The 70957-nt window shown below is 48.1% G+C and overlaps 2 protein-coding genes across 2 annotated transcripts; one reads left to right on the plus strand and one right to left on the minus strand.

Annotated features, from left to right (window-relative positions):
- Nucleotides 1-29942: 29942 nt before the first annotated feature.
- LOC100592597 (golgin subfamily A member 6C-like) lies at nucleotides 29943-40561 on the plus strand. Its single transcript, XM_030815125.1, has 17 exons — nucleotides 29943-30026; nucleotides 31697-31816; nucleotides 33728-33808; nucleotides 34660-34698; nucleotides 34960-35010; nucleotides 35111-35192; nucleotides 35289-35395; nucleotides 36398-36484; nucleotides 36592-36699; nucleotides 36893-36980; nucleotides 37376-37806; nucleotides 38083-38151; nucleotides 39474-39549; nucleotides 39798-39830; nucleotides 39914-40017; nucleotides 40107-40260; nucleotides 40347-40561. Exons 1-17 carry the CDS (start codon nucleotides 29943-29945, stop codon nucleotides 40559-40561), a joined length of 1929 nt encoding a protein of 642 aa, XP_030670985.1.
- Nucleotides 40562-47589: 7028 nt separating this feature from the next.
- On the minus strand, nucleotides 47590-48617 carry LOC100592936 (putative GED domain-containing protein DNM1P34). The gene is made up of 2 exons (XM_030815126.1): nucleotides 48414-48617; nucleotides 47590-47676 (listed from the first exon to the last, which is right to left on the minus strand). Exons 1-2 carry the CDS (start codon nucleotides 48615-48617, stop codon nucleotides 47590-47592), a joined length of 291 nt encoding a protein of 96 aa, XP_030670986.1.
- Nucleotides 48618-70957: the final 22340 nt, after the last annotated feature.

The following is a 70957-nucleotide window of genomic DNA, read 5'->3' on the forward strand; positions in this document are numbered from 1 at the left end:
TAATGCCAGCTACTCAGGAGGCAGATGAAGGAGGATCACTTGAGCCCAGGAGTTTGAGAGAGAGAGAGAAAATTTCAATGATCTTCTTGCAGTTAGAAGAAGAAACCTGGGGCTGGACATAAAAAGACATAAAGCACAGCATAAAGAGGCAGAGAAATATCTAATGAAAAACAAGGGACCAAGAATTAATTAGCTTATCTATAAAGAAATAGAGCACTTTAGCAGCAGAATACAACTGGAAGGTAATTTCTTCTAGAACCCTGATAATCTTTGTGAGAAAACTGTCGATCACATATATTAATTGCCAAAACGTGCAGGACTCTGTGCAACAGAACTGGCTGGTAAAACCCATCTTTCTTAAACTCATTATGCTGCAAGTGGCATTCAACTTTTTATCAACCAAGATTTCACAAACCTATCTCCAGCTTCCAGATGGTGAGGGAAAGTGTGATGAGATTTTATGATAAATTGTGCCTGTCTCTGAGGCCATCTCCTCCTATTGAAGAGGAGGAAAATGAGGTGAGCACATTACAGCCCTGCTGACAAAAGTCACAAGATAAGCAAACAATTATTATTTAAAACCAGAGAGCCCTATAATTTATTCACAAATGCCACACATTCTATATTAGATCTTCCATTTCAATTTACTTGTATCCTTTGAAGCAAATTTATAAGATTCGGATTATTCACAAAATGCTCCCAAGTGAAGAAAATACTTTAACCACATGAAGTATCATGCTACACAATATGGTGTGGTGGTGAAGGGTGCAGGCTCTAAAACCAGAAAACACAGGTTCAAGTCCTGGCTCTACCACCTTGGCAAGGTTACATGGTCTTGCTGTGCCTCCATATCTCCATCTAAAATGTGGGGATGACAATAATAGTGTCTAGTTCACAGAGTTGTTTTGAGGAAAATAATATATATAAAGCACTGTGAACAGCAGTTATTGCTATTTAAGTGTTTATCATTTTAACATTTCAGATTATAAATACCTACCCTGTTATTCAGATGACAAGCGTCCCTAAGCTGATAACATGATGAAGAGCTTTTGGGTTTCTCTCTCTTTTTTTTTTTGAGACGGAGTCTCGCTCTGTTGCCCAGGCTGGAGTGCAGTGGTGTCATCTCGGCTCACTGCAACCTCTGCCTCCCAGGTTCATGCCATTCTCCTGCCTCAGCCTCCAGAGTAGCTGGGATTACAGGTGCCTGCTACCATGCCCGGCTAATTTTTTTTGTATTTTTAGTAGAGACGGGGTTTCACTGTGTTAGCCAGGATGGTCTCGATCTTCTGACCTCATGATCCGCCCGCCTTGGCCTCCCAGAGTGCTGAGATTACAGGCGTGAGCCACCGTGCCCGGCCACTTTTGGGTTTCTTAATTTCCATCAGCTTTGTGAGGGAAAAAATACCATATGAAGAAGAGCAACTGAAGCAGGTGTGAGAAGGAAACTTGGCTTAAGATTGAGGGGCTTGAATTTATTAGGCTTTTGTCTTCTAAAAATGTCCTAAGCTCCACTGATAAGAAGATGTTCAATTATCAGTCTAGGTAAAAAGGACAATAGACCCCACAAGACAGGGAGTTAGACAAAAAAAAAAAAAGAAGGATAATAAATGAAATCTGGAAAACTACACAACCAGAAAAATAAACGACTACCAGCACCCAAAACATGGCTAAATCTCACAGGATTCTGTTGAATGAAAGAAGCCAGCCACAAACACGCACATACTGAATGATCCCATTTATATGAAGTTCAAGAACAGGCAAAACTAATTTAGCCATGTTTTGGGTACTGCCAAGATGGGACCTTGAACAATGTGTCCTAACATGGTGGAAAGGACAGAAAAACAAAAGAAGAAAACTGAGCTAGGTCGCTCCCTCAAGCCCTTTCATAAGGTCACTAATCCCATTCATGGGGGGGCTCCTCCTTCATGACTTAATCATCTCCTAAAGACTCCACCTCCTAATGCTGTCACATGGGGGTTTAAGTTCCAACATGAATTTTGGAGGAGACACAATCATTCCAACCATAGCAAATATACTCTTTGAGATCCATCCAAGTTGGCATGTTCCTTTTTATTGTTTTTTTTCTGTTTGAGATGGAGTCTCACTCTGTCACCCAAGCTGGAATGCAGTGGCACGATCTCAGCTCACTGCAACCTCCACCTCCTGGGTTCAAGTAATTCTCCTGCCTCAGCCTCCCGAGTAGCTGGGATTATAGGCACCCACCAACACATCTGGCTTTTGTTCTGTTTTTGAGACAAAGTTTCGCTCTTGTTGCCCAGGGTGGAGTGCAATGGCAGGATCTCAGCTCACTGCAACCTCTGCCTCCTGGATTCAAGTGATTCTCCTGCCTCAGCCTCCCAAGCACCTGGGATTACAGGTGTCTGCCACCATGCCCGGCTAACTTTTTTGTATTTTTAGTAGAGATGGGGTATCACCACATTGGCCAGGCTGGTCTTGAACTCCTGACCTCACACAATCCGCCTGCCTTGGGATCCCAAAGTGCTGGGATTACAGGTGAGAGACACCACATCCAGCCTTTTTTTTTTTTTTTTAAAGTAGGGACAGGGTTTCACCATGTTGGTCAGGCTGGTCTCGAACTCCTGACCTCAAGTGATCCGCTCACCTTGGCCTCCCAAAGTGCTGAGATTATAGGCGTGAGCCACCATGCCTGGCCCCCTTTTTATTATTAAATAGTATTTCATAGAATGGATGTAGCAGTTTGCTTTACCATTCACCTATTGGGGGGTATTTGGTTGTTTCCTGTTTGGGGCTATTACAGATAAATCTGCCAAGAACAATCATGTATGAGTTTTAGTGCAGACATCAGTTTTATTTTCTGGTTCAAATGCCCAGAAGCAATTGCTAGGTCATATAGTGAGGTGTATGTTTAATTAAAGAAGCTGCCAAACTATTTTCTAGTGTGTCTGTATCATTTCATATTCCCACCAGTGGTGTATGAGTTAGTTTTGTCTGCATCCTCGCCAACATTTGATACTATCACTATGCTTGATTTGAGCTGTTCTAACAGATATGTAGGGATATCTTACTGTGGTTTCAATTTGCATTTCCCCAGTGGTTAGTGTTGAAGATCTATTCCTGTGCTTCAAGTCAACTCATTTTTAAAACCTAAATAAACGTATTTAAAAAGGAAACTTTTGCTTTAGGAGGCCAAGGCAGGTGAATTACTCAAGCCCAGCCTGAGCTTCACAACCAGCCTGAGCAACATGGTGAAGCTCCATCTCTAAAAAAATACAAAAACATCCGGGCATGGTGGCATGCGCCTATGGTTTCAGCTACTTGGGAAGTGAGGCATGAGGATTGCTTGAGCCTGGGAGGTTGAGGCTGCAGTGAGCTGTGATTGCACCATTATACTCCAGTCTGGGTGACACAGCAAAACCCTGCCTGAAATAAATGAATAAAAGGAAACTTGTGGTTAGTGGTTCTCAAAGTATGGTCCCTGAGCCAGCAGCATCAGCATCACCATCACCTGAGAACTTGTTAGAAATGCAGATTCTCAGGCACCACCCCAGACCTTCTGAATCAGAACCTCTGAGGCGTGGGTTCAGTGATCTGTGGTTTAACAAGCCCTCCCGGTGAGAATCGGTCTCATTTACTACAGATAGAAGGCAATGGTAAAAATAAATGCATCTGCTTATCGCCTAAAATCCTCTTGTGGGTCCCAGGTTTGCACAGCACACTTTTGGGCAGGAGCCCCACCCACAGAGGCTATGACAAGAATGCTCCTGCCCCTGGGGTTGTGCAGTGACAGCTCACACAGCTCCACGTGGCAGTTCTGAGTTTGGGAAGCGCTGATGTAGTCCTGCTACAGCCCTTCCTGCCCTTCACTGGACTGAGAAAATCCAGGCTCTGAGGAGGGCGAGACTTGCCCAAGGTCACCCAGCAACATGCTCGGTCTCCTTTCCCAGGGCCCTCACAATGCCTGGCCTGTTTAAAGTCTGCCTCTATTCACTGCTGAGTGAAAAATCCAGCTCCAAAGAATATGGGGAAGGATACTACCTTGTGCAACTTAGGTTTATAGCTGCAGATACATGGGAAAAAAAGTCAGAAAATACTGTTGAAGCAGTTATTTGGGGAGAGAAGGGGTTTGCTGTTTTTTTGTGTTTTTAACTTTTCTATCTCTCATAATTTTTATCACAATAATCATGTTTAGTTACATAGTCAAAATGTATTAAATATAATATTAAAAATCGACATGAAGCCTGATCCAGCCACGGCCTATCGTTGGCAGAGTCAGGAAGCCTCCCAGAAAGAGCAGCGCTGCACCTGCCCCAGGTCACACCCTGGGCCTGGACATATGCTAGGTCCTCTGTCTGGATACCCTCACCCCATGGTGGCCTTCACATCTGTACCCACCAGCACCTCCTGTGGGCAAGGCCCTTGCCTGCATCCAGCCCTGGGCACCCCCTAGCCCAGAGGGTACCTCATGGTCTGAGAGTCCACCTGCCTGTCTCTAAAGAGAGGAAAGCTCCTTGGGACATGTGTTCCACTTGACCTATCACCCCTGGCCTGGTACAGAAAGGTGGACAGTGGGTATTTGGTGAATAAATGAATGATTGGAATGAATCCCCAGAATGGTGATTTCCTGAGCCCCTTCTCCAGCTGGCCCAGGTGGAATCAGTTCCACTTTTCACAGGAAAGCCAGGTGGGAGGAGTGGGGCAGGTGTGTGTGAGGGGCCAGGTTCTCGAAGGCTGCATGGACACGGAGCTGGTGGCAGGTCTGGGGGCAGCAGTGCTGCTGTGGGAGCCTGGAATCCCCCAGGGTATCCTGGTGCCCCCAGCTGCTGCGTGGCATGAGAATTCCTGGCTGGTGGGGACACACAGGGACTTGTTTGGATTGGCCACCTGGTCCAGCCCAGGGAACTGCACCTCCAGCCCCTTGGGGAAAAACTCACTTTTGATGCGTGACAACAGTTGCAGGCAAGGGGAGGGAGAGGTGTGCTGGGCCTCGGCCTTAGAAGCCAGAAGCCAGTTCATGCCCCTACGTGGGAAAAGGATGATATACGTGGGAAAGAGATGGGGCCTCGGCTAGCTCTAGGGTCCTGGGTTATGGTCAGAACCATATGGACTTATATGAGACCCTTATGGACTCAGTGACTTGGGCTGACCCGGCCCCTCCCTGAGCCTTATCAGTGAAACCAGGACTGGGCCAGGGCTCTCGACGCCTCCCAGCTCCAACCTCTGGCTTTCTCCCAGGAGGGCAGGAGATCAGACAGAGGTAACCTGGGCTCCCCTGTTTACCTCGACCTCCTTGTGAAGCCTTCCTCTTTCTACCTGTGAGGTGGGTGGGGCCAGAAGGAGGGGCATTCACCGGTGGGTCTCTGACTTCTCTGCCCAGGTGTGCCTGGAGAGCCTGGTCTATACCCGGTGCTCTGCTACACCCCACAGCCTGGCCAAAGCCTCCCTGCCTCCAGAGCAGCCCTGGCCCAGGGAAGAAGCTTGTCTCTGCATTGATAGGTAGAAAATGGAAGTGGGGATGATAGCTCTGGAAAGGAGTCAAGGAGGAGGTGCCTTCCCAAGGACGTGGAGGGTTTTTCCAGAATGGAACTTGACTGGTGCGGGCAAACATCAGGAGGTGGGAAGGGTGGCTCCCTCTGTGGGAGCCGGGGCAACTTGCCTGGGCCAAATGGTGGTAGGCTGTGGGTAGGGCAGGCAGAGCTGGGGTGCCCAGAGCCTGGGGTCTCTGTCCTTGCAGAGGACTGGAATTCAAAACAAGTGTCCCCTGCCCTGTGGCTGGGGGACATCCTCTACTTCCAAGCCCAGACATACACCAGCTGCCACAAGCCCCTGAGGTTCTTCAGAGGACCAGTGTACAGCCACACCCACGCTGGGCCAGCCTGCTGGGCCCACCTGCACCCTGGTCAGAGCCCATGACTGAGGGGACTCTCTGGGGACAACAGGGGCAGTCTCATGCTGCCCTCTTACAGGTGGATCCGTCCCTGGGATCTGGTGCTGGGCTGGGGTGGGCTGAGGCTGTTCTCTGCCGGGGTGCCTGGTGGACAGCAGGTGGAGCAACTTCTCCTTGGCTTTCCTGGACCCCAGGACACAGCTGAACACTGCACTTTACCCTGGATGCCTTTAGATTCTCAGGGAACCCTGGGAAGGAAGAGGGGCTGCCCCTGCAGGAGGCCAGGGCCCTGGGCCATGCTTGCTCCCCCCAGACTCTCCAGCAGGCATCTCCTCTCCAGATCGACATCACCTGATTCCTGAAGGCCTGGGCTACTGACAAGAGCCCCAACACCCTCACCAAGGCCTGTTCTTATATCAGAGCAACTAGTATGAGTTCGGAACTGAAGGGGGTGGAGAGAGAGAAAATGCAGGGCTCTATAAGAGTTCTCGGCTCCCTGCTGCGGTGGGCCCCATAGAAGGCCCCCGAGAAATCTGCAGCTGCTGTAAGTCACTGGGAGGAAGCTGCAGCCGATGTGTTTCCCAGCCTGGTAGATGCAGAGGGGTGTCCGGGCCCCCAAGTGGGAGGCCCAAACGTGGCCTTGGATGTGGCAGTGCAGGAATTCTAGCCAGGTCTGGGGCCCTGGGCAAGCCATTTAACCTCTCAGAACCCCATTCCTGGCCACCATGGGGCTCTTGTGTGGATGTAAAGAACTCCCCTGGCTACTTATGTCCCATCAGTGGAAGCCTAGCATGGGTGGAGACCCCCGAGACTGAACTCAGTGGTGGGATCCAGCCTGCCCAGCTTTCCTACATAGAGCCAGAGCCAGCAGGGTGGGCTTCCTGGAGAAGCAGGCACTCCTTTGGGCTGGCGAGCATGAGCAGAGGTCCCTTTGGGGAGGTGGAAGAGGCTGCGGTCAGTGAAGGCCATAATGAGGCAGAGCTTGGGCAAAAAAGGCATGACGATCGGGGGATCTGAAACCCAATAGAGACTGGACTGAGGACACTGTGGCCACCTCCTCCAGGTGTCACTCAGGCGGTGGAAGCTGAGCTAGGGCTGGGCCCCCTTGTCTTGAGTAAGGCCTCGCCAGTCTTGGAAGCTGTACCCAAGGTGGCTTCATGTAAGGGTGCATCTGAGCACTCTTTTTTTGAGACAGGGTCTTGCTCTCTCATTCAGGCTGCAATTTAGTGGCACGATCATAGCTCACTGCAGCCTCAAACTCCTGGGCTCAAGCGATCCTCCCACCTCAGCCTCACAAAGTGTTGTAATTATAGGTCTGAGCTACGGAGCCCGGTTTAAAATCTTAATAAATATCTCCTCCTGGTCTGCTTCCCTGGCTGACACACATGCTGGCATCTTGTGCCTAGACAGACATGTTTCTGGACTTGGTTCCATTTATTCTGATGGGCTCCTCTCTCTCAATGACTGCACGTTACAGTATGTGGCCATTCTTACACATTTCCATATAGACCTGAGGGTTAGTGTATTAATGTCAAAGTTCTACTGGTTTTCGAGGCTGGGTGGAATGTTTGGGTTAATTTAGTTGTGGGCATATTGACAATATAGGCTTTTCCTCCAGGAATGGCGATTCTGGGACGCAGGTTTTGCACATTCTGGTTTATTGCTTGGCTCGCTGCCACAGAGGGATGGCACTGCTCCACACGCCATGCCCAAGAGATGTCCCACCTTATCTTTCTAAATCAAGCTGAATGTTCTCAGCTGACAGGATATCCTATCAGTGCTGCAGGGACTCACTCCCCTCAACCCGAGATGAAGTGAGGTGGAGACTATGGAGCAGGATCCGTGCTGACTGCATTCACCCTTCCTGACCTGCACTGCTGCTGGCCGGGGCTGTGTCTGAGTCGACAGAGGGCATTGTTCGGGGAGGGGGGGGACAGTGCTGGAGCGATGCCCCTCACCTCCCTTAGCTCTTCCTGTCCAGCCAAAGCTTGGCCACCAAGGCCCCTGACTTCCAGGCTGCAGTCACTACTAATGAGGTGCTGCATGGGAACAAAGTGTAGGCCCAGAACCTGGAGTTCAGGTCACTCCTCCTTCCAGTCGAAGCCTCTACCCCTCCCAGGTGATTCCACCCTCATTCCTCCACGGGCCAAATATCCTAAACAAAGGCCTGGATAGGGGGTCTTTATCTGACTGCCCAGAAAACACACACGGAAAGGCTCTGCATGCCCTCTGTGGCCTGCCAGAGGTAAGAGCCTGCCCGCCAAAATGCACAGTCCTGGTTCTTGCAGGGAGGTGAGGAGCAGAGGAAGAAACAAAGATCCATCTCATTCTTTCAGCAGGATCCTAAACTTGGGAAAGCCAGACGCAGTACATTTCTTAATCCTGATACTTTTATAACTGGTTACAGCAGGGATCACATGCACAACTGTTTTCCAACATCTTTCAACAGGCCACATAACATCCTATAACTTCTTTTTTTTAAATTTTTATTTCATAAGGCCAGGGGCAGTGGCTCACGCCTGTAATCTCAACACTTTCGGAGTCTGAGGCAGGAAGACTGCATGAGGCCAGGAGTTCAAGACCAGCCTGGGCAACACAGCAAGACCCTGTATGCAACAGAGAAAAACCCTGTCTCAAAAAAAATTCTGAGTACAGTGGCATGATCACAGCTCACCGTAGCCTCCAGCTCCCGGGCTCGAGTGATACTCTCACCTCAGCAGCTGGGACTGTCAGAGCACACCACCACATCTGGCTGATTTTTAAATTTTTGGTAGAGACGTGGTGTACGTTGCCCAGGCTGGTCTTGAACTCCTGGCCTCAAGAGATCCTCCCAATGCGACCTCAGAATGCACTGGGGTTACAGGCATGAGCCACCATGCAGCCCCTGCAAAATCTAACTGTTCTTCAGGTGCTTCTTTTGGACCTCCTAGCTAGACTGCCATTGGCAAATACTAGTTTATTATTTACCTACATTTATGTTAATGGATTTGCTATGTTTTATTTGTCTAGTCTAGGGTTTCTCAACAGCAGCACTATTGATGTTTTGGGCTGGATAATTCTTTGTTATGGAGCTATTTGGCCTCGCAGGATGTTTAGCAGCATCCCCAGCCTCCGCCTGCTATATGCCAGTAGCACTCCTCAGTGTGACAGCCAAAATGATTTCAGATATTGTCAAATATCCCCAGGGAGGCAAAATCACCTCCAGTTGAGAACTGCTGACCTAAAAACCTCTGGAACAATGTTATATCATGGTAATGATAGCACATACTGCTCCTGACCTTGATGGGAATACCTCTAGCATCAAAGTATAGTAGTACCTGTATACTACGGTCTGAGCTGTTATTAGTACACTGTATTAGTCCATTCTCACTCTGCTATGAAGAAATACCCAAGACTGGGTAATTTACAAAGAAAAGAGGTTTAAATTGACTCACAGTTCTGCATGGCTGGGGATGCCTCAGGAAACTTACAATTATGGCAGAAGACACCTCTTCACAGGGCAGCAGGAGAGAGATGGAGAGCCAAGCAAAGGGGAAAGCCTGTAATAAAACCATCAGATCTCGTGAGAACTCACTCAGTATCACGAGAACAGCACGGGAGAAACTGCCCTCATGATTCAATTATCTCCACCTGGTCCCACCCTTGACACGTGGGGATTATTGCAATTCAAGGTGAGATTTGGATGGGGACACAGAGCCAAACCATATAATATCCTTTATATTAACATACTGTATCAAAGTATGATTTTCTTTTTTTTTTTTTTTTTAATTTGAGACAGAGTCTTGGTCTGGCTCTGGCTGGAGTGCAGTGGCACCATCTCAGTTCATGGCAACTTCTGCCTCCCGGGTTCAAGCAATTCTTGTGCCTCAGCCTCCCGAGTAGCTGGAACTACAAGTGTGTGCCACCACACCCAGCTAATTTTAATTTTTTTTTTTTTTAGTACACACGGGGTTCGACGTGTTGGCCAGGCTGGTATCAAACTCCTAGCCTCAAGTGATCCCGCCACTTCGGCCTCCCGAAGTGCTGGGATTCCAGGCGTGAGCCACTGCACCCAGCCTGAAGTATAATTTTCACAATGTGAAAAGCTGACTTTCATACAAATAATGAAGGAATATGTATAAGATATTCTCTTTAATTTACAAGGGAGTCAGCAACACGGTGAAGTGAGTTCAAGGGGTGTTTTGAGAGACAGTGTCTATAGTGCTCCAGGAAGGGCATTCTGAAATGCATTCTGAGATAGAGACAAAACTTGTTAATGTCCTATAGGGAGGCCAGGCATGGTGGCTCACGCCTGTAATCCCAGCACTTTGGGAGGCCGAGGTGGGTGGATAACCTGAGGTCAGGAGTTCAAGACCAGCCTGGCCAACATGGTGAAACCCTGTCTCTACTAAAAATACAAAAATTAGCCAGGCACGGTGGTGGGTGCTTGTAGTCCCAGCTACTTGGGAAGCTGAGGCAGGAGAATCACTTGAACATGGGAGGTAGAGGCTGCAGTGAGCCAACTCAAAAAAAAAAATCGTATTGGGAAATAAAACTGTCATCTTTGGGAGTTATCTTTTCCACTGGACAGAAATCTGTAAGTTAACATACATACATATTCTCCAGTATATTCATAACATATTCTCTAGTGTATTTCCCTACATTTGTGGTTTTCAAAGGATGGTCTCAAATTGGAAGTATCAGCGTCACCTGGGAACATCGACATGCAATGCTCAGGCCCCACCTGTCTTACCGAGTTAGAAACTCTGGTGTGGGGCCCAGCAGCCTGTTTCACAAGCCCTGCAGGGGATTATGATGCACTGTAATGTATGAGAACCACGGCTCTAAATAGTCAAATCATCTTTAATTGTAAAACAAGTATCTATGAAACAATGCTCCAGTATGACATTAAAAGGGCACGCCACCCACCTTTAACTTTATTTCTGAATTTAAATATTTTGTCTGTCTGATGTTAAATTTGCTGTTTTGTTTTTCAAATACTCTTAAGACAGTTTTTCATCTGTTCCTAATTTTCTCTTTTTAAATAAAAAATGTTTTTCTAAACCTATCCATTTTTCTCTTCTTTAACCTATTGATAGGATGAAATAAAAGTTGAACCATTCTTACGTCTTTTTTTTTTTTTTTTTTTTTTGAGACAGTCTCACCCTGTTGCTCAAGCTGACTGAAATGCAGTGGTGCAATCTCAGCTCACTGCAACCTCCACCTCCCGGGTTCAAGCGATTCTTGTGCCTCAGCCTCCTGAGTAGCTGGGATTACAGGCACCCGCCACCACGTCCAGCTATTTTTAGAGACAGGTTTTGCCATATTGGCCAGGCTGGTCTCCAACTCCTGACCTCAGGTGATCTGCCTGCCTTGGCCTCCCAAAGTGCTAGGATTACAGGCGTGAGCCACCGCACCCAGCCATTTTTTTTTCCTTTTTTTTTTTTTTGAGATGGTCTCATTCTGTTGCTCAGGCTGGATAGAGTACAGAAGTGCCATCGTGGCTCACTGCAGACTCCACCTCCCATGCTCAAGAGATCCTCCCATCTCAGCCTCTTAGGTAGCTGGGACGAAACGTGTGCATCAGTAGAAGCAGCTAATTTTTTGTAGAGACTGGGGTCTCCCTATGATGCCCAAGCTGGTCTAGAACTCCTGGGCTCAAGCAATCCACCGGCCTTGGCCTCCCAAAGTGCTATGATTACAGGTCTTATGTTCTTAAAATTTTTCTTTGACATGGTATAGGATAGCCTAGGAACTTAACATACTGTGGTTTTCAACAGGCTAGTGCTTATGATTTGTAAAAGAACTCTTCAGAAATGAGTTCAATTTTGCCATGAATTGGGACACTTTCCATTTCTTTCTATTCCATAAAGCAGATTACTTGTCATGAGCTCTGTCTTTTGAAAACCTGAAAGCCTGCAACAATAAAACCAGCTGCTGGTGCATGGGATAGGCATGGAATTGAGGAGAGAGCTCAAACTACCGTCAGCCCTCTGTATCCTCGGGTTCCGGATCCTTGGATTTAACCAACTGTGCATCAAAAATATTTGGAAAAAGTAAAATAAAAAAACACAAAAATTTAAAAATACTTTATACAGCTATTTACAAAGCATTTACGTTGTATTAGGTATTATAGTAATCTAGAGGTGATTTAAAGTCTATGTAAGGATGTGCATAGGTTATATGCAAATACTATGCCATATTATATCAGAGCATCTGTGAATTTTGGTATCTGTGGGGTCCTGGAACCAATATCCTGAGGTTACTAAGGGACAACCGTAATCAATTTCTTCTCTGGTTATTAGTCTATTCTCTAATGTATTTTTGTTGTTATTTTGTCTTTTTGTTTTTGCCTCTAGAACCCATTAGCTCAAAGCTACCAGTAAGCAGACTACCACTGCAATCTAAGCAACCGATTTTCTTCCCCATCAGACTGGCAAAAATCAAGCATCTATTGATGTTGAAATTGTAGAGAATTTTCCTGAGCATGTTAATTATGACAGCCCTTTTTGCTAGGCACCTAGACAATTCATCAAAAGGAAATAAAACACCACTTAAAGAAGTTACCTGGTTATTTCCTTATCTGGGTGCTGGTTATGTGAGGTCTACAGTTGATGAACACTTACTAAGCTTTATATTTCTAATAGGTACAATTTTCTGTATGTGTAGTACATTTCAATAGTTTTTAAAATGTGTTTTGCCATAGCCCGCAGATGTGTATAAAGCTATTCGCTTAACAGTGGAAAACATGGCAATGATCTGAATCCCCGTGGCTCCCGGGATCCTACCCCCTTAAGTTAAACAAATGAAATAACTCCCACTACCTTTCGTAATGCCTTAATTTGGTCGTCAGTTAAACTGGCGGTTGGAGCTGTTTTATTTTCCAGGGAAGGATTCTGGAAGACGTAGGAGGAGACGCCAGCATTTCGCGCCCCGGGCACCTCCAGCCGGCTGCGGTCTGCTGTCTGCTCCTGGCCTCACTCCAGCAGGCCCCGCCCTCCCAGACGCCCGTTAGTCCAAGTCACGTGATCGTGGAATCCGCTGACCTGGCGCGACCGGAAAAAAAAAATTCCCAGGCCTTGGCTTCCTGGCGCGCTGGTGAGGCACCAGGGGCGAAGCGAGGCTTGGGCTGCTGGAGCGGGAATAAGGGGGCGCCAGTGGCTCCGGAAACGGGGGGAGGGTGTCTGCACTGGCCTCTCCGCAAACACAGAGTGTGTGGGCGTGAGGGCTGCAGGTCTGGCAGAGAAAAGTCCACCGCCACCCCGCTCCTGAGAGGGGGGCGGGAGTGGGGGGCGGGTAAGACAGAGCAGGCCAGCCGGCTTGTGGAGGCCGAGGCAGGCAGATCCCTTGAGCTCAGGAGTTTGAGACCAGACTGGGCAACACGGCAAAACCCCATCTCTACTAAAAATACAAAAAATTAGCTGGGCATGGTGGCACATGCCTGTAGTCCCAGGTAGTTAGGAGGCTGGGGTGGGAGCACTGCTTGAGCCCGGGAAGTAGAGGCTGCAGTGAGCCGAGATCATGATGTCACTGCACTCCAGCCTGAGCAACAGAGTGGGACTCTGTCTCAAAAAATAAAAATAAAGTGGAAGCATCTGTATGCATGATTGAAGTCATGCTTTCCATCTGTTTTTTTCCACCTTCCCTTTTTTCTAAAACATTGTATCTTAAGCTTTTCCCTATGTTATCAAGTACTCATAAGCATTATTTGAATGGCTGTATCATAATCCATTATCTGGACTCACTGTCATTTATCCATCTGCAGTTGCTGGAGATACTGCCCTTTCTGCCACACTCAGTCACCCTTCTGACCTTGCACTGTGTCCAGTTATCTACTAATACACATACTGGTCATTTAGGACTTAAAGTTAAGAATAGTTATCATAGTTTCTAACATTCCAAAAAGAATGTATCTTCCTAAAAATAGAATGGCTTGGTGGTTATACTTTTAAAGCAAAATAGACAAAGCGATGTTGAAATTAATGTTTTGCTTTCTTCTTGTATCTATTTTCACTTCTCTGTCATTTTGATGGATAAAGTTTCATTTGGAAGGATTTTTATTTCAAAACAGAAATAGCGTATGACATGAGAATAGGAACTCTGAAAGGTTCAACTTTCTAGTTCACTAAATTTGTCATGAAAGCTACTGATAGTCAATCATGATTGGCCTGTATTGAAAGTGAGTTAACGTTATGTACAACTTAATCACTATACTTTCTATCTGATACAGAAAAATAGGTGGTGTGTTTGGAAAAATACTGGGCTAGGAGTCAGGAAGCTTGACTGTTAGTCCCAATCCTGCTTCTTCAGCTGAGCACCCCGAGGCAATAATTCAGCAGCTATTTCTTAAATACCTAATGAATTTCAGGCTTTGTAGTTGGGCTGGGAATATAGACATAGATACTGCATTCATGATTCTCCAACGCTCCCTTCCTCACCCCGGCTCACAGTGAGCTTTCTTATGCATTGTGTAAGTTTGTCTCCTAACAGGCCCCAACTCTGTCCCCAGCCTCCTTCCCAGCGCAGTTGTGAGGATCAAATGAGGGAGAATATGTGTGAAAGCAAATTGTAAATTATTTTAAAATGCAATACAAATATGATCCATGGAAAATTATTTAAAGATCCTTATTAAAATTATTAAAGATCCTTAGAATTTTAAATAAACAGTACATTAGTCTGGGCATTGTGGCTTAGGAGAGCACTGGGTCAAATCAGTTGCCTCCAGCTACTCATAGCCTGGAGCTGCTCTCCAAGGACCCCTCAGCCACAGAAGGCGCTGGTCCTCCTACAGTGCTGCCCCACCCCCACCACCACAGCCTCCTGGGGGTACAGTCAGGGGTGCCCTCCTTCGGGGTCTGCCCCTGCACCCACTCCTTCCTACGCAGCTACTCTCCCTGCCGGCAGCCCCAGAGACCAGATTGGTTTGAGCCTCTGCCTCCACAGGCCCGAACCACCATCTCTTCTGCTCCCCAGAAAGCCAGCTCCCAGCAGACAGGCAGCATTCCCTCTTCATTCCTCAACACAGAGGGCCCATCACAACCCTCTCAGCAGATGGTAGAGCTCCCCACACATCCTCTTAAAGAGGCTTCACCGTTGATGGCCACAAGCCCCACCATGACCTCCTCCCAGGGAGTGAATTTTCTTACATGTCTCCCCCCAGAGCAGGGACAAAATAAAACATAAAAGCAGCAGCTGTTAAATTATCAGCGACATTTCCTACTAGGATCAACTCTCGGAGTGGGCGGTGTATTCCATTAGATGGATCAGTGCAGGGGTTAGCAAGCGTTTTCTGTAAAGGGCCACATGGGAACTCTTTAAGGCTCTGCAGGCCACTGGGTCTCTGTCACCACCGACCCAAACCCTCCCCTGTAGCAAGAAAGCAGCCCTAGGCAACATGTCAACAAATGAGCATGGCCACGTTCCTGGAAACCTTTCTTTATGGACGTGGAAGTTTGCATCTCACATACTTCTCATGTGTCACAAGATACGTTTCTACTTTCCATGTTTTCAATCATTTAAACATGTAAAAGCCATTCTTAGCTCATGGGCCACACAAAAGCAGGCAGCAAGAAATTTGGCCTTTACACCAACGGCGGCTGACCCCTGGATGGAGCATTAGAGCTTGGGTGTGTGTCCCACTCCAGGGCTTCCAGGAGAGGGGATGCAGGCTGATGCCACCTCCACCCCCGTCACTCTAGGGGAGGAGGCAGAGCTGGTGCTATATGAAGTTTGGCTGCAGATCTTGGGCCAGCCCTACACCAAGGCCTTGGAGGACAAAACCAACCTTGAGTTCTGGGCACTTCAGGGGCAACTGACAAGATGGGTAAAGTGGTGGGATGAAGTAGGGGGTCGGGGAAGAGGCCTCGGGAAGATGGGGGATGACTGGACAAGACTTTGGTAGAGCTGTGACCCTCTTCATCCTCTCCTGACCCCCCAGCTGACCCTCGTCCTCAGATCTCTGCAGAATTTTGACCAAGTGGTGGTGGAGGAATTCCGGTGGGTCCAGGGTGGCCCTGGGTGACCCAGGGCTCAGAACTGGGTTCTGGGTTTGAGGGCAGGAGGCTGGAAGAGATGACCTCCCTTAGGCCCCCCAGGCTGCCCAGCCCCCTGAAGTGGGATAATCCTCCCACCAGGCTGGACTCACTGACCACCAGAGTGGGTGCCACCTTCTTCAGGGCGGTGCCAGCCCAGGCTCTCATGTGGGACTGTGTGCGCCAGGGTCTGCACATCCTGGGGGAGACAGAGGGCCTCTTGGTAGACACGGTCATCCCAGACCTCGGTCAGTACCTCCTTCCCTCTGCAGGCCCCCTCTCTCTGTCAATCTGTCTCCTCCCTTGGGCTTGCTGCCTCCACATGCCCTGATCTGAAGCCTGCCTCCCCTCCTCATGGAGCCCTCCAAGGTGCTCCTAGCCCCAGCGCTCTGGTCCCGCAGCAACTTCTGGTGCTAGATTCTGCCTTCTCAGAAGTCTGGGAGGCAGGGTCCCACCTGGCCATAGCCTTCTTGGTCTGCTCTAGGCACTCCTAGCCCCAAAGCCTCCAGCCTGCTGGACGCCTCCATCCCCGGCTATGCTGTGGCTCTCCTCATTCTAGGCCTCCTGCTTGTCACATTCGCACTTGTCCTGGTGAGTGTCTGGCTGGGCCAGGGCTCCTTCCTGAGTGGCAGGCTGAGCCTTGGATGCCTTGAGCCCTTGAGCCAAGCTGAGGGGTGAGCAGGCCCCTTTACACTCCTGATTCCCCCACCCAAGCCCAGCATCTCCTCATCCTCCAGCTGGGGCCGCAGGATTTGGGGCCAGGGGGCTGGGCCTGATCCCAGTGTCCCTGCCCTTCTTGTCAAGGTGCTAAAGTGGAGGGCATGCCTCGGGGTGTTCAGCCTGGGTGTGTAGAAGCACACAGTGTGGTACAGAGGACCCTCTCCAGACAGGTAAGTGGAGGGCGGTTCTCCCTGACCCCTTCACCAGGTGTTTGTTCTGGGTGGGGTCCACTGCTCCCCCTGCCAAGGCCTTCTGCAAACAGTCCCCAGGGGCTGTTGTGGGCAGTGCCTGGGTGGTGCAGTCAGTGAGCCAGAAAAGCTCCCCACTACTGTGGGCAGTGGCCCAGGCAGTCAATCAGATTCCCCCAGGCAGGCCCCACCTACCCCTCGCCTGTTCCCAGCTGCCTCCCACCAACCCCAGAAATGATGCTGGGGGCTGACAGAGACTGAACTTAGGAGCACAGGAGGCCAGGAGACCTGGGACAGAGAACAGGAGGTGTGGGGAGGGAATCTTCCTTCCCCCACTTCCCACTGCATGAGGGCCAGACAGTGGCACCTCCAGGTCCTGGAAGGACATGTGTGGACCCAACTCAGTTGGCCCTTTGTCTCATGGCCTTTCTTCTCCCTCCCCCGGGGCCAGGTGGATGTGGGAGGAGACGCAGCACCGTCCTGGGTGCACTCAGACTCATTCCTCACTCCTGGCCTTCACTCCCTTTCCTCTGCACACAGGTGACCCCTCACGCTGCTGCTCCCTCTGCTGAAACCCAAACTCCAAACCTCTCCTCTCCCCACCTTCACCTTGCCCCATGGCTTCCACAGACAGTGCCTCAACCCTGAGGAATGAATCCGGAGTTCCAACGACACTGACTTTCCCCGGAACTCAGAGCCAGAGAGGGCCAGGGTCCAGCCCGAGGTCACACAGCCAGGGCTTCTTCCCTCCGAAACCCCCAAGGACTGGACTTGCAGGGCTGGGACAGAGGTGGGGTGGGGGAAAGCAATGCCTTGTCAACCCACGCAGGGAGCCCCGCTCCCATCCCCAAGGTGCATAAAGTCGAGGAACACCCCTGCTCCCACGTCCATGCTCACTCAGGGCCCTGCTCCAAGTGCTTGGCACTCGCACCGGCCTCCCGCCCTCCATGCCACAGGTATCGGTCTTGTTTACAGAGGGGGAAATGGTGGCCAAGAGCCTCCCCCAGCACACACAGCTAGACCACACAGAGGACTTAGGCACAGCTCCGGGGTCCGCAGTCTCTCCTGCCCCACCTGCCACCAAAGTGTGGTCCTGCTGCCAGGTGGCAGGAAGGGGACAGAAGCCCGCCGCAAAGAGGGCTGGGGCAGGGGCACCCTTACGCCTGCCTGGTCCGGCCCAGTAGGGCTGGAGAGACTGTCAGTCCTAAGAGAAACGCTGGCCCTTTGGGAGTATGGAAAAGTCAGGAAGCAATCCAAAGTTGGTATTTAAAATATTGATTTCTAGATATTTAGATAGTCATCTGGTGTGAGGAGCTGGGAGGGCCCCAGGGTAGAGTCCACAAGAGGAGGAAGACTGAAAAGGGGTCGGAGTGGGAATGGGGGCTGCTGAGGGCAAGGCCCACCCCCCTCCTTGACCCCCCAAAGCCAGTCAGCCTCAGGCCAGAGGGTGTGAACAACGGGGGCCCTGGCTGCTCTACAGTGGATCACAGCCACTGGGTGTGGGGGGTCTTCCAGGGCAGGTGTGGGGCCGCCAGGGCAAGGCAAGGCAGGCTCCCAGGGCAGAGACTGAGGTCAACCCCTGCAGCCCCACTGCAGGGAGGAACACAGGGATAGGCAAGGGTCTTAATCTAGAAAGCCCCAGCAGCTCCTGTGCCCATCAGGACACCACTGAGGCTTGGCGGTGGTGGAACCCAGGAATGGTCTTTGAACCCATGACCTGGAAGGGGGAGCCAAGGATAGTCCTGGCCTGAAGCCTCCTCTACCTGCAGGCAGTGGGCAGACCCAGTGAGGGGACCCCAGGAGCCCAGATCATAAGCTTACCTGGTCAAAGACAGCAGCCAGCACCAAGACATCAAAGAGGGTGGGTAGAAAGATCATCACATCGGGGTTGACTGCGGCCGGCACCAGGTTCCTCTGTACTTCTGGAACACACAGTCCTCTCCTTCCTATCCCTGAAGTGTCCCTGCCCCCACCCCAGCACCCCAAAAACCAGCCTAATATATGCATTTGTCCTGGGTCAGCCCCACTCTCCAAGCAACTGCAATTTCTGACTAGAGAGCCAGGGCAGGGCAGGGTGTAGGAGGGGTCCCTGGAAGACGCCCCCTAGAATGCCCTGATGCCTAAAACGTTCCCCATTGGGCCTTTTAGGGAGGGAGGGTTATGGCAGCCTTGTTCTCTCCAGCTACCTCCATCACCACTGGAGCCCTTACAGGCGTCAGGGGAGAGAATTGGCTCACTGGAGCCAGGACCAGCATGGACGCAGCCCTGGGGCTGAGGCTAAGTGGGCTCTGGGAGACCGTCACTCTGTCTTCAAGCTTTGGTCTCCTGGCCCTCTACAAGCCAGGCTGTTTCAGGCTTTGCATGAGGTCTTGCAGAGAGACAGAGTTCAAACACAGCCAGTGAACACAGCGGGCTTTAGGGAGGGGGCACATAGCTGGGGTTGGGGGCTGGGTAGCAGGTAAGGGAGGCCCTGGGGCTAGCATGGCCTGTCTGGAGGTGGTGCAATGGGACCTGCACCACGTGAGGAGAGAGGGTCCACCTGGAAGACTGGACCAGCCAGATGGCCACCAAGCTGGATGGCCATCATCAGAGCCTGCAGGACAGCAGAGGGGGCTGGGAAGGGACAGAGGATAGCTGAGGGGCAGGGAATGTGGGTTCCTCCATACAGACACATGAGTCTTCCCTAAGTGGGTCTTCCCCGTCGGGGCGAGGGGGCATTCAAGACACACCTCCAGCCCACCTCAAACCATCTCAGGAGGCCACCACCAACTCATACAGGCCAGTTGCATTGTCACAGTGACCCTAGAACAGCACAGGCCTGTCCTTCAGATGAATAAACAGAGGGAGAGATGCATCTCACAGCCAGGAACTGGGACTCAGACCCAGGTCCAGCTGCAGTGCTGCCTCGATGGCTCCGCCTGCACCTCCTCCAGGACTCAGTTCCTGCTAACAAGTGAGCACTTGAGTACGGGTGAAATAGGTGCCATTATCCCTGTCCAGCTGTCTGGCTGCTGGGGAAAGGGAAGCAAGGCACAGGTGACTTGCCCAAGGCTAAAGTGACAGGGCTGGTTCAACCCCATCTGTCTCGGCCAGCACATCCCCATGGAAGAGGCTTTACTGTGATCCAAACCTGGAAGGTGGAATCCTTCCAGTGTCCCACCCAGGGCACAGAGCATGCAGCCCCATGTTTGGGGAGGTGACCGGGTGGGGAGGTGACAGTGTGGGAAACAATCCAGCTAGGCCAAGGCCTCATGGAGCCCAGTGTTCCCTAGGGCCAGGAGAGCTCTGGAGCTCACCCCGACACCCACTGGAAACCTGGAATCAGCACCTGCAGGAGATCAGGAGTGGGGTTCAGCCTCCAATGCATCTGCAGCAAGGTGAGACAGGCACAGGTGGGCGCCCTGCTTCCAACCAGCGTCAGGTGGGCAGGAAACAGATCTCCTTCCTGACCTTCCTCTCCTGCCTCCCCCAAGCAGAGGAGAAGGGGCAGCTGCCCATCAGGCCATTGCCCAGATTGAAGCCGCTGAAGCCAGGTCCCAACAGGCGAGTGTGACCCCTGACTATCCCAGGCCTGGCCCAAGGCAGTCATGTCTCTGGTGAGGACCTTGTAGACAGGAGATGTGATGTCCCCAAGTGGCTCTATAAACCTCTTGAGGATAATCAAGGAAATGGGCAAGACCATCATGCTCAGCCAAGAACCTGACAGGCACGAGGGGGACCAGGGGCAGGTAAAAGTCAGTTTGGGTTCAGGCCTGGTCCCTGGAAGGATGGTGGATGAGGGGCCAGCCATGGTGAAGAGGAATGGATGGCCATGGGCTGGGTGGTCAGGGCTGTCAGCTCCTGCAGCCCCTGCAGAACATCTGCCCAGGCCTGGCTCTGCACTTAACTTTCTGCCTGGAGCCACAGGTGCCTGGACACCGGCCTTAAGTAGGGATGGTGGTAGGAAAGGCACTTGTGGCCACACGTGGGCACCTAAGCATGGGACAGAGAGGTATCATGCCCCAAAGAGACTATAGAGGCCAAGAACTTAAGCAGGTCTGACACTATCAATAAACCCCCTTGTCCTGAGTCACATCAATTAAGTCAGTGCCTACCCTGATCCTGAAGCTGCAGCTCAGTCTGGTTGAGACTCACAAGGAGATGTTAGTCCTGGGCAGGGGGCCTGGCCCAGCCTGCAATGTCCAGCAAAGTTGTGGGCTGGACAAGAATCTCCGAAGATTAGTCCAGGACAAGGAGAGCTGTGTCTGGGCAGGGAATGGGGGCAATGCTCAGGGGGCAGGAGGCCTGAGGACCTTTAACTAGGTAGGGTGTCAGGTCAGGATGTGCGGAAGGGAAGGTGGCGTGACAGCATCCTGCCCAAGGCCAGGCTATAAACCTAGGGGCCACCCTGTCTAGCCTAAACCATGCTGCCACCCAGATGCCATCCTTCAAATGTGAGGCAAGGCTGGGAGAGCCCCCAGACCCCTCATCCCTCCCACCCCAAGCTGGTTCCCATCCCTCACCAGAAGGAAAGTGAACTCGTCTATGGGGCACAGACTGCCAGGTTCTCTATCACCTGGGGGAAGGGGCCGGGGGGAGGGGGAGCTGCAGCTGGGTGAGAAAGAACCCAGGTCCACTCTGTCCCTACCTGTCAGGTGACCTGGGGCAAGCTGCTTTCTTTGCCTGGGGCCAAGGAGAGTCACAGGGGAGGGGCCAGGTTAAGAGGGCTCCACCCTGGAACCCAGAGCTACCCACAGAGAAAACCCCCCATCCTCTCAGTTCTGCTCCCAGCTCATGCTGCTGGGATAACATCCTCCCCATCAGAGAGGCCATGGGAGGCAGAGGCTGAGCCCTGCTCCTTCGGGCTCCTCAGCGGGTTTGGGTCTGCCTTCATCATGATCAGGGAGGGGGTCCCTGGGATCACAAAGGTGAGGGGCAGCTTCTTGGGCTCCAGGTGCTCCAAGGTAGACCCTGCAGGGCACCTGAGCTAGAAGGGCATTGGGGAGGCTGGGTGCAGTGGCTCATGCCTGTAATCTCAGCACTTCGAAAGGCTGATGTGGGTGGATCACGAGGTCAGGAGATTGAGACCATCCTGGCTAACATAGTGAAACCCCATCTCTACTAAAACTATAAAAAATAGCCAGGCGTGGTGGCACTTGCCTGTACTCCCAGCTACTTGGGAGGCTGAGGCAGGAGAATCACTTGAGCCTGGGAGGCAGAGGTTGAACAGGGCTAGGACCTGAGCTCTGCCTGGCCATGGTTACTCTGAGCCAGGTAACCCTACATTAGTCTCAAGTCTGTCACTCTGTCTCATGGGGGATGTCAGCATTACCTTTGGAGTCAAAGTAGGTAAGCCAGGGTAACCAGAGTTCCCAGTAGGGACCAAGACCAAAGGATGCAGGGGTCAGGCCTGTCCCAGAAGTTCAGGCTGGACAAGGGGCTGTATCAAGCTGGGGCAGCTGAGGTCTTGCCCTTTAGGTTACAGGTATCTGAGTCCTGGTCTAGACCCTCATATGCCATCCAGAGACCCAACTCTAGGGACAATTCCTCCCAGGCTGGTAGCAGAGATTAGATCCGTGTACTCACCTCACCAAAAGCTCTGAAATGATAGGGCCCTTGGGTGGGGAGAAAGACTCTTCAGGAAAAGGTTCTCAGGGGCAGGGAAGGTTTGAGCTGGGCCTTAGGGCAGCCAGAGAGGTAGGTGACAGGCCCCCTTACAAAGCCTGCCAGAGAATGCAGGAGAGACACAGGTGTAGTGGTGGGAATGTTCTGGAATACAGCAGGAAGCCTCCCACTCACTGATGGGGCTGAGTGAGGTCAGGTCCACACACGAGGAGAAGCTGGAATCCACACACTGGGGCACTTTGTTTTTTGTTTTAGAGACAGGGTCTTGCTCTGTTGCCCAGGCTGGAGTGCGGTGGCACAATCAGCTCACTGCAGCCTGGACCTCCTGGGTTTTTGCAATCTTCCCACCTCAACCTCCTGAGGAGCTGGGACTACAAGCGCATGCCACCATGCCTAATTTTATTTTTTGTAGAGACAGTGTCTGGCTATGTTGCCCAGGCTGGTCTCAAGCGATCTTTCCACCTCAGCCTCTAAAAACACTGAGATTACAGGGACAAGCCAGTGCTCCTGGCCATGCTGGTGCATTTTGGCTGCCATGGTGCACAGGAGGTATGAGCTGGGGGGCAGAATCTGCTCCTGGACCTCTACCCAGGCCTGCACACAGACTGACCCCTGGGCTGCAGGGAGCAGGTGTGGAGAGAATGCAGCAAGCAGAGCAGGCTAGCCAGTGATGGAGACTCAGGCTGGGACTAGGAGAGATAGGGCTCCAACCCTTGGCCTAGTGGCCCTGCCCAAACCCTTGGGGCCAAGATGACTTCCTAGGAGCCAGGCATGGAGGCCAGCAGGCACCTGAACTGAGGACAGAAGATTCTGATGAAAGGGAGGGGGAGGCCTCTGACATAGTTTGGATACTTGTCTCATCCACATCTCGTGTTGAAACATGATCCCCAATGCTGGAGGTGGGGCCTATAGTGTAAGGTGTTTGGGTCATGGTGGGAGATCTCTCATGAATGGCTTCGTGCCCTCCCCATAGTAATGAGTGAGTTTTCTTATTTTTTTTCTTTTGTTTATTCATTTATTTATTAATTATTATTTTTTTTGAGACAGAGTCTCACTCACAGCCCAGGCTGGAGTGCAACCTCGGCTCACTGCAACCTCCACCTCCCGGGTTCAAGTGATTCAATGAGTGAGTTCTCTATTAGTTCACAGGAGAACAGGTTGTTTAAAAGAGCCAGTGCCTCCTCTCTCTTGCTTCCTCTCTCACCATGTGACACGTCTGCTCCCTCTTTGCCTCCTGCCAGGAGTAAAAGCTTCCTGAGGCTTCACTAGAAGCCTAGCAGATGCTTGTACAGCCTGTAGAAGTGTGAGGCAAATAAACCTCTTTTATAAATTACCCAGTCTCAGGGCCAGGAGCGGTGGTTCATGTCTGTAATCCCAGCATTTTGGGAGGCTGAGGCGGGTGAATCACTTGAGGTCAGGAGTTCAAGACCAGCCTGGCCAACCTGGTGAAACCCTGTCTCTACTAAAAATACAAAATTAGCCGGGCATGGTGTTGCATGCCTGTAATCCAAGCTACTTGGGAGGCTGAGGCATGAAAATTGCTTGAATTGGGAGGCAGAGGTTGCAGTGAGCCGAGATCACACCATTGCACTCTAGCCTGGGCCACAAGAGTGAAACTCCATCTCAAAACCCTGTCTCTACTAAAGATACAACAAATTAGCCAGGCATGGTGGTGCATGGCTATAATTCCAGCTACTCGGCAGGCTGAGGCAGGAGAATAGCCTGAACCCAGAAGGCAGAGGTTGCAGTGCCCTGAGATTGTGCCACTGCACTCCAGCCTGGGCAACAGAGCTAGACTTCATCTCAAAATAAATAAATAAATAACCCAGTCTCAGGTATTCCTCTAGAGCAACACAAAATGGGCTAATACGGCCTCCACGCTTGGTATCCACTGGACCTGACACTCAGGTAAGGGCTGGTCTTGACTCTGCCATTAACAGCCAGACTATGACAGAGTTGTTCCCCTGCTCTGCCTCAGTTTGTCCTCTCTCAGCTGAGCAGAGCAGGGATAACTGCTTCTCATGTGGGCCACAGGACAAAACAAAGCCCTGAGTCCCACAGGAAGGTAGATGGGCTATGTCCAAGGAAAGACAGACCTGGGGCAGTATTTTATGTTCCCGAGGTGGCAGAGGGACATGGAGAAGATGCCTCCTTTGTGGACCAGGGAAAGGGAAGATAAGCAGAGAGGCACCAGGCACCTGCCTCACCCCCACCCCCCCCATCCCACACCAGGCCCATTCCCACTTAGCCCCCCACTCAGGCAGCACCGTTCTCCTTATGGTCAGCTTGACTTCCCAGCCAAGCTGACGGAAGCTGACAGCTTGGATTCATCAGGGACAGCACGTAGTGTAGGTGATGTGCAGGACGGAAGTGGAGAGGGGACACGGGAGCCGTGGTGTCAGGTCTGGGGCTGCAAACATGGTACCTGCCTTGGCTGTGTAATAAAAAAAAAAAAAAAAAGTGACTGTTTTGGGGTTTTCTAGATGAAACCTCTGTTTCCATTTTTTAAAAAAGGGTCGAGACAGTATGTATTATTGATTCAAAGTCATAACCAGATGCTTAGAGTAAATGATTGTATCTATTGTTTCAAAAACCAACCTCAGGATTATTAAAAGTTAGTTTTATTGGATTTTTCTTTAAGCTGTGCTTATTCACTCAGGTGAGATTCACTCAGGTCTGTCATTTCCAAGCCCATGTTTTACTGCTTTGTAACCCTATTTGGAAGGAAAACTGCAGCTAAGATTATGACCCATCCTGCCATGAAAAGTTTCACACGTATACACCACACATATCCCCCACCACAGTATGATGACACGGCAACCCAACCTTAGGCAAATGGTACCACTGCCAGCAAATGCATTTTTTCTTTATTTCTTCAAAATGTCTTTTATTTCTTCTAACAGCAGCAAATGCATTTAACATTTTATTGAGATTCTCAACAGCTGTCATTTGGTTTGTATAGCAAATTGTTTACAAAGTAACCTTTTTCCATTTTTGATATTTTAATAAAATTTATGTTCTTCAGTTTTAAAGCCCCATCCCTCTCCCAAAGAAAGATTAATAACTAACTACCAAGTAATGATTATTTAGGAAAAGAACAAAAGCAAAAACAGCTTGTAAACACTTCTGGAACGTGGGTAAGGGTCCAAAGTGAAGACCTTCTGGGCCCAATGGAGGTGCTAGGCTTGCCTCGGGACACCATCAGCACTTCCCCATCCACAACATCCTCAACAGCTGGGAGCCATGCGCAGACCCCGGGGGGCTTCCTGTTCCACAAGCTCCCCTCTCTTTTTCCTCTCCACCCTTGCTGTTGGGCCTCCCCTCCAAATCTGCCTAACAAAGGCAGCAGGATCTTTAATACTGTTCAGCTTTGTCAATGGAGAGAGGATACTCTAGAAAGTTGAGAGATTCCCTGGTCCAGTCTGGGGGAGGAAAAAATATGCAGTGTAGCATAGATGGTTTTACTTGTCCACTCAGACACGTGCTCATACTTACTAGATGGATGTATCAGATGCTTCAGAAGTCCTGATGTGTATGTAGTAGCACAAAAGTTGCTTGTAAAAAGAAAGTTGCAAAATGGTAAAAATTTCTGCAGCAGTTCAGGCTCCTGATGACAAAGCTGGTTCTGATAAGTAGTTATTTTGACATGCACAGCAGCTTTCGCTGTAAGTCCTGTGTTCCAAGGGTTTCATTTAGACCATAGGAAGTTGAAATCAAAGTTTAAATGTTCTCTGCTGACAAAATGTGCTATATCCATCAATGGACTTCTACTTAGTAATGAAAGGAACAAACTACCAAAAACCTGTTATATGTCACGGACCAACCTCAAAAACATTAGCTAAGTAAAAAAGCCAGACACGAGACCACATATTGTATAATTCCATTGATTTGAAATGTCCAAAAAAGGCAAGTTGATAGAGACAGAAGTGGTCTGATTTACCTCAAGGGGTAGGGATTCAAGCTCTCTAGGGTACGTGTGATACATACATGAGAAAAAATAAGGAAAAGAAAAGAAATTTATATGTAAATAAATGAAAATAATACTTCTCCCTGATTATAAAGAAAATTGCATTCTTTTTGTAATAATTTGAAAGACAAAATATGAAGAAAAGTCTAATTTTGCCACTGAAAGCCTTCTGGTTTGCTGCTTTTTATACTTTTTTATGCATATGAACATTTTAAAAAGTAGAATCGTAATATATAGTCTTTTGTCACTATGCTTTGGGCATATTTCTATGGCAGTAAATATATCCTTGGCATCACCTTTTTAAAAGCTCGATGTATATTAAGTTAATCATTGCCACCCCAGAAGTAAATTTTCTTATATATATATTTTAATGGACGCAAGCAAGCATTTTGGGGCTGAATTCATAAAGTAGAATTTCTGGAGGAAAATAACATAAAATAGTTTTAAGATTTTTAATAGAAATTTTCAAATTATCCTGCAGAAAAATTGGTTCAGTTTATACTCCCAACAGGGGCAGAGCTCCAGTGTCCCCCTTCCATTTGTTGTTTGCTGATATTTAAGGAGAAAATCTCATTGTTTTCATTGAATTTCTTTGGTTTGTAATGCTTTTGAAACTTTTTTTTTTTTTTTTGAGTTGGAGTCTTGCTCTATGGTCCAGGCTGGTGTGCAAACAGTGCAATCTCAGATAACTGCAACCTCTGCCTCCTGGGTTCAAGTGATTCTCCTGCCTCAGCTTCCCGAGTAGCTGGGATTACAGGTGCCCACCACCATGCCTGGCTAATTTTTGTATTTTTTAGTAGAGATGGGATTTCACCATGTTGGTCAGGCCCATCTCAAACTCCTGACCTCAGGTGATCCACCCGCCTCGGCCTCCTAAAGTGCTGGGATTACAGGCGTGAGCCACGGCCCTGGCCTTGAATCTTTTTTATCTGCTTATTGGCCATTTTTATTATTGTGGGAAGTGCCTGTTTCTCCATTGCCTATTTTCTGGCCAAGCTCCCAAGTCACATTTCACTTAATTTTGATCCTGCTGATTGAAAGCATTTTAACATAAACAGGAGCAGGACAGACTGTAATTATCTAGATCTTGCTCTGTCACCCAGGCTGGAGTGCAGTGGCTTGATCATAGCTACCACAGCCTCATACTCCTGAGCTGAAGCGATTGTTGTACCTCAGCCTCCCAAGTAGCTAGGACTACAGGTGTGTGCCACCACGCCCAGCTAATTTTTAAAATTTTTTGTAGAGATGCGAATTCACTATGCTGCTCAGGCTGGTATTGAACTCCTGACTTAAAGTGATCCTCCCACCTTGGCTTGCCAAAGGGTTGGGCTTACAGGCGTGAACTACTGCTCCCGGCCGAGAGCTCATTTTGTTTGCTAGTGGTGATCTTGGTATCTTTTTATATTTGAGGCTTTGCTGCTAGTGCTGAAGTATTACACTCACCATCCGAGGTGAGTGTAATACTTGCAGGACTTTTGTTTTAATATTGAATAGATGGAACTGGTTAGTTCTGCATCTTTGCAGGTATACAAAATCTGCCTAGCAGGACTCTGCTTTATATCCATTGAAAGCAAGAAGTAATACAGTAAAGTTTTGCCTGGCTAGAGGCTTTGGAAGAATGGAGTATTCTGATTTAATGCTATTAACTTGGAAGTGTGAAGGTGAAAAGAATTCAAAACTTACATTTCCTGTTGAATGCAATTTGAAAATACAGCCAGTGATTCCACTTTTCTTCTCTAGTAAGTTTGGACATTCTGATCTACTTGCTGTTTTATTATAGAACAGCTAGTGTGCCTGAGACTTACATTGTGAAGACACTTTTTAAAAAACTTGAGAGGTAAGAGGGTGTAAATGGTATTGTATGAGATCAGACTGGATGAGAACTGACACTTGTAAATATACTCTTTAGGCTGAATCTCTGATTGTCATTTGTTTTCTTATTTAACTCATAAAAATAAAACACATTGGATGGAGGGTGGGAGTAGGAAGGAGATTTATGTCTTTTAATTGCATGCCATTGTTTCATATCAAGACAGACCATATGGTATCCCTGGCTTTGGACCTACAGAAGGAAACACGTTTTTCTACCTGCTGTATGCCGAAAGTTCTTGAACACCTAGAGGGATCACTGCAGCACAGATTGCTGAGCCCTACTCCAGAGTTTCTGATTCACCAGGTCCAGGGTGGGGCCTGAGAATTTGCACTTATAAAAAGTTCTCAGGTTCTGCTGGTGCTGCTAGTCCAGAGACTACATTTTTGAGAACCACTCTTGTCTACTAACTGTAAATTGTAGAACTCTAGAACAAAGCTTAGTTTGGTGTGGGAAAAGAAGCTCACAGGTTATGGAGCAAATCATGAAAGATTGAACCCTTGATCCCAGCCTAGTGTGGAATTCAGGTAACAAGCAATACACAGTGACATAACACAATTCTTGGTTTTCATGATTGCAAGTCATAGCCAAGTATCAAGTGAGAAATTCAGTTTCACTTGCAAGGCTTAGAGAGACCAGGTGCTTCTAGAAAAATAGGCCTTGTATATGCTTTAAACCAGTAAAGAGCTTTGAGTGCTTATTAAATGGAAAGCTTTGTGTTTTTATTTATTTTTGACTATTTTCTTTTTTTGAGATGGAGTCTCAGTCTGTCACCCAGGCTGGAGTGCAGTGGCGTGATCTTGGCTCGCTGCAACTTCCGCCTCCCGGGTTCAAGTGATTCTCCTGCCTCAGCCTCCCGAGTAGCTGGGATTACAGGTACCCACCACCACACCTGGCTAGTTTTTGTATTTCGAGTAGAGACGGGGTTTCACCATGTTGGCCAGGCTGGTCTTGAACTCCTGACCTAAGGTGATCCACCCACCTACGCCTCCCAAAGTGCTGGGATTACAGGTGTGAGCCACCACACCCGGCCCAAAAGCTTTGTGTTTTTGAAGATGTTAGACATGTTTCCTGTTTTTTTAAAAAATCTTAATCATGTAGGAGAATAAGAGAAATGTTTTTTTCCAAAACAGAGAAATCATTGTGATTATTTTACCTTATTGGAATGTTGGCTAATATAGTCCACTTCATTCATTAATCATCAAACATGCTATGGATTTTCCATTTTTATAGGATTTGTGTCTTAACTGGGGTAATACTGGTAATTCTTATACTCCATCTGAAGATGAAAAATGTAGGCCAAAATCATAGACCATGCATAGAAGCTGGATAATGAAGACAGCTCTGGAGGAACATGTAGACACACACACAATGACACACATATATATAAAGTATAAACACATATATATTTTAAAGTTTATTTTTAACATTTTAAAGCAAAAGCCGGCCCTCCCCTCTCCCGGATTAGGCAGGCCCCGCCCCTCTCCCCAAGTGGGCGGGGACAGCAGTTGCATGGGCAGCATTCCTTGTGATGTCACAGGTTCCCCTGGACACAGTGCTGCCTGGCCACGCCTCCTTTTCCTTTCATCTTTCTCATTGACCAATGGGATTGGAGCATTAAGGCCACACCCCTATTCTGCATTCTAGTGTGGCCCTGGTTACGCCTCCTCTGGCTCAGTCACACAGCTGCCTGGTAGGTGACTGGAGGTGTTCGCTGATGTGGCCCCAACCCTATCTCCCTCCCCACCCCATGATGTTAGAAGAAACTCGACAGAAAAAATTGGCAGCAGCCAAGAAAAAGGTAAAAAGCCAAGAAAAAGGTCATGGCCCCCCAACCTAGCCAGAGATTCCTTCCAATGACAAGACCACTCCCAGAGTCCATATCACTCCTGAGGCACACCGGGCTCGCCCCCCCACCCCGGTGCCTCTGGGCTCCCCCAACCAAAGTCTCCTCAGTCAGCCCCGCCCCTTCAGCAAGCAGCCCAGCCTCTGCCCTCGCCAGTCACCCTGTGGTGATTTGGGGCGGGTGACTGCTGGGGCTCCCTGCTCCATATTCAGCCCTCACGTCCTGCCACCCCAAGCCCAACCTCCCTGGGTTCTTTGGGCTCACCTCTCCAAGGACCTGGGCCCCCAGCCCCAACCCCCAGCATCGCCAGTCATCCCTGGGTGACTTTGGGCTGGTGACTCCTGGGGTTCCCTGAGCAGACTCTGCTCTCCCTCCTGCTGACCCAAGCCCTGGGCTCTCTGGACTGGCATTTCCAAGGACCTGGGTCCCAGCCATATGCCCCCCTCCCCCATCATGGATTGGCAACTCAGCCATTGCACCGATGTGGTTGCCCCCACCCCCAGGAGGAGTGGAATGTAGTGATGTCACAATCCCCCTGGAACTGTCATTACTGCTGCAAGACCGGCCTTTGATTTTACAACCCAGTCCCCTAAGCATTCTCACCCCATTTCTGGTTCCTCTGGTCACAGCACAAATTTCCAGCTAGAAGGGAAATGGGGACTATGGGACCTAGAGCAAGAGGTTTCAGGCTGCCTTACTCCCTTCACATAGACATGGACAGTGTGAAAAGCCTCTACTTCCCCTGTGAGCTCAAAACATTGACAGTATCTCTGGGTGGTGATGGGAGAATGGGTTTGGTTTGGTTTTCTCCCAGGCTTTGACTCTCCAGAGAGACTTTAACTTTTTTTTCTGAGTTCTCCACCTCATATTCTAATTCTCCACGGTTCTGGGACCAGACTGCCCTTCAGTCAGTGGTCTCTGAAGTGAGATTTGCTCATCTTCTGTGGAATAGATCTTGGGAAACTGAACTTGACAGCTTGAATCTTCCTCATATCATCTCAACTTGGGGTACATTGAGTGCCACAGGATAAATGTGGGAGATCTTTCTGAAGCATCAGTTTCCCTTGATTCTCTTGAGAGAGAAAAAACATTAATGTACTTAGGGATGACCCTCACGTAGGTTTCTAAGAGTATACCAGACTTCTCTCTGAAAAGGGACTTGGGTTGTCCTCTTTCTGATAAATTCCCAGATTTAACAAAAAAGCTGCCTTCTGCCATGAGGACACATTGATATAAAAGTTTGGGAGATACTGGTGCACTTCTTCCCACTAACAGACATGTGAGGATGTATGACTCTAAACCACACAGCGTGTAGTTCCTGCCTATGTAATGTTTACTTTTCTACCTCTGCCTCTGGTTTTGGTCCCTGGCAGCGGCTGATTCGTGGCAAAACCCCAGAGCTTGGAATCAGAAGACTGAGTTTAAGTTCCATTATTCCCCCCCACTTTTTTTTTAGCCATAATATCCATCCCGCTCAATCACTAAGTGATTGTGACAACACCTTGTACAGTTGTTGGTGGCATTAAATCAGATGGTGTGTAAGAGTATTTTGCAAAAACTGTAAGGAGGGTGTGGCTGTAGGGGCCGGTAGTTCTCATGAGTATTACTGCTCTTCTTTCCCACAGCTAAAAGAATATCAGCAGAGGAACAGCCCTGCTGTTCCAGCAGGAGCGAAGACAAAAAAGAAAAAAACTGGCAGTAGCCCTGAGACAACCACTTCTAGTGGTTGCCACTCACCTGGGGATGTGAGTCTTGGCTGGCCTGGCTCCTGGTGACAGGGGGCCCAAGGGGCAGTAGAGGGTGATTGTTGAGATTGCTGGGTACTGGTTAAGAATTCTGGGTTTGAATCTTGCTTCTCCATCTTCTAGGGATCTGATTTATGGCAAGTTGCTTGAGCTCTTTGGGCCTCTCTTTTCACATCTGTAAAATAAGGGTAGTATTGTTTGACTCCCATTTGTGAAGTTTAAATGAGATCCCTTATTGTTGTTGTTTTCATGTTAACCCCTAGTATGTGGCCTGTTGTAAACATCCAGGATACCCAGGAAATGGTCATTGCTGTTTGATTTTCCTGATCCCCACTCTCAAGGGGAAGCTAGGCTAATGAGTACAGCCGCTTGCCATAAGGCTGTCCTTTTAGGAGTCACTGAAGGGGGCCCAGGTTGTAGTGAGGAGAGGCCCAGGCACTAGGAGCAAGAGAAGGTCTAACTTGCCACCAGCTTGCTGGGTGACCACAGAAAAATCACTTCTTCCGCTGGGCCTCAGTTTCCTCCTCTATGAGATGATACTGGATAAGATCAGTGTCTTTCAAACTTGTTTTTTAGCTGGAGCCCCCTTAGTTCAAGTGAACTCTTACCCAGGAGTCTGTTTTTTTAATGGAGGTGGAGGTCTGGAGCTCTACCAGATTCATCACCCATGTCCTGGGCCTGAGGAGAGGGGTCCAGTGAGCATATTAAGAGCTGCGTTGGTCAGCTGACTCCACTCTGTGACTGCTTCACTCAGGGGACTTTTCCATCTATTTGTTCCTGTCCCTGGAAAGGCAGCAGGTGGCCATTTGGAAGAATGGCACAGGCCATGGTTTTAATCTCCTCTGCTCTTCTTCAGCGTTCCCTTTTCCTGAACCCACATCTTCCTCCTACCCTGACTTTCTTGCTTCTCCCTAAGCAACTTCTGTCTTTCCCCCTGTCCTTGTTTTTCCCTTGTCACCTCCTGTAGATTCAGGACATTCTGAAGGTGCTTGTGTCCAACCTTAACTACTCCAATGGGGTAGCGCTCCCCCATTGGACAAGTGGAAGGTGAGGCAGTGCCAAGACCCCTCTCTGGCTCGCTGTCTGCAGCTGTGCATGGCCCTGAGGCTTCTCTGGTTTGGGGGATACTTGGCTTCTGCCTTGTTTTATGTTGCTGCCATTAACCTTCAGCCTGTTTCTGCTTCTTCACGCGCTTGATTGATTGGGCTTTTTCCTTCCCCACATCTTTTATCATCTTGGAAATGGTGAGACCTAAAAGTTTAAAAGTAATTTGGAAATAATGTACAGAGGAGGCATGTGGGATCTGGGCCTTTTTTTTTTTTTTTTTTTTTTTTGAGAGAGAGTCTCACTCTGTCATCCAGACTGGAGTTGAGCGATGCGATCCCAGCTCACTACAACCTCTGCCTCCCGGGTTCAAGTGATTCTCTTGCCTTAGCCTCCTGAGTAGCTGGGATTACAGGCACCTGCCACCACGCCTGGCTAATCTTTGTATTTTTAGTAGAGATGAGGTTTCACCATGTTGGCCAGGCTGGTCTTGAACTCCTGACCTCAAGTGATCCACTAGCCTCAGCCTCCCAAACTGCTGGGATTACGTGTGTGAACCACTGTGCCCGGCTCCTTGCTGTTTTTATACTTCTCTGTATACATAACTGTTTCCCATGTAAGTTTTTTTTTAATTTCTCATTTTTATTACTCCTGCCATCATCTGTTACCCTGAAAGATCTGGAAGTAAGAGGCCCTGGGCTGAGGTGCAGTGACTCTGCAGGCCAGCCTTCCAACCTCCTCTCACAGTGGGGGCTGGGTGACCCTCCGCCAGCTGAGACAGCCCACACACACCCCAGCCCTAATGATTGTTCTCTCTACCTCTCCCCACAATCCTCTTCCAACTCCTCCTCTCTGCATGTGCCTCAGAGCCAGTACCAAGAACTAGCAGTAGCCCTGCAGTCAAGCTCCATGACAATCAATCAACTCAATGAAAACATAGAATCACTGATAAGAGTCCAGTGGGGTCCCCTGATTCCACGCTGCCAATCCTGGGCTTTAGTTTCCCCTTGGGTCCCTGAAGAAAGGGGCTGGGGGCCCCTGGTGCCCAGGGCAAATGGGGAGCTGGAGCACCCAGGCCTCATCTGGAGGGACCCCAGAGCACGGAGCATGCAGCATGGCTCTTCTATTGCTGCCCTCTTTGCCGACTCTCTCTTCTCCAAACACCCCTGCTCCAGTCCTTGCCACACACGCCCTGGGGTTGTCATCTCTCAGGGAAGTGCTAGCCTGACTGGTTGTCAGGGGCCCTGTATTTCTGCCCTGACTCAGTCCCTAATTTGCTTTGAGTCTGGACAAGTCACCTGTCCTCCTTGGGTTCGTGTTTCTGGAGGAGGTAGAGCATCAAAGGTCTCTGTTAGCTCTGAGAGTCTGAGATTTAAAGGCCCCTAGAATGGAAAGCTCAGGGCCAAGGGCTCCTGTCTGTCCTTTTCCATCCTATATCTGCTGTGAAGAACCATAGCTGGCCCGTATGTGCTCAGTTAATGTTGAATGAAGGCACCTTTCTAAATCACAAGCTGGCAGAAGGGTGGGTCTTCCTGAGACTCCCTCTCTAGAGGTTTATGTTACTGTCCTTTCAAGAGAATCCAGATTCAGACTGAGTTCTGTGGCTGTGGGCAAAAACCAACAAAGACCCAATTCCTCTGTCCTTGGGAGCTTGAGGAGAGTTGACCAGTTTGTGTTGCCATTGGGTCTGAGAATGTTGCCTTTAAAATCCATTGCTGGCCCCTGCCTACCACTTCCTGGTCTGGGGAATAGAGTTGAGGGGGCCACTCTCAGTCACCTGAATTTGACTCTCCCCACACAAACAGCAGAAGAAAGAAGTGGAACATCAGCTAGAAGAAGTAACATGATTTCTTTGCTCACAACATGACTGCTGGGTTTGGGGGGCACTCAGATGTAGAGGTGCCAGTCTCATCTTGCCCACTCCCAGCCTGGGGAAGAAGGCTCACCCCTCAGATTCCACTCCATCCCCACAGGGTCCCTGATAACCTGGTCCCATGGGTGGGCCTGTCCTGGGGCATTGGTGGCATTCTGGGGTTGTGTCTCTTGCTGTGCCATCTCTGCCTCCCTGTGGTAAGAGCTCTGTCTTCCTCTTCCTACAGGCAAAGAAAGCAAACAATGAAATACACAAAGCACAAACGGAGCAGTTAGAGGTGAGTGGCGGGTGGGGATCTTTCTCCTGTCCTCTGGAGAATGTTTCTTTCCTTCTCTTTCAGCACTTGTTTGGCTTTTCTCCCAAACATTCAATTCCAGGCAATCAACATCCTCACGTTGGAAAAGGAAGACTTGAAGACCGCCCTTTACCATACTAAACGTGCTGCCCGACACTTCGAAGGTGGGAATCTGGGCATCCCATCATCCTTCAACCTGGCACTTTGACAGGTCTTTAGGGGGAGTCTTTTGGGCCCCATCTCAACCTCTCTCATTACAGAAGAGTCCAAGGATCTGGCTGGCCGCCTGCAATACTCCTTACAGCGTATTCAAGAATTGGAGCGGGCTCTCTGTGCTGTGTCTACACAGCAGCGGGAAGAGGACAGGGTGAGTCCAACCAGCTGCCCCATCCCCTGGCAGCCTGGCTTCCCAGATGGAGGAGTGAGCCTAAAGGTCCTTCTGCAGGATGGAGTGTCTGCCAGAAGGCAGCATGCTCATTTCTCACTACTTTTGTGTATGGTTGTTAGAGGCAGCCTGGAGCTGAGTCAGCTGCTGTGGGTGAGTTGGGGGGCACTGTGGGGAGTGAGCACTGGATGCAGAGCTCAGAGGCCAAGTGCCTGCCCTGCCCTTTCCTGGCTGTGGCCTTGGACAAGTCCTAGGTGGGGTATTGGGTAGTTGTTCTGTGAAGGTACAGAAGCGTACTTTTAGTATGTTACCGTTTCTGTAGAGAGAGGAAAGGTGTGTGTGTACTATGATAATATACAAAAACATCTGCAAGCATTCATAAAAAACTCAGGAGAGAGTAACAGGGTGCCTGGGAGACACCTCCCTTCTGTACCTTCTGAGTTTGGGACTATATGAATGTATCATCCTTTCAAAAAGCAAACAAAAGATTAAATTCCCCCTTCCTATCTGTGCCCCCACCCCCAGCAAGAAAAATGGGCTTAGAGAATAGGATAGACCTGGGTGTTCAAATCCCAGCTCTGTCTAAGGGATCTTAGGCAAGCACTTAACCTCGAACACTCGATGTTTTTCATCTACAGAATAGAGGTAATCCTAGTAACTCTCATATGGTGGTTGTGAGGATTAGATGGGATTGCTAGCATGGAACCTGGTGAAGCACTCCATAACAGTTCAAACAGTGGTAGTAATAACAGCAATAACAATAGCAATATTATCTGATCTCTCTGGGCCTCTGTTAGCCAGCTGTAAATTCAATCTCTTTCCCTGTCCCCTCCAACTTTACTGAGTTCTTTTAATAACCAGGCCACGGGCTTGGAAATGCCTTGATCTTTACTAACCGAGTTGTATATTGAGCCTAGCCCTAGCCCTTTTAAGGGGCACTGCCTGGGCTCCCCAGATCGAAACTTCTCACCCTTCACCATCCAGTCCTCGAGCTGCAGTGAAGCGATCCTCCAGCGGCGGTTACAGCAGACCCTAAAGGAGGGGGCGCTGCTGAACGCCCACGTAACACAGGTGAGGCTTTGCAGAGGGAGGGATGTGGAAGGAAGATACCCCAGGTGGCCAGGAGCAGGTGAGGACCAGTGACAGCCCTTCCTAACTTCTGTGCCCATTTCTTGCAGGTGACAGAGTCACTTAAACAAGTCCATCTACAAAGAGAGGAGTATGCACATTGTATAAAAGCAGAGAGAGCCCGGTGGCAGGAGAGGATGAGGAAAATATCAGTGGAGGTGAGACCTGACCCTTCAGCCCCCCACCTTAGATAGGTCACTGGATCTTTCTGGGCATCTGTAAAATGGGAATAGTACAGCCAGAGGTGGTCATGGGTCTGGGCTTTGTGGAGATGGGGGCAGAGAGGGAGACGGTAGCCTGTCCAGCCACCAGCCCCTCTCTCCAGAGCCCTTTCCCCTGTGATTTGGGCAGACTCTCCTATTGAAGGAGGAGAAGAAGCGCGACATACATCGGATACAGGAGCTGGAGAGGAGCTTGTCGGAATTCCAAAACCGGATGGGTAAGATGGGGCTGGTGTGACCTGGGAGCAGGACTGGCATCAGAGGTCTGTGGGGGTGGCTTAGAATGCCCCAGGGAGGTGGGTGGATGGAAGGGCTTTGAGGCAGAGGGAAAGAGGTCTGTGCCAGGAGATGGCAAGTTTTGTCATCTCCATAAGCCTCAGGGTCCCCATCAGCAAAGAGGAAGGAGTGCCCATTGTCAGCCACCCACAGTGCTCTCTTGTGAAAGTGGCTTGGAAATTGGCTACCATCGGGTGCGACGCATCATTAGCAGTGAGGCCAAGTTTGGGAACCCTGAGAGGAGCTGTGCATCAAGAGGAGGGTTTTTTTTTTGAGGGGTGGGTGGGTGGGGGGGGTGGGGAATCCAGAGGCCCTTGTTGTCTGCTTCGTTTCTCAGCTGAGCCCCCATCCCTGGCGCCCCCAGCAGTGACCTCTGTGGTGGAGCAGCTACAGGATGAGGCCAAACAGCTGAGGAAGGAGGTGGAGGTACTGGAGGGAAAGCTCCAATCCCAGGTGAAAAACAATCAGGCCTTGAGTCTCCTGAGCAAGGAACAAAAGCAGAGGCAGAGGCTCCAGGAGCAGGAGCAGAGGCTCCAAGAGCAGGAGGAGCAGAGGGCGCGGGAGCAGGAGAGACTGTGTCAACAAAAGGAAATGCTACGGGAGCAGGGCAAGAGGCTGCGAAAGCAGGAGCAGAGGCTGCGAAAGGAGGAGGAGAGGCTGCGAAGGGAGGAGGAGAGGCTGCGAAAGGAGGAGGAGAGACTCGCGCTCTCCCAGAACCACAAGCTCGACAAGCAGCTGGCTGAGCCACAGCGCGGCTTCGAGGATCTGGTGGGTTGCCCCACCTGGGGAGCCTGCCCTCATCCCTGTCCCTCCAGGCCTTTGTTTCCCCACCTGTAAAATGGGGCAGTGTAGCCCTCACATGAAATTGTACTTCTAAAGGCACCTGTGAGCTACAGCTCATCAGGCCCTCGTCTGATGGCTGTGGGGGAGAAGGGATGATTTTTCTAACCTGTCTCCACCCTTCCCGGTGACATGGGAGGCAGACACCAAGTTCTGGTGTCTCCAGCTGCAGTGGGTCGCCACTGATTACTTCTCTCTGTGCAGAACAACGAGAACAAGAGCGCAGTGCATTCGGAGCAGGGAGTAAAGGAGCTGCAGGAGAAGCTAGACGAGGTGAAGGAGATGGTAACCTCCACCCCATCCAAGAAGGGCTGGGAGGCGGGCACCAGACTCTGGGGAGGGGAGGTGCCAGGCCAAAGGCAGCTCTAGCTGGGGGGCAGGTGACCCCAGCACCCTCCAGGGCAGCCCTATGAATGTTTCTTGCTTCCTGCCCTCTGACTTTTAGAGGTGGGTAGCCCTGGGCTCCTCTCAGATCTGGACATCATCATCCCAGCTAGAGGCATGGAGCCCCCCAATCATAGGGGAAGAGACAGTGGTACAACAGGCTCCTTATCTGGGCATGGTGGCTCGCACCTGTAATCCCAGCACTTTGGGAGGCTGAGGCAGGAGAATCACTTGAGGTCAGGAGTTTGAGACCAGCCTGGCCAACATAGCGAAACCTCACCTCTACTAAAATTACAACAACAAAAAATTAGCCAGGCATGGTGGCGCATGCCTGTAATCCCAGCTACTCAGGAGGCTGAGGCATGAGAATCGCTTGAGCCCAGGTGGTGGAGGTTGCAGTGAGCTGAGATTGCACCACTGCACTCCAGCCTGGGCCACAGAGTGACACTGTCCCAAAACAAAACAAAAAAGCCTCCTTAGATTCAAACTGGATTCTGGCCTGGGTTCCGCTGGTCACCGTTCAACTACTTTTCATCTCTTAGTCTCTGTTTCTGTAACTTCAAAAGGAAGTTAGCATTTTCCTTGCAGAGGCGCTGAGGATTGAATGAGAGAATACATGGAAAGCATTAGGCATGTAGCACACTAGCAGATGGTGGTTGGCTCCTCTGCTTTTCCACCAGTCTGTGGCCTACAGTTTAAATGGTGGGAAGAAGGACGTGAGATTTGAGGCTGGGGAGGGAGGTATGGGGTTCTAGGCAAGGGAGGAAGCCTCTTAGGCCTGGAGCAAGGGACCAGGGTCCTGGGCAGGTGACAGAGCCCCACAGTGCCCTCGCTACCCTATTAATGGTCCCAGAATCTGGAAGCCAGCCACCATGTGCCCTCATGCCCAGGGCTTCCTGCAGGTGGAGCTGAAGAGCCAAGAGTCTCAGAGTCTGCAGCAGCAGTGAGACTAGTACCTGGGTCACCTGCAGCAGTACGTTGCCACCTATCAGCAGCTGACCTCTGAGAAGGAGGCGCTGCACAGGCAGTTACTGCTGCACACCCAGCTTGTGGACCAGCTGCAGCAGCAGGAAGCTTGGGGCAAAGCGGTAGCTGAGATGGCCCGCCAAAAGTTGCAGGAGACCCAGGGGACGGAGTTGCTGAGGACGGGGCCCCGAGGGGGATGACCTGGCAACCTCTGTGCCTTCTCACTCTGCTTCCTGTCCCCTTAGGAGCACCTAGAAGCTGCCAGCCAGTGGAACCAACAGCTGGAGACCCAGTTGAGCCTCAAGGCTCTCCCTGGAGAAGGTACAGGAGACCACTCAGAGGAAGAGGAAAGAGCCCCAGCAGGAATGGGGGACTGTTAGCAGCATAGGATTGAAGGGTTGGAAGAGACCTTTAGAACAGCTGGTATTTATGCCAACCGGGTGTCTGCACTAAGTTCGGCATCAATATGGTGATCTCCTGGGAGCAGGGGGCCACCAGGTTGCCTAAGGATGAATGAACTGGCCCAGATCAGAAAGGGAGCAGGTCAGGACTCCCGCACCAACTGGTAGTCATCCAGCCCTCTGGAGCGACAGATGGCATGAGTGAGCGGGAGGCCAGGGCACGGGCACGGGGAGCTGCAGGGCCATCGGAGGGACCCTAGTGTCTGAGCCCTGTCCTCTCGCAGGAGAGTCCTTCACCGTATATGAAAGCCAGGGGGCAGTGCCAAACACGCGGCACCAGGAGATGGAGGATGTCATCAGGCTGGCCCGGAACCAGGAGGAGATCAAGGTAGGGCATGCAACATCTCTGCGGGGGTAGGGGTCGGCATGGGTGCTGGCGCAGGCTCCAGGGTGGGAGCTGAGCACCCCTCCCTTCAGGTGAAGCTGCTGGAGCTGCAAGAGCTGGTGTTGTCCCTTGTGGGTAACCACGAAGGTCATGGCAAATTCCTCACCGCTGCCCAGAACCCTGCTGATGGGCCCGCTCCAGGGGCCCCAGCCCCCCAGGAACTTGGGGCTGCCGGTGAGCAGGATGGTGAGTAGAGCCCTCGGGCGGGGTGGGCAGGCAGGAGCAGGAGAGGTTTGCATTGTGCTCAGACCCCCGCCTCCTTCTCTCCAAAGATTTTTATGAGGTGAGCCTGGACAACAGCGTGGAGCCTGCACCAGGAGCGGCCAGGGAGGGTTCTCCCCATGACAACCCCACTGCACAGCAGATCGTGCAGCTGCTTCCTGTAATGCAGGACACCCAGGAGCACCCAGGCTTGCCTAGCAAACCCTGCATGCCATTCTTTTACCGGGCAGCCAAGAACAGGGAGATAAACATCATCATCATCTAAGAGCTGGTCAAGAAATTTAAAACAACAACAAAAAGTGATGGGGTTAATCTCCTACACAATTCTTTTACTCCATTTGAATGTTAGAGCCACTCACATTTATTTGTGTTTCTAATTTACCATTTACATTTATTTGTAAAAAGTTAAGGGAGAGTTGGTCTTTCCCTGATGTTCACTCTGGCATCCTTTAGCATTTTTGTTTTTAATTTGATAATTGTAGGTCATTAGCATGCATATCGAGTTTGCCTTTAGGTGGTGAGAATTCAAACACACGAAGACCCACTATTTGCACAAAACTATTCTTACTAGTTTGGAACAGGCTGCCATGCTTTTTTAATGTTATTGCAGCATGTATATTCATTACAGAATTCAGATAAAATTTGCTTATATTCTGCTATTATGTTTGATTGAATCCTAACCACAGTGAGCTCTTCATTAGCTGAATATGTGGTTTGCCCTCAAGTGCGCATCGTTTATTACTTTGTAATATGCCACTGTGAGTACTGACCTTTAGAGTTGTTTAAAGGCTGAGAACTGGAAACAGCCTTTCTCCTATTTTCTGTGTATTGGGGATGGGAATAATAACATTTTGGGGAGCTTTTTAAATCTCACGGAAGAGGAAAGTGGCCTGCTCTGGCAGGTGTGTGCAGGATAGAGTGTTTCATGTGTTCTGGTGCCAAGAATGAGCGCTGTACTATGGTAGTTCCCTTAGGATTTGTATGTGCTCTGGGCTCTTGAAGATATTGCATCATGAGCTGCAGCGGTTGTACCTTTTCTCGATGACCTAAAAAGGGATTATTTCTGAGGAATGAAAGGCTCCCATCATTGACTGTGGATGTGGAAAACCTTTTCTAGCTTAGAGCATTTATATCTACATTTTAAAGTCAGAGTTCATGTTACCTGTTTTAATCACATGAGTATATGTCCCAGTACACAAAAGGGCACTAGTTAGCATTCTTCTTAAAGTATTTAGTAAAGATCGTAAGAAATCCTTTAAGAGCTTAAATGTCCCTGGAAGAGGCATACAGGCTCTAGTCAAGAATGAGTTCGAGTGAAGGAAAGCTGTGTGACACTTGGCCTTCCTCTATGTTCATGGAGCTTCTTTGAGGCTAGAAGATTGGTTTTTACCATCTAGACCTCTCTGGCTAATACCTATTCGTCAGCCACATTGGTTACTCTGACATAGGAATTTACTTCTTTTCTTTGAATGGAAAACACTTTAAAAATAATAACAACCATTATTATAAACCAATATATGTGACAGTACTTAGTTGAAACAAAAAGGAGTTTTAGTAGACAGTATTATACTACATATGAAAATCAAGGAAGTTTATGCAACTTAAAATGTTTACAAGCCGCAGTGCAATCTACTGTTTGTGAATGTCAAAGTATTATGAGGAAAAGTGTCTATACAATCACAGTTATGTTTCCTCACAAAGTTCTTCACAAAGAGTGAAATATGTTTTTATACCTCTTGGTTTCAGTTAGAGGCATATTTTGTGCCATATTTATGTTAATGTGCCTATACGTGATGAATGAATTATTTCAGTCATACGTTGCCTAAATCATAACTTTAAGATGCTTGGGAAAGAATCAACAGCTAAAACCTCATGAAGTTCTAATGTCTGTGTTCCAATATACGTCACATTATTAGGATGCAGGGAGAGATGTATGTGCGCTCTCTGGAGTGGGCATTTCTAGTTACTAGACCATCTCCATTTTTAGCATTTGGCATCCTCATGATGCTTTTATAAATATGACATTAATAGGAGAGCAATAATACAGTTTTACAGATGGAATAACAGATGTGCCTGCATTCACTGAAAGAGTGCAAATATTAAGTCCTTGTGACTTCAACTGACTCTTCCAAATTGTATGAATTTATCAATGTATTAGATAAACTCAGCTTCAGAATTATAAAGAAAAAACGTTAGACCAACTAATGTGGCTAATTAACAGTAGTGCGATTTCTAGCCCGAGGGTTTAAAATGGACTTAAAGTCTTGTTCTGGCCTTTTATTTTCTGAACTTGCCACTTTTGCATTCTTTGAGCTCAGTTTAAAGATAGTTTAAGTCCAATTTAGACCCTCGGGCTAGAAATCATACCACTGTTAATTAGCCACCTTATTTGGTCTAACAGTTTTTCTTTATAATTCTGAAACTGGATTTACCTAATACATTGATAAATTATTTCAAAAGTATTTTTATAGTTCAAATCACTCAACTTTTACCCTGATAAATATAAATGACTAGGAATGATCTTCAGATAGCGTTTAGCATCTGTAACCAAACTGACAATAATGTGTTCATCAGGTACCTATGGATTAAATCACGCACTGGCATATTTAAGCTGAATGTCAGTCTGGAAAATAAATATACTATATTAACTGAAATACCACTCTTTGTGTAGGCATTTTGTCATATATTTAAGAAAAATTAAATAGAATGGAAATCGTGTGACAATAATTTAAGTCTTTCTTCAAAGTGCATGCGGTCCTTTGCAATACCTCATTCAGCCAAGTGTTTGTTCTCTTCCTCATTCAGTATGAGGCAGCTTTCAATTTGCTTAGAAGGCAACATTAGAAGGTTAGAGTTTAATCAGAAACATAGAATTTTAAAGTGTGGGTTCAACTGAATCAATTTGAATTTCTGTAGGAAGTAAAGAACTAAAAACATATTTAAAGATTGCAATATATAATCATTTTTAAAGTATTTGATTAAACCTGATAGGTTTTCCAGAAATGAAAAAAAGTCAGTTCTAAAACCAAAGCTGATATTTAGAAAAGGTGAAAATGTAAATCAGCCCTATCCATAATATAGTTTCTCTAAAACTTTATCTTAGTCATTTTAAAAGAATATAACTATTCAAAAATGTAACTGCTATCTTAAGTTTTAAAATAATTTAAAACATTTTAAAATATGAATACCGTAGTTTAAAAGAAAGAAACTGGGGGAAGGAAAAGTAGAGAAAGAAATGCCAATTCCAATGCAAAGCTTTATTTGCCAAGTTTTCTTAGAATGACTTTTACCAATTTGTGAATTCTTATAAACAGAATGTATAATGGAAATACTGAAACACTGTTGCCTAAAGTGGTATTATTGACTGCTACTGTGATGCTACTGTAATGTAATAAATTATTAAATTGTTGCAAAGTGCTGTTTTTGCCTTAAAATTTTGTGTGTCTTGAAAACTCTGGTGTTAAAGGTATTGAGACTGTGCAAATGCTGGGCATGCTTGGCATGAGATAATCGGTTTTTATTTTTATAAAATTGTAACTATGCAAGTGTGTTTATTTAAAGAACACAAACCAAAGTTATGGGATAAAAAAGGTTGTGGGATGAAAAAGTTATGGGATAAAAAATATTGTGGAAAAGTTGTGGCAAAAAAAGTTGTGGAAGAAAAGTAAAAGTTTTATGAAAAGCTTAAAAAAGGGCCACACGCGGTGGCTCATGCCTGTAATCCCAGCACTTTGGGAGGCCAAGGTGGGTGGATCACGAGGTCAGGAGATCAAGACCATCCTGTCTAACATGGTGAAACCCTGTCTCTACTAAAAATACAAAAAAACTTTAGCCGGGCATGGTGGCGGGCGCCTGTAGTCCCAGCTGCTTGGGAGGCTGAGGCAGGAGAATGGTGTGAACCCGGGAGGCGGAGCTTGCAGTGAGCCGAGATCACACCACTGCACTCCAGCCTGGGCAACTGAGCAAGACTCCGTCTCAAAAAAAAAAAAAAAAAAGCTTAAAAAAAGTATTATGAAAAAGAAGTTATGGGATTAAAAAAATAAGTCATGGGATAAAAATAAAAATAAATAAAAGCAGGCCCCTGTCAGCATAAGCCTGGAGAAGTGGGGCTGGAGTCTCCTCCCCCACCATGTTCCTACCACCCTTTCCCAGTCACCCCTTTACCGTTAGGGTAGCAAGACAAGACCCCTGTCTAATGGGGGGAGGAAAACAGACCCTTTGCCACCTTGACCGGGGCTGAGTCCTTCAATTTCTGGATGATGCTGATTGTTATTGAAGAGCCAGAGGCTGGTGGAGCTGGTTTGTTTGGAGGAGGCCTGATGGCCTCCCTACTCTCACCAAAGCAACTTTTCCCTCGGGGGCTCCCATCTTCTTATTCAGAGAGGCAGCTGAGGCGGGACAGTGGGGCTAACTGTAGAGCAGACGAGGGCACGGGCTGCTGGGGTGGACCCCCTTCCCCAGTGTACATATAGTATCTGTGTAACATTTTGTATATTCCAGGGGGTAGGGCCACCCCCTGTATCGTACCTAGTGGAGGTTGGAGCTGGCATATGAGGAGGAGGTTCTAATCATTATTTGTGGCTGGGAAGCTTATTTATTGATAGCATAGGACAGAGGAAGGAGGCCGGGATGGGGTTGTGGCTCCCTGGTGATGTGACTCCCCTTTATTTTGCTTTTCATTTTGGAGTAAATGGATTTAGCCATACTGCTCAGCCTGGTGGGTTCCCGTTTCCCTCACTGGATTCTGGAGTTTGTGCCACTGAACGAGGAGCCCCAGAGTATCTGAGCATGTCCAGCTGGGCTGTTGGGGATCTTCCAGGCCTGTTACCTGTATGCTGCCTGGTGACACCTGGTGGATTTCACGGGGACTGCCGTGGTGCCTGTAGGGCACAGTCCGGCCCTGACAGCCAACATGTAGCGGTGGCCAGGAAGGCAGATACCAGCACCCAAGGGCACCGACTTCCATCCACCCCAGGCATTTTCTGTTCCATCCCCCTGCCTCCCTCGCCTGTCTGCACCCGGTGGCCTGTTCTGTCTGTCCCTCCAGTGCACCTGGTGGCCTGTTAGCGCTGGCTGCCCCGCAGGCTCCTCCAGGCTGAGTTAAAGGCCCTGCCCCCTAGTGGCCAGAGCCAGCTTCACAGGATAAAAGCCAGCTAAGCTCCAGGGGCTTTCCAGGAAAAGTGTCCCTTGGAAAGGATGTGGCCTTTTCACTCCTCCCAACAGCACCCTAGAAATGGCTTGGCTTTCCCCTTCCCTGAGCTCCACAGAGAACACAGCCAGCAGAGGACACATTCCCCGTCATCCAGAAATGTGTTTGTTTCTCAGCCGAGGGACAGCAGGACTGGTAGAGACTCTCAGGCCACACGGCTGCCTGCACAGCACCCCCATGCTTGGTGGGGGGTGGGAGGGATGGCGGGGGCTGGCTGTCCACAGGCCGGGCATGACAGGGAGGCTCACTGGAGGTGGCACACTTTGGAGGGGCAGTGTCAGGGGAGACCTTCCTCTTGTTGGGCCACAAGACTCCACAAGGACAGCACGGTGACTGATTCCCAGTGCTAGAGGCGAGGCGGTCGGCCATGTGTAGGTGTGAATATATCTATATATATATGAGTATTTATAGATATTTGTAGAACAGGGCAGGGGCATACCACAGGGGGCACAAGTTTTCAGCAATGGTCACACCTAGATGTGTCAGCTCACCACTACGACAGGCTAAGTCACAGATGAAGGGGGCTGGCTTTGGGCTGGGGGGCCACTGTCAAGTCCAGGACACCCGCCCAGGCAGGCTTGGAAAGGGAGGCCTCCGAGAAGAGGAGGATCTGTTTAGAGGTCAAAGTGGGGCCTGGGGCTCTCAGGATGGGATGGACTTGCCTGACTGGATCAGCTGGCAGTTGGAGAGAAAGCAGAGAGAAACCGGGAGAGAGAAAAGTGAGCAGAGAGCTGGTGAGGCAAGCACAGAGTGCGGGCATGCTGCAGCAGCTGTGGGAGGGCTGGGGAGGGGAGGACGCAGGTGCAGGTGTGGCAAGGTTCCTGGAAAAGAGGGGCTGGAAGGAAAAGGGGAGGAAGATGGAGGGACGAGCCAGAGCTTCACAGGTAGTGCCTGGGGGGCTGCGGCGGCCCTCCCCAGCCCACACACACTGGCCTCTCCCACGGCACCCAGGCAGTGCACCCACAGTTCAAACCAATGCTCAGCCCTCTCAGGCTTCCCTCTTCTCTGGTCACCCTCCCTTCCAACCCGCTGGCCCAGGGCCACCTCTCACCTTGGGGATCCCCACCCAACAGCCACCAGGCCTGATAGAGAAGGAACACTGCTTGACCCAGGATGGTGAACCTAAAAGGGATGGATGGACTGGAGTGAGCGCCAGAGGCCCCTCTGGGTGGTCAGAAAGCCCAGGACCCTCTGAAAGGACCCTGGGGGAGGCAGGAAGGGCATATGCCACTGGCCATAGGCTTATAAGTCTAAGAGGGGAGCCTCAGCTGGTTGCGAGGGGCTGCAGGTGGCATAGGTGAGCCTGGACCCCTCCTGCTGGGAAAAGCAGAAGAGAGAGAGTCTGTGGCAGGGGAGGTGGGTGGGCTTGCAAGGCAGAGCTCAGCTGGGCCAGCAGGGACTGTGGTCCCCTTGGCTGAATAGCCCAGGTGACCCCTAGGAGCAACAGGCCAAGGTGCATGAGCCCGCTGGCTGGCGGTAGTGTTTCAGCAAGGGCCAGGGACCCTGCCTTCAGTCACACACCAGCAGCTATGGTGGTACCTGGGAGGGAGGGAAGGGGGCTGTGTGTTCCTGCCTGGCCTGTGAGGTGTGTTGTGGGATGACCATGTGTATGGGACTCTCAAGATTTTATCCTAGATCACCACTGGATTGCCAACAGATAGAGGAGGTGGGACCCTGACTATCACCCCTGCTCTGCAGTGGATTTGGCTCTCGGCACTCCCAGGCTGGGAACTGGATACCCTGCCCTGGCAGCATGACTCAGCCTGCACAACAGTTATGTTGTGCCCAGGATGACATTCCTAGGCCTCTGGCCACCTCAGAGTCGAGCCCCACACACAACGCCCTCCAAGTTCCCAGCCCCTACACCATAAACCGCGAGCTCTCTGCCCTCTGTGACGACTTCAGGGCACACCATGTCTGCCTGCTTGGGCATGGAGCCTGTTCCAAGAGCCCACAGGCTCCGCCACGGAGGCTGGGGGGCTTTGGGGCCATGGGGGCCAGCCCTGGTACCTGCATCCAGCTAGGTTGCTCTGCACCTGCAGCCAGGAGTTGTCCACGGGCCCCCATGGGTGTGCTGATTGTGTTCATGACCGCTGTGCCTCCATCAGCATGTTCTTGTCCCCACGCAAGTACAGGTTGGCCAGCAGCTCCGAGAAGATGAACTCCTTGGTCTGAGAGTGGGCAAAGCGGGAAGGAAGTTGGGACCTGATGCCTGTGCCACCCTGGCCACCCTGCCAGGTCCTGCTGGGACTGTACGCTGGACTTGGAGCCCCGAGTATGGCTTTTCAGATGTGGCTTCTACACTGCTTAGACTCGAAGACCCGCCTCCCCATCACCTTTTCTCACTCAGATGGGGACACTGAGGTCCAGAAGAAAAGTCATCTGCCCAAGGTCACAGATCTGGGGGGGGACCCAGGACCTATCATGCCACCAGGACACCTGTCTACTCAGTTTTTAATTTTTGGATATAGGATCTCTCTCTGTTGCCAGGCTGGAGTACAGTGGGCAAGATCACTGCTCACTGCAGCCTCAACCTCCTTGGCTCAAAGTGATCCTCCAAGGTTAGCCTGTTGAGTAGCTAGGACTACAGGCACGTGCCATCACCAGGCCCAGGTATTTTAAAAATTTTTTTGTAGAGACCAGGTCTCACTATGTGGCCCAGGCTGGTCTCAAACTCCTGGGCTCAAGCGATCCTTCTGCCTTGGCCTCCCAAAGTGCTGGGATTACAGGCATGGGCCACTGTGCCCAGTCCCACGTTATAGTTCTATGGGACAGCTCTGGTCTGGACTGTGCCCCTCTCCCTGGACCTGGTCCCATAGGGCTGGTTGTCCTCTCTGCCAGGCCAACACAGCCACCTGCATGCCCAGTGGCACAGGAGCCCCCTGCCCCCATGAGGCGGTGCATGCACACTGTCGATCATGAGGTGCATGATGGTCTTGGGCGTGAGACCAACCATGAGGTCCCATGTCTTGTTGACAATGGCCACATAGGAGTCCACCAGGCTCTGGGTGGTCTCCATTTGCCGCTCCAGCTGTGGGACCATGGAGTGCATGAAGATGTCGGAGCCATTCTCCTCGGCCTTGCTGTCCTGCCATGGAGAACACAAAGGCATCGGGGTGGCCAGGCCATGCAGCCAGGCTTCAGGCATCCCCAGGATCTCAGTCCCTCCAAGGGTACCTGGAACATTGAGGCACAGGGAGAAACAACTGGCCAGAACACACACCCAGTTCCCCACACGATCTAGAGGGTTTCAGGTCTCTGCCTCTCAGGACCCCAGACTCTCCCGATTCAGCCTTGTCTTAGTTCTGACTCTAGTACCCAGAATTTGCCTCTATTTCCCAATCCAGAAATTGGAAAAGAACATCTCCAGATCCCTTGCTTGCAGACCTGGCCAGAGCTGGTGCCAGGCTACAGACACCTGGCAGGAGGCAAGAGAAGGGCATACTCACTTTCCCCTTGTCCTGGGAGGCCCACACACCAACATTGCCACCACCGCTGCCACCAGGGAGCACAGCCAAAGTAGACACACACGGGAAAAGGGGAAGGGTTGAGTGAACCTGGGACACTGCATCCCAACTTTAATGTGTTGATGAATTCAATTTGCTAATATTTTGTGGAGAATTTTTGCCTCAATATTCATCAGTGATATTGTCCTGTAGTTCTCTGTTTTGGATGTATGTTTGGTTTCGGTATCAGGGTAATACTAGCCTTGTAGAATGAGTTTGGAATAGTTGGGTAAGCCTCTAGTTTTGGAATAGTTTGGGGAAGGTTGGTATTAGTTCTTCTTTAAATGTTTGGTAGAATTCAGCAGTGAAGCACCAGGTCCCAGGCTTTTCTTTGCTGGGAGACTTTTTATTACCGCTTCGATCTCATTATTTCTTATTGGTCTGGTCAGGTTTTGGATTTCATCATGGTTCAATATTGGCAGGCTGGATGTGTCTAGAAATGTATCCATTTTTAGTAGGTTTTCCTATTTCTTTGCATACAGTTGCTTATAATAGCCATTAGCGAGCCCGCGAATTTTGGAGGCATCAGTTGTAATTTTCCTTTTTCATCTTTGATTTTTCACTTGGGTCTTCTTTTGATCTTAGTCTTACTTAGGCTAAAAGTTTGTCAACATTTTTTATCTCTTCCAAAAACCAACTTTTCATTTCATTGATGCTTTTGATTGTTGTCTTCATTTCAATTCCATTTATTTCTGCTCTGATCTTTATTATTTCTTTTCTTCTACTAATTTTGGGTTTGCTTTGCTCTTGCTTTTCTATTTCTTTAAGACGCATTGTTAGGTTATTTGATGCTTTTCTACTTTTTTAAAGTAGGTGTTTATAGCCATAAAGTCCCTCTTAGTACTGCTTTTGTCGCATCCCATAGGTTCTGGCATGTTGTGTTTCCATTATCATTTAAGAAATGTTTCAATTTCCTTCTTAATTTCTTCATTGACCCACTGGTCATTCCAGAGCATATTATTTGATCTCCGTGTGTTTGTATAGTTTCCAACATTTCTCTTGTTACTAACTTCTAGTTTTATTTCATTGTGATCAGAGAAGATGTTTGATATTATTTCATTTTTTTCTAAAGTTTTAAGACATGTCGTGTGACCTAAGATATGGTCTATCCTTGAGAATGATCCATGTGCTGAGGAAAAAAATGTGTATTCTGTAGCCCAAGGGAGAAGACACCCACCCCCACTCTGCTGCAACACACAGCGCTCTGCTCAGGGATGGGGCAGTGGTGTGCTGTTGTTACACAAGGGGCTCTCTGTCGGGGAGGGAACAGAGGTCTGTTCTGTAGTGTTTGCCATTTTCCATGGTGCAAATCTTCCATGGCTGATTTCAAGCTGCCAACATCTTCTCAGCCTGGGCTTGTTTGTACCCACCCTTGGGAAGGCTATCCAAGTATGTGAAAGGATGTGGGTGTTGTGATCTAAACTGTATCTTTATTAGGGGAGACTCCAAGCCAAGTTATGCTAAGGTTCTTGCAGACTCAGAGGAACTGCCCTGATGGTCTCGGATAAGATCTAGAAGAATTATCTGGGCTACCAGGCATTAGAGACTCTTATTCTCTACCTGTAATTTTTCTCCAAAAAAACAGTCTGTCTATCTGTCTGTCTATCTGTCTGTCTGTCTGTCTCTCTCTCTCTCTCTCTCTTCCTCCCTCCCCGCCTCCCTTTCTCTCTCTCTCCTGGGCCACTTGGAGCTGGGGGTAGACTGTTACAACATCCCTATGGCCACCACCACTGGGACTGCACTGGGTCAGACCTAAAGCTTGAGTAAGCTCAAGGCCCACTGTCAACACTACCTGGCTATCGCCCATGTTCACCTGAGGCCCTGGGGCTCTACAGTCAGCAGGTGGCGAAGGCAGCCAGGCTTGTGTCTTTCCCTTCAGGGCAACGAGTTTCCTCAGGCCCTGGCGGGTCCAGAGATGCTGTCTGGGAGCCAGGGACTGGAGTCAAAAACCTTAGAAATTTACCTGGTGCTTTATTCTAAGGTGGCTGAGCTGACACTGAAACCATGAGACAAAGTCCTTCCCACTCTGCCTTTCCCTTTCCACAGGCAGAGGAGCCCCACCCTGTGGCCACCACCACAGGTCCACAGGGAGTGCTGCCAGGCTACTGTCGATGTTTACTTAGGGCCCAAGGGCTCTTAAGTCACTTGTGGTGAATGCTTCCAGGCCTGGGACTCACCCTTCAGGGCAGTGGGCTCCCGTCTGGCTTAGGACAGGCCCAGAAATGCTGTCAAGGCATTTTAGCCAAGGCCTAAAATCAGTGACCACAAGAGCCCATTTGGTGCTCTATCCCACTGTGGCCAGGCAGTTACCTAAGCTGCAAAACAAAGTCCCTTTTACCTTTCCCTCCGCTTTTCTCAGGCAGAAGTCTCTCACCACAGCCACCACAGCTGGGAATGTGCTGGGTCTCACCTGAAGCCAGCCACCTCGCAGGGGGAATGATTGGTAGAGACTACTATTCAGCCATCTTGCTCTGCCCCTCCTCCCTCACTTAACTTTACCTCCTAAGAGCTCTGTTTGCAAATACAATCACATACAGGGTTAGGGCTCCAGGTATGAATTTTCAGGAGACACAATTGAGTCTATAGCATTTGGACTTGGGAAGAGGAAAGAAAAGAACATGCACAGGAAGGTCACAGTGTAAGCAACAGTATGGAGGTGGGAAAGTTCAGCTCATGGATAGGAAAAATTGATCCAAGTTGGCAGGGCCCACAGGGAGATGTGGTGGGGTGGTGAGAGGTGGCCACATCAAAAGAACCTTGAATCCCAGGCTGAGGTGGGAGGCATTTCCTGTTGTGTAGAAGGTGCCATGAGGTGGTGGGGAGGGTAACATGATGAAAAGACATTTGGGAGGATGGATCTGGCATCAGTGATGGGTAGGGGTAAGGAGTGAACAAAGCTGGAGGCCAGGAAACTGGACACATAGCCCAGAGTTCAGGCTTAGGCTATTCAAAGGCAGTTTCCACACTGAGTTCCAATGTGGATCTAAGCACACAGGGGGAAGATGATTTAAAAAAGCAAAACCATTCACTTCCCATTACCACATAGTTTCCCAGCTGAGTTCATCACCAGAGTCCTACAAATCAGAGAGTCAAACCACCCCAAACTCTGTCCCTAGAAGCTGTGACCCAGAGGGAGCCCTTGTCCAGCTGTAGCCCAGGGACACTGCAGCCTGAGCAGGACTGCACCTGTTCCTTCCCAGGAGCCTCATCTCTCTCTGGCCTGGCTTTGGCTTCCAGTGCCCTCAGCTTTGGCTTCAAAATCCGTTGGGTCAGATTCATGAGAGCTCTGGCCTTCTTTGGTTTATGGATTTTTAAATAGTTTTTTCAAGCAGGCAGTAGATCAACTCTGCTTGCTTACCTCTAAGAACTGGCTACAGCTCACAGAAATCTGTTATACTCATAGTTACAGCTTGATTACATGGAAAGGAGACAGATTAAAATCAGCCAGGGGAAGAAAGGCATAGGGCTGAGTCCAGGAGGGCACCAGGCATGGAGTGTCCATTATCCCTTCCCCATGCAGTCGGAGTGCATTACCCTCCCGGCTTTGCTATGTGCCAATACACATGGAGTATTCCCAGCCAATGAGGCTCCCTCAAGCCTCAGTGTTCAGGGTTTTTACTGGAACTTCACCACAGAGGCATGCTTGATTGTCCATGTGGCTGCTCTCAGTTTCCAGTCTCCAGTCCTTCCAGGAGTGACCTAAAGCTCGGACTCTAAATCACATAGTTGCTTTTCCTGGCTTGGCTAGTCCCCACCCTAAATCTCATTATTAGACCATCCATAATGAGTCAAAATCCCCAGACAAAGATATTCCTATCAGGTATTACATGTTGATGGTTACCTCCCAGGAGTCTAGGACAAAGGCCAGACCTCTTTTTGGTCAAGGTTAATTTTTTTAATATACAATATGCCATAATTCTGTTATTTTTTCTGTCTTGTCTTCAAAATAACCCTAATTGGTGGGTAAGGATGTTTATTATTATAAACAAGATCTCAAGAGGGAAGATGCTTGGGCAAGGTTGCACAGTCGATCCTGGACTCATGGTTCAAGACTCTTTCCACTCCCTGAGAGCCCCGAGTCCTGAGAAGAAGATGGAAACAAGGTGTGTATATGTGTGTGTGTGGTGTGCACATGTGTGTTTGTGTATGTAAAGTTAAAACCAGAGAGTACTATAATTTATTCATGAATGCCACACATTCTATATTCGATCTTCCATTTCAATTTACTTGTATTCTTTGAAGCAAATTTCTAAGATTCAGATTATTCGCAAAATGCTCCCAAGAGAAGAAAATACTTTAACCACATGAAGTATCATGCTACCCAATATGGTGTGGTGATGAACGGTGCAGGCTCTAAAACCAGAAAACACAGGTTCAAGTCCTGGCCCTACCACCTTGGGAAAGTTACATGGTCTCTCTGTGCCTCCATTTCCCCATCTAAAATGTAGAGGTGACAATAATAGTGTCTATTTCACAGAGTTGTTTTGATGAAGATAATATATATAAAGCACTGTGAACACCAGTTAGTGCTATATAAGTGTTTGCTATAGTTATTTTAACATTTCAGATTATAAATATCTACCCTGTTATTCAGATGACAAGCGTCCCTAAGCTGATAACATGATGAAGAGCTTTTGGGTTTCTTAACTTCCGTCAGTTTTCTGAGGGAAAAAATACCACATGAAGAAGAGCAACTGAAGCAGGCGTGAGAAGGAAACTTGGCTTAAGATTGGGGGGCTTGGGTTTATTAGGCTTCTGTCTTCTAAAAATGTCCTAAGATCCATTGATAAGAAGATGTTTAATATCAATCTAGCTAAAAAGGACCAATAGACCCCACAAGACACTGAGTTAGGGACAAAAATAGAAGGGTAATAAATGAAATCTGGAAAACTACACAACCAGAAAAATAAACAACTACCAGTACCGAAAACGTGGTTAAATCTCACAGGATTATGTTGAATGAAAGAAGCCAGCCACAAACGTGCACACACTGAATGATTCCATTTATATGAAGCTCAAGAACAGGTGAAACTAATCCATGGTGACAGAGGTCAGGATCCTGGTTAACTTTGAGGGGACAGCAACTGAGAAGGGGCAAGAGGGAGCCCTCTGTGTTGATGGGAACATTGTGTATCTTGAACTGAGTGGCGGTCACATGAGTGTGCACATATGTAAATAGTACGGAGTTGTAGCTTAAGGTATATGCACCTCGCTGCATGTAAGATACTGTCTTAGTCCATGTGTGCTGCTGTAACAAAATATCTGAGCCTGAGTAATGTGTAAAGAACAAAAATGTATTTCTCACAGTTCTGGTGGGTGGGAAATCCAGGATCAAAGTGCCAGCAGGTTTGTAGTCTAGTGAGGGCTGCTCTCTGCTTCCAAGATGGCACCTTGAATGCTGAGTCCTCCAGAGGTGAGAAACGCTATGTCCCAACACGGCGGAAAGGACAGAAAAGCAAAAGAAGAAAACCGAGCTAGGTGGCTCCCTCAAGCCCTTTCATAAGGTCACTAATCCCATTCATGAGGGGGCTCCTCCCTCACGACTTAGTCATCTCCTAAAGACTCCAACTCTTAATGCTATCACATTGGGGTTTAAGTTCCAACATGAGTTTTGGAGGAGACTCAATCATTCCAACGATAGCAAATACACTTTACTAAGAAAGAAAAAAGCATTGTCTCTAAACATGATATTTTAAGAGTTTATATATTTAAAGCTCAATTTTCTGCTTGCTTACATACATATTTGTGACCATGAGTGTCATTCTTGGCTGAGAAACATTTCAGTAAATTTTAAAAAGTCTCACATTATCTATTAATATCTTATTCAGATAAGATCAAATTTCTAACCTAGATTTTAGGTTAAGGCAGAAACCCATAGTCATTTGTTGCAATGTGAGAATGACAGAGAGATATTAACTAGCAGAATCCAACTATAAAACTAAATTTAAGGGCACAATTCTCTACTAATCGCTCCCCCAGACAAACCATTACTTGGATAGCAATGAATCAACTAAAAATGGAAGTGAGAAAAGTTCGAGTCCTTTTTGCGATGGATGGATGTTTATGAGACTATTAAGTGAAGGGGGTTCAGAAACAAGGAGATAAATGGCATGCTAATTTGGGGTTGAATGGAGTAATGAGATGACCTTGGAAATATAAGAATCCTGCTTAATGGGGCTTGTCTACTTGCAATTGGATAGACTAATATACGTAAATTCAAAGAGATAAAGGACATAAGCACTCAGCACAAAATTACAGGAATAAATTTAGCAAAGAGGCACCAAAGTTGAGATAAGGGTCACTGTTCCAGGTCTGACATCTTTAATTCTTGAGTCATGGGGATGGTAAGCCAGAGAACAGAGTCTTCCGACTGGAAGCTAAACTGAGCCTTTGGGATGGGTTCAGAGAGACTGTTCAGACTCAAGATGCGAAAGCAGATGTTGCATGGTCGAAAATATCCCGAATGCAAGGGCATTTTCAAAGACAGCGGTGCTCAGGGAAAAAGAATACTGTGTGTTTAAAAAGAAAAAAAATTAAAAGAAAGAATGGAAGCAAGGAGGAAAAAGTGACCGGAGGGTAGGGTGACCATACGTTCTGGTTTGCAAGGTACAGCTAATGTTGTGTCTCTTGTCCTGGTGCAATTATTACAGTGCCGCCTTTCACTCTCCGAAGTGTCTGGATTTCGATGATAAAGCATATGATCACCCTATTAAAGAGAGGAAATTAGCCAGAAGACTTTTGTGTCTATTTTAAACAGTGTGGACTGGTCCACAGTCGCGCTCTTGCCGCTGCCCAGCTGAGCAGCGTACACCACCTCTACCTTGCCCTACCCCGCCGTGCCCGGGTCTCCAGGAAGACTGGAGCGGAACCCTCGGCTCCCGCGCTGCTCTGGTGCCACCTGCAGGTTATATGGGGGGGCCTGCTTCTCTCCACCTCACTACCCACCACTCCACATCCCCACCGCCACCTTGCACAGCCTTGGACTTGGCCAAAAGACATTCAGAGCACGCGAAGCCCTGGCTGGGGAGTGGGCTGGACCCTGCAGTGAAGCCCGCGTTACAGAATCAGACGGGCCCGGCTTAAACCAACAAAGCCAAGCTCCTCTTCTTCCTACCCACTCCCATTCTTTCTCATTTTGTAGACGGGAAACTGAAGCCTAATTCAGATTTTTCATTGGCAGGATTGTGAAGCATACAGCGGGAGCCTCCCAGGTGCCTTTCCCCACATCTCTGTCTTTCCACTAACACTTTAGGGGAGTGGGGAGCTTACGCTTACTAAGCTCCTATTGTGTACTGGCCGGAGTGGGTACTTTTCTCTCCAGCCTCGCAGTTGATGGGAAATAGGTGATTATGCAACTAGGAGACAGGATCAGAGTGGGCTAGCGATGTGCTCACAGTCTCTCAGCTGAAACTGGAACCCAGGGGTCTTTGACTCTAAAGCTAGTGCTCGTTTTGGGTCTCCAGCTTGAGCAATAGTTGCAAAATGCAAAGAGCACCGTGAAAATCTAATATCAATCCATATAAGACTGTATTGCAAACAGAAATATGGAGTGTCTTTGTGGGGGTGATGGGGAGGGGGAAGATTATCTCAATTCTATGTAACCTGGGAACTCTCCGAGGAAAATGAATGAAGCATGACCAAGTGCAATTTGTCTGATAAAATCTGTCAGAACGTGGGGCCTTGTGCGTCCTGGGTAGTGAAGATGAGAAATCATGGTGCTGGACATTTGCTAAGGTGTCCTTTATGAAATTACTCAGGGCTTCAGTGCCTCCACCTTCTTCATGACCCCAGGCAGTTTCCCTATCTGTCTTCATCCTACTGCCTGGCATCCTATCCATCAAACTGTTTTTAGAGTTATGTCTTGATAAAATAAAAATCATGGTGGGAGTCATTTACACCCTAATGAGAGTCATCTAAGATTCCCTTTTCTTCTCAGACCTTTTAGCTGAAGTTAGTTATGAGAGAGGATGGGGAGGGGGAAAAGGGTCGGGGTGAGCACTCGGAGCTTGCACTGTTTCTTGCTGGTGCCCTGGCACAGTGCGAATATGTCAATCTAAAAGGAGGAGTCTATGCATGTTCCTCTCTATTCCCTTTGTCACCAATACCAATTCCCAAGGCAGAGCCCCGGGAGGTCTGGACTGAAGGACCTGGAGGTAATAGGAAACACTTGGCTTTTGGTTTCAGGTCAAGCTCTGCCAGTGACTTGCTGTGTAACATCAGACAAGTCAGTTCACCTCTCTGCACTTCAGTGACCTCATCGGTAAAAGACTGGTCTGGGCTAGATTAATGATTTTCTTATTTATTTTATTTTATTTTATTTTATTTTTTGAGATGGAGTCTTGCTCTATTGCCCAGGCTGGAGTGGAGTGCAGTGGTACAGTCTCAGCTCACTGAAACCTCTGCCTCCCGGGTTCAAGAGATTCTCCTGTCTCAGCCTCTCAAGTAGCTGGAACTACAGGTGCCTGCCACCACACCCGACTAATTTTTGTATTTTTAGTAGAGATGGGGTTTCACCATATTAGTCAGGCTGGTCTTGAACTCCTGACCTCAGGTGATCCACCCGCATCAGCCTCCCAAAGTGCTGGGATTACAGGTATGAGCCACTGTGCCCAGCCTAATGATTTTCTTTAGGTTTTGCAATTGTTTTTTGTTTTAACATTATACTCAATTCTTCCTCCAACATTATAAAAGTATAATTGATAAATAAAAATTGTGTATAGTTACAGTATTCATTGTGGTGTTTTGATATATGCATACATTATAAAATTATGAAATCAAGTTAATCGACATTTCCATCACCTCACAACTTATTATTATTATTATTATTATTATTATTATTATTGTGATAAGAACATTTAAGATGTATTTGCTTAGAATAGTGTTTACTAGCAGTGAGGAAAGATAAGCGGGAGAGAGTAGCCAAAGGCTGGCTAACAGGTTAACAGATACAAGAGTACATGGCTGGGCCGGGCGCGGTGGCTCATGCCTGTAATCCCAGCACTTTGGGAGGCCAAGGCGGATCACCTGAGGTCAGGAGTTTGAGACCAGCCTGGCCAACATGGTGAAATCCCGTCTCTATGAAAAATACAAAAATTAGCTGGGCATGGTGGCTCATGCCTGTAATCCCAGCTACTTGAGAGGCTGAGGCATGAAAACTGCTTGGACCCAGGAGGCAGAGGTTGCAGTGAGCCAAGATCATGACACTGCACTCCACCACCCTGGGAGATAGAGTGAGACTCTGTCAAAAAAAAAAAAAAGTACATAGCTGAGTTCGGTGGCTCACGTCTATCATCCCAGCACTTTGGGAGGCTGAGGTGGGAGGATCACTTGAACCCAGGAGTTTGAGACCAGCCTGGGGAACATACGGAGATTCCTATCTCTGTAAAAAATTTAAAAATTCGCCATGCATTTATAGCTACTCGGGAGGGCTAGAGAGGTCAAGGCTGCAGTGAGCTGTGACTGCACCACTGCACTCCAGCCTAGGGACAGAGTGAGACCCTGTCTGAAAAAAAAAAAGAATACAGCTAGATAGGAGGAATAGTTCTAGTTTCTTTAGCACTATAGGGTGACTATAATTTATGACAACTTATTATATATTTTCAAGTAGCTAGAAGAGTGGATTTTGAATGCTTCCAGACCAAAGAAATGGTAAATGTTTGAGGTGGTGGAGATGCTAATACCCTGATTTGATCATTATACGTTGTATACATACATAAAAATATTATACTGTACCCCATAAACAAGTACAATTATTATGTATCAATTAAAAATAATAATAAAAGCAAAAAATCTACTCTCTCAGCAATTTTAAAGTATACATTATTATTAACTATAGTCATCATGCTGTACAACAGATCTCCAGAATTTATAAGATTCTATTTAATTCCGATCAAAATACTACATACACAGAGTTAAGAACAAAATGGTATCTGGAGCAAGAAATCCTCGGTAAAACAAAAAGAGAAGAAAAAAAGAACAAAATGGCAATAAAAGGCTTATATCAAAAAGCATTTCCTCTGCCCTTTCCTTTCTTGCATTGAGTCCTAATTCCCAGAGGCCATCACTTTAAACTCATTTTGCTATTTCCTCTGGTATTTATCATCATATTTCTAAATAATGTTTATGTTACTGTTTCTTCATTTGTTTTCTTCAGTATCTGTCTACCTCCTGGCATAGCTCAGTATAGGGCTTACCTCCCTTATGAGGTCTTAACAATTTCCTTGCTTCCAATCTACCAGTTTGATTGGATCATAGTCTTATGAAATCAAAAGCATTTACATTCTTGTGGCTATCTAAATATTGTTCCCTAACCCAACTCCTGCACTGAAATTCTCATTTCTTTCCTTTTTTTCCCTCAGAGTTAATAATTGCTTTGTATTTTTTTCCTTCATTTGCTTATATGTTTTTGTACCTATTACCTAACTTTTTTTTTTTTTTTTTGAGACAGAGTCTCACTCTGTCACCCAGGCTGGAGTGCAGTGGTGCAGTCTCAGCTCACTGCAACCTCTAAGTCCTGGATTCAAGCGATTCTCCTGCCTCAGCTTCCTAAGTAGCTGGGACTACAGGCGCATGCCACCACGCCTGGCTAACTTTTGTATTTTTTAGTAGAGACAGAGTTTCACCATATTGGCCAGGCTGGTCTTGAACTCCTGACCTCCTGATCTGCCCGCCTCAGCCTCCCAAAGTGCTGAGATTACAGGTGTGAGTCACTGCACCCGGCCCACCTACTATTTTCTTTTCAGATGCTGCAACTGATTTATCAAATGCCTAGTGATAATGATCCAAAAACTAAGAAACACCGGATACTGTATCAGACCTGTTATTTTCCTGGAGGCTTCCCTCTCTCCCTTACATTCCATCCTTCTACTCCAATCTGGACTTGGCTCTCAGCCCATGGCACAGCTGGCATCCTGGCATGTCTCTGCACCATTGTGTGAATTTCCTCCTGCCTCTTCTGTGTGCATCTCCTGTTCCTGGGCCCCAGATCTTCTTTTTCCCTGGTTTACTCTCTCATTGTGTTGCAGCACATTTTCCAGTGGCTTTCTGAGAAAGAGTGAATGGAAGCCAAGCTTTCTGACCCTCACACATTTTAGAATGTCATTGTTCTACCCCAACTCCTGATTACTAGTTTGGCTGGATGTAATGCTCTAATTTAAACGTAACTTCTCCTCACATTGGGAAATATTGCTCTATTATTTTCTAGTTCCCAGTGTTGTTGGGAAGAAGTCCGTGTCATGTGGAGTCTTGGCTCTTTACATATGACCTGTCTTTTCTCTCTGGAAGATTTTAGGATTTTCTCTCTATCCTTAGTTTTCTGGAATTTCCCAATGATGTGCCTTGCTGTAGCTCTTTGTTCATTCACTGTGCCAGTCTTGGTAGACTCTTTTGAACTAGAAAATTATGTCCTTCTATTGTGAGAAGCCACCAGCAGGTTCATGTGAGCTGGGTAATCACATTCTTTTCTTCCAAGGACAGAGGTATCAAGGCCCTGGGAACCTTATAAGTGGGTGGGGAGAAAGGGGGCCTGAGGTGAATCCAACAAAGCTGCAGCACCCACTGAGCTCATGTCCCAGGGCTAGGCTCTGCCTGAGCACAGGAGACATGGGTGAGACCCATTTCCTGCCCAGTCCCATGGTGGAGCTCAGGACACACATGGTCCAGGAGGCCCCCAGCCCCGGCTACATTTACATGCACCTACCTGTATGCAGCAATCAGTGAGCCACAGGACAACTTAGGGGAAGGGGCAGCTCCAGAGGGCAGGATAGGAGGGAGGTAAATAATCATGGGGTGGGGAGTGGCCTTATGGGGAAGGGGCAAAGGCAGGGCTATATGTGTGTGTGTGTGTGTGTGTGTGTGTGTTGTGTATTGGGGGAAATGGGGAGAGCATCTGTAGTTTTGTCTGCCCGCTTTTCTGGCCACTGCACCCCTTTTTTCATGAATAGTTTTTCTTCTCATCATGGACTGAGTGTCTCTGTCTCCTCCAAATTCAAATGTTGAAGCCCTAACCCTCTGCATGGCTGCATTTGGAGATGAGGCCTCTCAGGAAGTCACTAAGGTTAAATGAGGTCCTAAGGGTGGGGCCCTGATTCAGTAGGATTAGTGTCCTTATAAGACGAGACACCAGAGAGTGCACTCACTCTCTCTCTGCACAAATAAAAAGAAGAGGTCACGTGAGCACACAATATGGCAGCCACCTACCGGCCAAGAGAAGAGCCTCAGAATGAAACCTACCTTGCTGGCACTTTGGTCTTGGATTTCCCAGCCTCCAGAACTGTGAGAAATAAATGTTTGTGGTTTAAGCCCCCCAGTCTGTGGTATTTTGGCGTGGCACCCTGAACTGACTAATACATCTCCCCACCCTACTTCAACCACATGACACTAGAGGGCTTGGCAGTTTTAGTGTCCCAGCTACTCAGCCAACCCAGACCAGACCAAGCAGAAACTGTCTTCTGGAATTTTCTGAATAGGAACTAATAGAGGGGAGCCCCATCCTTTCTTGGGGGGCAAAGCCAGTAAGACAGAAGCCTCATGCTGCCAACAGCCTGACTCTAACCTTGTGGGGAGAGTTGCTCTGAGAGCACAAAACTGATCTGCAGACTGAGATGGAGACAGAGACAAGGGGAGGAGCCTGCAAATCCTAACAGCACTCGTGATTCTGAGTCCAGGTATTCCTGAGGCCCAACTGTTCCCTGTCCTGCCTGTGGCTAACTTACTGACCGATGAGCTTCCCTTCTTGCCTAAGCCAACTCGAGTGAATTTTCTGTCACTCACATCCAAAGAGCCCTGACTGCAATGGCAGGGCATGGCAGGGCTGGGCTGGCTGGGGCAGAGGATGGTGTGGGTGGAATCAGCGGTGACAGGCACATAGGAAGTGCAGTTATCGAGTGGCCTCCATGAGGTCTTCCTCCAGCCCCAACTGTGAGCAAGGCTGGGCTCCTATGCTCAGTAGGTCAGAGTGAGGGATTTGGTCAGAGGTGCCATGCTCAGGGCCATCTTTCTATGGGCCAGACTCTTCATCATCAAAAGTTTTGCCATCAGAGACAGTTTTAGTCATATCTTGGGTTCACTTGATCAATTGCTGTTCTCCTGCTTTCAGGATCTTTACACTAGGCTGCCCTACCTGGGTGTTAGGAAGTCATAGGCATCCTGGTCAGAAGTCTGGACCCCAAAAAGGGCTCCTGCCAGCCTGCTAAGGGTTCCAGAGGGCAGGACCGAGGGGTGGTGGGAGGATCCCAGCCTGGACAGCCGAGACATAAATACCGCTCTTGACTTATCTCCTGGAACTTTTCACCCATCAAGTTTAGGCTCCCAGTGGGGCACACATGGGAAAGACAATGCCCATGTCTTCAACTAGTTTCCCCATCAGAAGTGGTCGTTGCACCAAGCACCCTCCTCCGTTAAAACCGGACAGGCCAAGGGCCGCTTTCCTAATGGATGAATCTTCCTGGTCTGTCTCACGTTCCCAACAGAGCTCCCTCCATGGGATGGGAAGGTGCCATCCCAGGGCTGCCCTTTTGACCCAGCCTCCAGCGAAAGCTGGTCCCCCTGCCAAGCAGGCCCTAGAGTTACACTGGAGAGTGACAGGCCTCATCTGAAGATTTCTTGCTGAAAATTGTCAGTTTCCTGCACAAATACATCCTGGCAGTTTACCCATTTATGCTTAGCGTTCCATTACTGGAACGCTAAGCTTGTGGAGTTATTTATATTCTACTGCTCAGCGTCATCACCAAGGTCTGATTTTTAAAAAAAAAACATTTGCAACCTCTGACATAATGAGTTTATTCAAATTAAACCCAGAAGGAGACTGCTGCTTCAGTCTCAACTGCTTGGAAATTGTGCTATGTAGAGCTTTCATTTACTGAAAATTGTGCTTTCAGACTCTGTGCAGATTAACCTAATACATAGAGCAAGTACACACATAGGGCACCAACCAAGGACAAGTGTGTACCTGTGTGCACACACAAACAATAGAAAATCCAAAAATAAATATTTTAATTTCAGCTATTATGGAAGTTTTGTGTCATTTCTCCAAAAATGCCCATGTCAAATTTTATTTTATAATTTAGTCTTGTTTTTATTTAGAATTACTTAAGAAAAAGGGGAGCTGAGTGTGGTGGCTCATGCCTGTAATCCCAGCACTTCGGGAGGCTGAGGCAGAGGATCGCTTGAGCCCAAGAGTTTAAGATCATCCTGGGCAACATGGTGAAACCCCATCTCTACAAATAATACAAAAATTAGCCAGATGTGATGGTATGTGCCTATGGTCCCAGTTGTCCAGGAGACTGAGGTGGGAGATTCATCTGAGCCTGGTAAGTTGAGGCTGCAGTGAGCTATGATTGCGTCTCTATACTCCAGCCTGATGACAGAGAGAAACTTTGTCTCAAAAAAAAAAAAAAAAAAGGAAAAAAAGAAAGAAAGAAAGAAAAGGAAAGGAAAGAAGAAAGAAAGAATGAACGAATGAAAGAAAGAAAAAATAGAGGAGCTCTGCACAATAATTTTGCAGTGTCATGGGTCTCTAAAGATCTTAATTAGGACCTAAACTCATATTAGGCTGGGATTCTGGGCAGTGTGGCCCCAAATACAGTTATGGGAGGCCCTTCCAAGATGAGTCTAGACTGAGATAGAGTGGGTCTCAGGAGAGGGGCTGATATGCCCGTGGTTCTTAACCTGGCTGCACCTGGCGAGCTTAGCATCACCTGGAGAGCTTGAAAACATTCTGATGCCCAAGCCCCACCCTAGAGATTCTGAGCTAATTGGTACCAGGAGTTTTCACAGCTCACTTGATGATGGCACTGTGCAGCCAGGGTAGAGAAACACTGCCCTTTGCTGTCTCCACGTTGTGTCTGCCTTGGTTTCCCCATATTCCCCCAGGCTCCAGTATCTGGGAGAACTACAGGAATTGCGAATTAGCCCTCCCACCCAGCCACTTTTCTCCCATGCTGGGGAATCTTTGAGCCTTCATTTTGGCTATAGGCCTCGATATAACTCATCAGCCCAGGGATCAGGGGCAGGAGTGGGGCTCCTGGCAGAGGGCAAAGAGTGTGGGCTTTGTAGTTATACAGACTTGCATTCACGTCCCAGCTCTGCAATGTTAGAAAAGGATCTGATCCATAGTTGGTTACCCTGCAAAGTGGAGAAAGTGTCCGCCTAGCTGGCAGGATCTCTTTGAGACTGAAATGAGAGAAAGCTGGGGCAACAAGTGAGTTCCTTCTGCCCCATTTCTGTGAGCTGGCCCTGTAGCTTCTCCTCGGTCCTTTGAGTTCTCAGCTTTAGCTCTCTTACTCCTGCTCATTCTCCTCACTCTCTCTCTTTTCCACCCTAGATAAGTGCCCTGCTTCTCCCCACAGGTTAACCACCCTCCCCCGTACCCAGTGGGTGGTGAAAGTCTTCTCTGCTTGTGCCAGCATCTCTGTGATACTTCTTTTCTCTCCTGCATTCAACCATGATGAAGCCCAGCACAGTCTCCCTCTCTCCTGCCCCATTTCCACCACTAGGTCACAGTCAGCTCTTACACAGATGTCCCCAGTAGCTTCCACTTTGGCCTCTTCCAACCAGCCATTCTGGTATTGCAGCCATATTCATCTTTAAAAGCCCAATATTATTAAGTCACTCTCTTGCTAAATTCTGCAATGGCTTTGACTCACCCTTGGCCTGCAAGATCTGGCCCCTGCCTGCCTCTGCAGCCACCTCTTGCTTCATTCTTTCTCTCTCACTCCCTCAATCACCTCAGATCCCTGAGGGTTCCCTCCCTCCTACCTCAGGACCTTTGCACATGCTGTTCTCTCTGCCAGAAACACTTCTCTTTGACAGTAAGCGTCTTCTCAAATATCCCTTATTTGGGGTGTTGACTACCCACCACATCAGATTAGGTCCCTCACTATATGCTCTTATATCTCTTTATACTTTTTCTATTAAATAAATTTTGATCATATGATTTATGGCCATCTCCCCTACTAGACTGTAAGCTCCATAACATCAAGGACCAGGTCAGTTTTTGTTCATCGTTGTAACCCAAATGCTTAGCACTGTGCCTGGCACAAACTAGGGGCCATTTGGACCAAGTGTCTAGACTGTGTAGACTTGCAGCCCCTGGGGAAGTGTGTGGATAAACATGAGAAACAGGATGACTGCCTCCCCAGCATGGCTTGAGTGCTTCCTGGGTGTGTCCAGGCAGGTATCACATGCTGGGTGGCATCAGAGGAGTGCCCTGTTTTCCTTTTATAAGAGAAGGAAAGGTTAGAGACTGTGAACAGTCAGCTGTGGGATCATACAGTGTCTGCCCTGCTCCACTTGGCTCAAGGCCCCTGGGGAGTGGGGATATGGGACAGGGACATGGTGCACGGTGCAAGTGGTTGTGGCAGGGAGCCTCATGGAGGAACAGCAGTGAGTCAGTCCCTTCTTGGCATGGGAGAACACTGCCTCTGCAGGCATGGGAGGCCATATTCTCCACTCTCACACCCAGTCAGTTGGGTGCTTCTAACTTGAGCTGTGACATTTGGCATGTAAAAAACGCATTCCTGGTTTTCCAGCTTGGATTTCGTGGTAAGTAGGGGTGTGAGGTCTGAGGAGGATGAGTGTTTCAGTGGAGATGTCTGGATAACTTTTAGGATAAGTATATCCCAAACATTGCATGGGATATACTCATACAAAAAAACTATTTGCTGTTTATCTGATATTGTAGGTTAACCGCATATCCTATACTTTTCTTTGCTCAATCTGGCACCCCTAAGCTTGAGGCTTCCTCACTTCACCATGGTGCTGTTGTGCCCTCCCTTCATTACACCACACTAGGCTCTCGGGGTACACAGAGGAGTGAGACAGGACCCTTTCCTCAGGGAACTCACGGTCTAATCTAAGAGATAAGAATTTGAACAGAGATTGCCAAAGCAATGCAAACTCTATTTCTGAGAATTTGGGGGCCCTTGTAGGAATAGGACAGCTTTAGAATTCAGAAGAGATCAGAAATCGTGGAACAGAATAGGAAGTCCAGAAACAAACCTGAGGGTTTTTTTTTGTTTTTTTTTTTGAGAAGGAGTCTTACTCTATTACTCGGGCTGGAGTGCAGTGGTGTGATCTTGGCTCACTGCAACTTCTGCTGCCTGAGTTCAAGCAATTCTCCTGCCTCAGCCTCCTGAGTAGCTGGGATTACAGGCACCTGCCACTACACCCAGCAAAATTTTTGTATTTTTAGTAGAGATGAGGTTTCTCCATCTTGGCCAGGCTGGTCTTGAACTCCTGACCTCATGATCGACCCGCCTCGGTCTCCCAAAGTGCTGGGATTACAGGCATGAGCCACCACGCCCGGCCACAAACCTGAATTTTTATAAGAATATATTATTTTAGTGTGTGATAAAGGTGGCATTAAGACCTCTTGAGCAAAGAAGAATTATTCAGTAAGTTTTGTGGCCGGGCGCGGTGGCTCAAGCCTGTAATCCCAGCACTTTGGGAGGCCGAGGCAGGCGGATCACGAGGTCAGGAGATCGAGACCATCCTGGCTAACACAGTGAAACCCCGTCTCTACTAAAAATACAAAAAATTAGCCGGGCGTGTTGGCGGGTGTCTGTAGTCCCAGCTACTCAGGAGACTGAGGCAGGAGAATGGCGTGAACCCGGGAGGCGGAGCTTGCAATGAGCTGAGATCGCACCACTGCACTTCAGCCTGGGGGACAGAGCAAGACTCCGTCTCAAAAAAAAAAAGTTTTGTTAGAGCAATTAATTAACTACCTGGAAAAAAATTAAGCTAGAATCATTACTGCTTTAAGCCTCATGCCGGAAATGAATTCCAGTTCTTGTAAAGATGTTAACAAATAAAACTATAAACATACTAACTAAGAGAAAACATAAAAAAAGAATATTAACATGATCTTGGGGATTATGAAGGACTTTCTAAGCATGATGCTCAGTACTGTACAGAAAGTATAAAGAAAAATTGTTCTATTCATTGCAAATTTGTTTTTCTCAATAATTTCTTCTGTCTTTTCATTTGTTTTTCTGGTGTTTTGTAACATACAGAAGTTTTGATTTTTACATAATGAAGTATATCAGTGTGAGTTTTCCAACTATATAAAAGTACTCATCAACAAACAGGAAAAAGACAAACACAGTAATAGAAAAAATGAGTCAAGGAAATATACTGGCAATTCAGAAAAGAAGAAATACAAATGGCCAATGAACATATAAAATAATATTCAATTTCACTAGTAATAATAAAAAAGAAAAAGCAAACTCAGCATTAGTGAGTGTATTAGTCCATTCTCACATTGCTATAAAGAAATATCTGAGAGTGGGGAATTTCTAAAGAAAATAGGTTTACTCATTCACGGTTCCACAGGCTATACAGGAAGCCTGATGCTGGCATCTGCTCAGCTTCTGGGAAGGCCTCAGGAAACTTACAATCATGGTGGAAGGCGAAGGGGGAGTGAGGCCTTTCACATGGTGGGAGCAGGAGCAAGAGAGAGTGAGGGGGCAGGTGCCACACTTTTAAATGACCAGATCTCATGAGAACTCACTTACTATCATGAGAACAGTACCAAGGGGATGTGCTAAACCATTTATGGGAAATCTGCCCCTGTCATGCAATTACTTCCCAGCAGGCCCCGTCTCCAACATTAGGGATTAGACTTCAACATGAGATTTAGTGGGAACAGAGATCCAAACCATATGAGCGAGGGTCTGGAAAAATGAGCCTTTCATAATTGCCGTCCAAGGGTGAATTTTTCTAGAGGGCAATTTGTCAATATATATCGAACATCTTAAATCTGACCAGTAACTTCTAGTATTTTACTATAAGGAAATAAAGTTGCATATCAGCTATGACTTAACTGGAAATACTGGCTACAATGTAGCTGATCATATTTTAAAAGCTGAAAACTATGCAGATGTCTGCGAATAAGGTATTAGTTGAATGCACCAAGCAACATTCCCATTATGAAACCCCATATGCAGGAGAGCCCAGGCTTGAAGCCATAGAGTATTCCTCCCCTTGCTGGGCTTAGGGCCTCCCCCAGTTTCTGATATCCCTCATATTTGTAATAAGGCATAAACAATGCACCTTAGCTTGAAAACAAAACAAAACAGTACACCTTTGCATTAGATCATTCTTGCATTGCTATACAAAAATATCTGAGGCTGGGTAATTTACAAAGAAAAGAAGTTTAATTGGCTCCTGGTTCTGCAGGCTGTACCAGAAGCATGGCACTGGCATCTGCTTCTGAAGAAGACTCAGGGAGCTTACAATCATGGCAGAAGGCAAAGGGGGAGCAGGAATGTCACAGGGAGTGAGTGGGAGCAAGATAGAGGGGAGGTGCCACACAGTTTTAAACAACCAGGTTTCAGAGAACTCATTCACTTATCACCAAGGGGATGGTGCTAAGCCACTGATGAAGGATCCAGCCCCATGATCCAAACACCTCCCACCAGGCCACACCACCAGCACTGGGGATTACGTCTCAACATGGATTGCTGGGGACACAGATGCAAACCATATCAACCTTATAAAAATAAACATTTATTTCATTTTAAACAGTAAATGCAAAGTTTTCTTTTCTAGAAGATGTAGGGCAGTGAGCTAGAAGTAATACCTTACAATAGAATAGTTTTATAAAAATAGCTACTACCAAGTGGCTTCAGAACATTTTACTCTCCTAAAGGGATTAAATATCCCCCACAAAAAATAAAAAGTCCTTACATCCACACCTAAACTCATTGCTTACACAGACTTTCCTTGGAAGTGTCAAGATAAAATATACTTCTACCTAACTTTGAGATTCTTCAACATCCATGTGGGAGTGGCAGGACTCTGTGTGGCCTGAGGGTAGCCTTAAGTTGTGTGTCAGAGAGGAAGGGCCAGGCCCTGGGGAATAACCCGGGGTCAAATGGCACAGCCAACTTCTAATGAGGCCACCTTAGCCAAGTTACTCACTGTTTCTGAGCCTATGTGTTCTCATCCATGAAACGGGTTTAGTCACCCAGATTTGTTGAAATGATTTAAAGAGAAAATACCTGCAAGGCAACAGCACCATGCTAACACAGAGATGGCTCGTCAGTTCCAGCTCCGGTCTGTCCTCTCTCACCCTCCGATTGCAAGGCCTCTTGCCGTCCTATCGCCACCAGCAGCGATGTGTTCCCTGGGGATGCTGCCTTCAGTTGCAAGTTTCTTTGCACTGTTTGGTATGTGCCTTTCCCAGGCACCCAAGCAAGGGCCACTGGTTACGATACAGGCACTGAAGAAGAACCTTGAATCAAGGGCAGAGCTCTGACTTTGAGCTTTGAGTCCCCAGGTGTGACCTATGGCCAGTCTCTGTCTGATCTGTGCCCCTCTTTCTCATGTCCAAAATGAGAAGACTGAACCAGTTCTCTCCAATGTCTTTCCTATGGCTTTAAGATGAGGTATGTACTTCTCACTTGGAGGAGGGGCTGGCAAAACCACTTGAATTTTAATTTGAATCGAGGCATCTTGGTAGAGGTTGTAAAATGTCCACATGGTTCAGGGAAAATGATGCCTTGCCTATACCTGGTGCCGCTTTCAGAGGTTAAAGGCCTTTCCATTATTTTGTGGCACTAAAAATCCTGAGCTGCTGCCTGCCTTTCTCCAGCTCTGTAAAAGCATCTTAATTAAGGCCAATTTCAGAAGGCACAAAATGGTCTTCAGTTTTGTTTCCACAGCTGTTTCACATGGATCAAAACCAGCTTACCTGCTCTCGCAATTTGGTCTCCATCTCATTTGTCCAACAATTTGGAGTTTGTAGGTTTTCTCAGAGAAAGAATGCTCTGGTCATTTGTGTAGGAGGGTGGAGTGGCAGGTTTTGGAGGGGGAATCATTTCAGGCAATGAAGTGGAACCTGCTCCATGTCAACAAAGCAACCATGGAGGGGAGCTCGGTGACCAGCACACAGTGAGTTACAGCCATCCCAAAGCTGGCAGTGCTGTGGTGCACTTGCAAAGGGCTTTGTTTGGGGAGCTGCCAGAGGAGCTTCATAGAAGATAAGGAGGATGCTTTCTCCTCCATGGAAGCCCTCACCACCAGCAGCAGTAGCAGCTAAAAGGACAGAGAGGGAGAGACAGGCCTGCAATCCCAGAAAGAAAAATGTCCATGAATAAGGCTGCACATTGGCATCTGGATTCAGCAGAGGCTGGGATTCCTGTGATGACTGGAGTGTCTGGTTTATGTCAAAGGAAGGGATGACTCAAAAGTAATGAGAAAGGCACTGGACTGGAGCTCAGAAGACCTGAATGAGTTTTGTCTCATGTGACCTTGGATAAGTCACTTCCTTACTCTGTTTCTCCATTTGTACAAGCAGACGGTTGTACTAGATCAAGAAATGCCACATAGGTTTCATCTCATGGGCTTGGATCAAGTGGCTGCTTGGAAAGCTATGTTAGAAAGGATTCTGAGGTAGATGAGGCTTGTAGGGGAAATATGCTGCAATCAATTAGCAATGTCTGCCATGGGCATAGGTTTGGGGACTAGTGGCAAATGTTCCAAGAATTTGCTATCTTTAGACAAGATGCTCTCTACAGTTACTTTCAGTTCTAAAATATATTTCATGACCCTGTGAGATAAACAGACCTGAGCAAAACCTTGTTAAACCAACAGCTGACAACAAATTGGGGTCAGAATAAGTCAATTATCACATTTATGATCAATCAATTTTATTAAAAAATTAGAAATGTTGAGTGTCCAACTTGTAACCAAATTGTCACTTGGATTATTTAGTAACTTAGTATTTTGTTGAATTTTTAAAAAATATAACTTTCTGTAAGGAACAAGCTTCCCTTTGTTTGTTTCTGCTGGGTGCCAGAAATGGGACTAAAATTCCCAGATGGGGATCTTCCTGGTTCAGCCTTCTCTCTTCTATCTGCAGTAATTTAAAGAAGGGTTCTTTAAGTCAGGACTTTATGAAAGTGGCAAAGGGAAGTTGTTAGGGGAGATGTTGACATCCTAACTG

Source organism: Nomascus leucogenys, chromosome 6 (assembly GCF_006542625.1).
Source record: "Nomascus leucogenys isolate Asia chromosome 6, Asia_NLE_v1, whole genome shotgun sequence".
NCBI lineage: Eukaryota > Metazoa > Chordata > Mammalia > Primates > Hylobatidae > Nomascus > Nomascus leucogenys.

Coding starts and splice junctions, on each gene's coding strand:
- LOC100592597 (XM_030815125.1), top strand. CDS start 29,943: ATGTGGCCCCAACCCTATCTCCCTCCCCACCCCATGATGTTAGAAGAA. Junction 35,396..36,397: donor AGCAGCGGGAAGAGGACAGG/GTGAGTCCAACC, acceptor TTCACCATCCAG/TCCTCGAGCTGCAGTGAAGC. Junction 36,485..36,591: donor TGAACGCCCACGTAACACAG/GTGAGGCTTTGC, acceptor CATTTCTTGCAG/GTGACAGAGTCACTTAAACA.
- LOC100592936 (XM_030815126.1), bottom strand. CDS start 48,617: ATGCCTTTGTGTTCTCCATGGCAGGACAGCAAGGCCGAGGAGAATGGC. Junction 47,677..48,413: donor TGCACCTCATGATCGACAGT/GTGCATGCACCG, acceptor GCCCACTCTCAG/ACCAAGGAGTTCATCTTCTC.